This window comes from Carettochelys insculpta, chromosome 31 (assembly GCF_033958435.1).
Source record: "Carettochelys insculpta isolate YL-2023 chromosome 31, ASM3395843v1, whole genome shotgun sequence".
NCBI classification, from domain to species: Eukaryota; Metazoa; Chordata; order Testudines; family Carettochelyidae; genus Carettochelys; species Carettochelys insculpta.
Genome location: NC_134167.1, coordinates 461,170 through 522,117, shown reverse-complemented (window position 1 = coordinate 522,117; position 60,948 = coordinate 461,170). Strand labels below are relative to the sequence as shown.

Below are 60,948 nucleotides of genomic sequence, written 5' to 3'. Positions count from 1 at the left end.
AGTACAGTAGCTCAGGCTTGTCCTATTAGCAGACCCTTGTCATCAGGAGCAGTAACCTGTGCCCTGAGCACAGCTGACTTTGTGTCCTCCTGTGGCAGAGCATGGACGGAGGCTCTGCAGTGAGTTTTCAGGACTCCTTTAGCAGGTTCTTTTTTCATCTTGAGGTGCACAATGAGCCAGAAGCTTTTTGATGCACAAAAAGCTGGATGATGTATCCAATGCGTAGAGGGCAGTATTAGTTCTCCCCAACATGCACAATTACCAGCTGTCAAATCAGTCAAAAACCTGAGACCTTTTTCCCATTGAAAAAGTAATTTCCTCCAAGTCAATATGTCATAACAATTTCAACATGGTTTTCTTGGGAAAGTTTCTCAAGGCCTGGTGGTTACAGATCTCACCTGGGATATGAGATGCGCAGATTCCAGTCCTGGCCCAAATCAGGCAGAGTAGGGGCTTGATCCTGTCCCATCTCCCACAGAAGTGCCATAATTGAAGGGCTGCTCTTTGTCTGTTTGCAGTCTTTTATGTGTCAGTTTACTTCAGTGTTTTAACTTTTTTCCACATCAGAAAAAATGCAGATTTTGAAACCTTGACATTTGTAGTGAAACTACATAGTTGTTTTCTGAATAGTCAGAGAGAGCTAGTTTATATCTTCACAAAACGAAAAAGCAGTTGTGTAGCACTTCACAGACTAACAAAATAATTCATTAGACGATGAACTTTCGTGGGGCAGACCAACATCTTCAGATCTGGAAACAGTGCTGAAAATGAATTGGCAAGATGAATATATAAAAGAGAGAGAGAGAAAAAGAAATTAAATGAGAACTGGCAAATCAGCTGGAGAGGCAAGGCATGAAGTATAGGGAGGAAATTACTTACTGCAAGTGTCTATTAAGTGACTTGCTTGAGTTGTTTTCTGGTCAGCCCTAAATAGTAGGCTTCAAAGTCTTAAGGGGTGTCTGATTTTTGCAGTTTCACAGGGTCTATCTCAGGATTCCCTTTCACCAGTGTCTTTTTTCTGGGACTTTTTGAATCATCTCAGGTGGATTTTTTTTTTAATTACAGTAGTAACAGGTGTCTACAAAGTGTTTTACTGTTTGTGACTCGGGTTACTCATTTGTAAAATGAGTATAACGATACAGAATGTGCAAATATGTGAATTTGTTCCTCCTCCTAACTTTGTATGCCCTCACGTAGATTGGCCAGAGTCCTGTATTCTTATTGGTCAAATTGCACTTTTATATATGCTGTGAGAATATAATAATTTGTTGTATGATAGAGACTAGAGTCACAACTAATACCGGTGACAGGGCTAGGTGCTGGGTATATGGCTAGAAAGGGATATCCCCAAAAAGCTTACAGTGTAAGACAGCAACAGGAAAGTGTTGGTATCCCTATTGTATTGACAGGGAACAGAGATCAAAGTCACTTCTTCAAGATGACCTAGGAATTTTCCATCAGAGGTGGGAAATGAACTCTCATGTCCCAAGTCTGAATTTAGTGCTTTAGTGCCTAGGACATCCTCTCTCATAAAGGACTTTAATTAAAGAAGGTGGGATTGACGAGCTGTCCTGAGGCCATTCTGAGGTGTGTTCAGCTTCACTTCAGAAGGTCTTGCTTTGGAGTTGTAGTCTGCTCTTAGCTTATAGTATATGATCTAGGTCAGGTATTAAGAAGCCACGATAGTCTCGCTAACTGAGGCCTAGAAGGATCTATGCCTGTCTATCTTTCCTGTCAGCATTAACGCAAGGGACCTGCCCGGTAAATAGGGCATGAGGGGGGAAAGCTTGGGCAAATTAACTTTCCGTATGTAGGTTTAAGGTCAAGTTAGTAGCGGTGTGTCATATCAGTCTGTGCAAGCTAAAAGTATCTCTCAGACATCAAAATACACCCAAACTTTTCCTCACTTACAGGAAATAACATAAGATCATCCAATAAATTCAGGTAAAGGGGCCCGGACGGGAGCTCTCCCTTGAGCTCTTTCTTGAAAACAACAGGATGAATAAAATAAGGTCATTGAAAACACAGGGGTCTCAGCAGGTATTCAAGATTCGATTAGGTCAGACCCTAATTTAGTCAATATGAAGGAAAAGGGTATAAAAATCCTTTGGGAAAAACAGAAGGTAGCGTAGAAGAACGCTCAACGTGACGTGTGTTAAGCTGTGCCAGATGGATCTGCACCAGTGGGGTGCCTATCACCCCAACTCTCTCTCACTTTTCTTTATTATTTCCTACTCGTGATATTTCCTAGAACTCTCTGCTAACTTCTTTCTTTTCTGAACCACTGCAATAACTCCTCTCTGACAGGTGGAAGCAAGCTGGTCTCTGCTTCTAAAGAGCTCAAAAGGAGTCAGTGAGTATTGCATCCTGTTTACCTAGCATAGGTTTAAACCATAAAAGTATAGTTAGTAAAACAGTAGGTATTGCTTAGAGGTATTGTTAACCGAGATCTTTTTATTGTAATCTAAGTGCTAACCGCCGATATATATATAGTAGTGTGTATTGGTTAAGCATATATACCATTGTGCTGTTAAATAAACAAACCATAAGTGCTGCTAAGATCATTGTCTGTGTACTTACTGGGAATCCCGAAAACTCACCCCAAACTTCAGTCTGAGGCTCTGTCTCAGACTTCACCATTAACTCCTGGGAGGTACGAACCTATAATCTTCAACTTTAAGTCAGATTGACGAGCCTTCCCAAATTTGTATATCTATATATCTTGCTACCTTTCACCTGGGTCAACAGAGGGTTCAGGTTGGAACCATCTGCTGTGCATTCATTTTTGTATTTGGTATCTGTGTGTTTCCCTTTGTTGGTGCAGCTCATTGCAATTTAGTTTAGGTTTTATTTTCCTGTCCCTTGATTCTTAAAAGCAAGCTGGAGCCTGAAGTTCAGAATTTGTGAAGAGGCTGTCACGTTGCAAGGGTGTCCTAGCTGTGATAGCCACTGAGTCTATAAAAGAAATGAGAGGGTCATGATGTCACACGCACCCATAATGGTAGCAATGGCAGAGGTAGTAACCATGAGAAAACAACCCTTACAACGTGAATGCAGCTAATGTTGATGGTGATGAACTACATTTGTATAGCTACTTTAATTCAGAGAAACCTTCTTGCCATGTGTGTATGATTAGTGATCTGATCTCAGCTCATATTAATAAAACAGTCAGACTAGGGTAGTCAGGCCTGAGTGCCTCATTTATAAAGTTGCCTTTATTATTTAACAGTAGCACATAAGGAGAAAGATACAATACTCAAACCTCAGCAAACCACGTTTGCAGCCAGTGGCTATCTGATCCTAGTTCTGTCTGGTCCAACTAATAACTCCAATTTCTGCCACTTGACAGATTGCTTGTGGGCGCCTATTATTTCTCTTTTCTATGCACATGAGAATTATACGTTCCCTTTCTGGTTTGGTATGTGCTGGAAGTTTCAGAGCATGTACTTCAATATTCAAACTTCCTGTATTAATACAGTTAAAACACTTGTGCTGATAAGTACGAAATGATGCCAAAGGCTAAAAGTCACAACGCTTTCCATGTCAGTTGTTAAAACTTTCCCCTCTTAATAAAGATTACACCAATTAACTTTATTATTGCAAGTCACTCTTAAATCTTGGTACAGATTTGGTTCATTGACCCATAAACCCTTTTGACTTTATTGACCAACAACCCCAAAACAACTCAGATGGAAAAGGGCGCTAATATTCCTCTGTGGTGCTGAGTATTCTCCATTCCCAATGATTCTACAAGAATTAAAGCTCCAACTTTTGTTGTGCTGGAGGTATGGTGGTGATATTGTTGGCCTTTGTTCTCTCTCTATATCCAGTCTCGTAGTCTTCCATGTTTGGTTAATCCAAGTCCCCTCTCCCTGAGGCAATAAACACAGAGCATCTGTTGACTTAATGACAAGAAGGTTCCACTGCAGTTAATCGTTTGCCATGGAAGTTAGAAGTGTACAGTACAGAACAGGAGAGGCACAGGCAAAGCAAAGCACACACATGCTGCTTTCAGTTAATCCTATTCTGCAAGGATTAGGCTGGAAACAACAAACTAGATGGTGCTGAAAACTAGAGCAGACAGAACAGTTTTCTGTCTAAGAATACAGATTCCTTGAATCCAAAACTGTATCCAGGTACTGTGTGATGTTGATGAAGTTGCAGAAGAACCCAGGCAGAGTTGTGTTTCAAATGTACCTGGATTCCTGTCCACTTGCCTGGTGCTTGCATAGTGGACTGCTGACAAACCTGAGTTTGCAAGCAGCCCACCTCGCAGGCTGCTGGAGGAGCCAAAATCATGGAAGCCTTTGAGTTCCTTAGCTCTGCTCATATATGAAAGGGAGTTGGGATTCTGGCAATGGCATCTTGGCAGCCCAGGCTTCCAGGACTTTGAAGTTCTGTGATTCTGGGGCAACCCACCATGCAGACTGCCCGTTAGCTGGGACTCCATTTCACTTTACAGAGAGGGGGAATTGTTCCAAACCAAAAGGAAACATATCTTCAGTGTATCCAAATCCTCCCCCAATGATAATTGCCTTTCTCTGAGCACTTCCACTGAAAACCCATTGCAAGACTTTGGACTTCCTTAGAATAATTTCTGTCATTGCAGCACTATGCAGATTTATTCTTCATTTCTGGCCCTAAACTGTTAGTACCTAGCAACGCTACCCAAAAAATAGCTGCTATAAACTACCCCACGAGCACTGCCTTTCAGCAGCAGGTTAAGTATATTCCCTGTCTCTAGCTATAGCTATATAATCTGATCTACCTCTAGCATCGTATATGCAGATGATAAATCATTTCATAAGATGTCTTGGGTTCTTTCAGACATAAATGAGCTGTTTGGCTGTAAGTCATTGGGCTAAATGTTGTTCTTGCTCAAACCACAGTAAATACAACATAAATGGAGCTGTTCTGGATTTACACAGTTGTAACAGAGTGGAAGTTGGCCCATTTTCAGTATTGAAGGAGATAATTATGACAGTGATGGCAGAAGATGAGCTTTCCTGAGCTGAACCTCTTCAATTACGTCCTAGGCGGTAATTTGCCACTTGTTACTCTGTCAAACTTATGAGCATCTGTGGAATTATTCTGAAGTGACCCAGTGCTATTCCTGAGGTGTTTGTGGCATGTTACCAACTTGTCTGGGGAAGTCAATGAATGTTATATACCTTGACTTTATCAAAGCTTTTGATACAGTCGCCCACAACATTCTTATCCATAAATTAAGGAATTATGGATTGGATACATGGACTATAAGGCTGTGTCTACACGTGCCCCAAACTTCGAAATGGCCATGCAAATGGCCATTTCGAAGTTTACTAATGAAGCGCTGAAATGCATATTCAGCGCTTCATTAGCATGCGGGCGGCAGCCGCGCTTCGAAATTGACGCTCCTTGCCGCCGCGCGGCGCGTCCAGACGGGGCTCCTTTTCGAAAGGACGCCGCCTACTTCGAAGTCCCCTTATTCCCATGGGAATTCCCATAAGCTCATGGGAATAAGGGGACTTCGAAGTAGGCGGCGTCCTTTCGAAAAGGAGCCCCGTCTGGACGCGCCGCGCGGCGGCAAGGAGCGTCAATTTCGAAGCCCGGCTGCCGCCCGCATGCTAATGAAGCGCTGAATATGCATTTCAGCGCTTCATTAGTAAACTTCGAAATGGCCATTTGCATGGCCATTTCGAAGTTTGGGGCACGTGTAGACACAGCCAAAGATGGATAGAAAGCTGGCTTGATGGACGGCTCCAACAGGTAGTGGTCAAGGGCTCAATGAACAACAAGAAGTCTTGTGGCACCTTATAGACTAACAGATATTTTGGAGCATAAGCTTTTGTGGGCAAAGACCCGCTTCATCAGGTGCATGAGTGTGGGGGTGGTTTCAGAGGAGTATTTAAAGAGTGGGGTTCCAGTAAGAGGGAGGGCCAGAGCTGACAAGGTCTATAAGGGCTCAGTGTTTGCTTGGCAGTTGGTTTCAAGTGGAGTACCCCAAGGATGGGTTCTAGGGCCAGTATTGTTCAACATCTTTATTAATGACCTAGATGAGGGGATGGATTGCACCTTCAGCAAATTTGCAGATTACACTAAGCTAGGGGGACAGGTAGATATGTTGGAGGGTAGGGACAGGGTCCTGTGTAACCTAGACAAATTTAGAGGATTGGGCCCAAAGAAATTTGACAGTGTTCATCAAGGAGAAGTGCCAAGTCCTGCACTTGGGATGGAAGAATCCCAAGCATTTTACAGGCTGGGGACCAAGTGACTAAGTAGCATTGCAGCAGAAAAGGACCTGGGGATAATAGTGGATGAGAGGCTGGATGTAAGTCAATGGTGTGCCCTTGTAGAAAAGAAGGCTAACAGCATACTGGGGTCTATTAGGAGGTGTATATCCAGCAAATCTAGAGAGGTTATTATTCCCCTGTACTCGGTACTGGTGAGGCTACATCTGCAGCATTGTGTCCAGTTCTGGGCCCTGTTACAGAAAGGATGTGGACACATTGGAGCGGGTTCAGTGGACAGCAATGAAAATTACTAAGGGGCTGGAGAACATGATGTATGAGGAAAGGCTGAGAGATTTGGGCTTATTTAGTTTGCAGAAGAGAAGACTGAGTGGTGATTTGATAGCAGCCTTCAATTTGCTGAAGGGGGGGCTCTAAAGAGGATGGAGAGAGACTGTTCTCAGTGGTGACAGATGGCAGAAGATGGGGCAATGGTCTGAAGTTAGAGTGAGAGAAATATAGGTTGGATATTAGGAAAAACTATTTTACCAGGCGGGTGGTGAAGCACTGGAATGTGACATTGAGAGTGGTGGTGAAATCTCCATCCCTAGCGTGTTTTAAGTCCTGACTTGACAGTCATGGCTGGAATGATTTAGTTGGGGTTGATCCTGCTTTAGAAAGGGGGCTGGACTAGATGACCTCCTGAGGTTCCTTCCACCTTAGAATTCTATGGTTCTAAACTTGCTGTTTGCCAGGAATAACGTCATGTCTCTAGGTATTCAAATCGTGCCGTGGGTGCTGTGCAGTCACATTGAAAGGTAGTGTTTAGCCCTTCCTAGGGCCTTGCTTGCTTTGTCTTCTAATTCCTCTTGGTATTTTTTCCCCTCTCTCTGCCTCTGCTCATGATTCAGGTGGAACATAGAAATTCCATACAACAGGCTGGATTCTGGTATCTGTTACGCTTCTGAAACAAAGTAACTTGTCAGCGCAAGAGGAGTTCCTCTGTACTTCTATTGGTGCCACTCTGACCAGTATCTGCCCCAGTGAAGGCAGTCTTAGGTGAAATCTCAATACTGCAGTAAGGCCAGAAGGGAGGAACCGCTGTTTTACTCTGTCTTCTTTTCACATATTCCTTCTATGAGACACTTGATTCATCTGACTGACATGACCATAATCTCTCAAGATGCCACATCCCAATTTCCCAGCATTATTCCCTTATAAGGAGAACTATTGACTTTCCATTGTTGCTTAACTGTTATACATATATTTTTAAATAGCCTATTTGTATTTCACAGTGTTGCAAACAGAGAAAGCCAAAATTATGGGAAGTTAAGGAGCAAAAAGTCTCTTTCACTGAATCCCCCCTTCAGTATTGCTCTCCTGGGGTATAGCTTTTCGACTACTCTTAATGCAACTAAAATTAAATACAGCCTGCTCTTGAAGGTAACAAATGGATTTTAGAGGTCTGAAATTGTGGTAGTAATGATACTTTTCATGTTTCCTAATTAGCAATGGATGTGACGTTCTTGTTGCAAAAACATTTTACTGACAAAATTAAAAATTTTGCATTAAAAAATTAAATTGGTTCTTTGTATCAATTCTTCTTTCTCCTTATTCTCCCTCTCATCCCAATTTAGCTGACAGAGCTAGATTGCAGAAACATTCTAATTCTTATCAACTGATGATTGTAAAATCTTAATTTTTGCATAAATTCCATAGCCACCAATGTTAACATTATAAATATGTGCACTGCAGATAAAATGAGAAGTGCTTGTTCTCATACTTGTTAATGCATCAGTGAAAATCCTTCTCTTGTTGTTACACTGGAAGTGAAGTTTCTCTAACAGTGTGCATCTCTCAGAACCCAGTGAACAGGGAAGTTTGGGAGGGAGAGGAGGAAATCCCCCTGCTAAATAAATAAGGTGCGAGTACTAATTTTGTGCTGAGTGATGTTGCTTGACGTTTTGTTTACATTTCCTTCAGTTTCAGGTGATTTCAGTTACTGTGTCAGTTGGAATTGTGTGTCTGGGAATGTTTGAGCCTTTGTTCCTTTGATCAAATTTGTCATCCCATCCATAAAAAAAGGAACTTAAGGACAACCCAGGAAACTTAGAGGCCAGTTAGTTTAACTTCTGTGCCAGAAAAGATAATGGAGCAAATAATTAAGAAATTCATTTGCAAACACCTGGAAGGTAACTAGATAATGACTAGTGTTTTTTTTTTTTTGTGCCAGTACTCACCGGTGCCGAGTGGCAGCACCTCGGCAGCACCAGCCAGGGGACTGGCTGTGGGGAGGGAGTGGGGAGCCAGCTGAGTACCCCCACTTTTTTTTAACCAAAAAAGGAACGGGTGATAAGGAACAGGGAAGCATGGATTAATCAAGAGCCAATAGCTGTCTTCGATAGGATAACAAATCTCATGGATAAGGGGGGAGCAGGAGACACGGTATACCTAGACTTCAGTAAACCATTTGATAACATGACCTATGTAGCAATACTTGGGCAGGTACAACACAGAGGGCGCTACTATAAGGTGGGGTTGTACATGGTTTGATAACCAGTCTCAGTGACTCGTTATTAATGGTTCATTATCTTGATGGAAGGACATAACAAACGGGGTTCTGCAGGGGTCAGTTTTGGGACTAGTTCTGTTCCAGATCTTCATCAACAATTTAAATAATGGCATATGGAATATGCTTATAAAGTTTGTGGCTATCAACCTGGGAGGAGTTGCCAGTATTTTGGAGGTTAGGCTTACAATTCAAAATGATCTGGAAAAATTGAAGAAATGATGTAAGATCAGTAGGATGAAATTCAATAAGGAGAAATGCCAAGTACTCCACTTAAGAAAGAACAATCAGTTTCACACATACAAAATGTGAAGTGATTGTCTTGGGAGGAATACTGCAGAAAGGGATATTGGGGATCCCAGTGGACCACAACCTAAATATGAGTCAACAGTGTAACACTGTTGCTCTGCCCCGCCCCCCCCGCAAAAAAAGGCAAGCAAATATGATTCTGGGATATATTAACAGGAATGTTATAACCAAGCCATGAGAAGTAATTCTTCAGCTCGACTCTGCACTGATTAGGCCTCAATTGGACTGTTGTATTCAGTTCTAGGTGCCACCTTTCAAGAAAGATGTAGAGAAACTGGGGAAGGTGTGGAGAAGAGCAACAAAATGATTAAAGGTCTAGAAAACATGAGCTATGAGGGAAGACAGAAAGAATTGGTGTTGGTTTAGTTTGGAAAAGAGAACACAGAGGGAATATAACAGCTTTCAAGTAAAGAAAATGTTGCAAGGAGGAGGGAGAACAAATATTCTTATAAGCCTCTGATGACAGGAAAAGGAGCAATGGGTTTAAATTGCAACATGGAAGGTTTAGGTTGAACATTAGGAAAAATTTTCCGTCAGAAATAAGGTGCCTTGGGAGGTTGTGGATTCTGTATGATTGGAGATTTGTAAGAGCAGTTTAGAAAGACGTCTCTCAGGGATGATCTAGATGGTGCTTGGTCGTACCATGAGCATATGGAATTGGAGTCGGTGACCTGTCAAGATCCTTTCCAGTTCTAGTGTTCTATGAAGAAATGGCAAAAGACCCACTGAATAAAGGGGAGTGGAACTGGACTCCTTTTAGCATCCGTTCATTTTTCACTAGTCTGTCTCTTTTTGCCTCTCAAGGATTTTCTGTGCACCTGGCAAATAACTGAAATGAAACTTTTTTGCAACTGTGTGTTTAAAGAAGCAACCAGAACACAGCACTAATGTATTTACTGGGAGGGAGGGACTAATCCCGTTAGGTGCAGAGTGCTCTCAGCCTCATTGAGCTTGCTCAGCACTGCATAGGGTGGGACCTATTTTAGCCCAGGTGCTGATACTGCCCTTAGCAATGTAGCATCTGAGCATCTCCAGTAATAACAGCCTCTCATGGGTGCTGTGAGGAGATAAAGAATTATTATTATGCCCCCTACCCCATATTTCCAGGTATAAAATCAGGGGGTTGTTATGTGTTTTGCAAATACATAAAACTGCTTCTTTGTTGCCCACTGTCAAGGTTTTACCTGTGTTGCACCATATGTGGTAGTGGATTTTTTGTTTTGTTGTGTTTTGTTTTTTGTTTGTTTTTTTTCTTTTCATTTTTTTTCTTGTGTCTTAAAGATGCAGCTGCTGGTGTCAATTGATAGGCTGAATCAAGTTGCTTGCCCTTGTGGCTGTAGAGAAACCCTTGGAAATGTGAAGTGAGGTTTAAAGGGTCAGAAGTAAGGAGTCAGAACCACCCCAAATCTTAAGAATTGTAACACATCTCACAATTTGGGAGGATGGCACAGTGCATTAGTGGGGATTTTTGGCCACATGGCATTAGCAATACTTGCTGTAAGCAATGCCAGGGAATGCATGCGCTGCTTCTGGAATTCTGCTCTACAGCGGTCAGTGTGCCCACACTATGCTGGATTCCTGGCCTCAATGTCTCCATCACAGTGGTATTCTGTCCAACCCTTTGTCCAGGTGGTGTGTTACTCAACATGAAGGAGGTTCACCCTCTCTCTGGGCTCCCCCAAACGCTGGGCACCTTGTACGCCATGGAATGTGCCTTGGCTCTTCTTTATTAAGGATCCATGTGTAGTTATATTCTGCACAGTTGCTGCCTAGCCTGTGAGCTAAATATCACTTCTGTGCCTGGAAGCCAGCATCCCTGTGATGTTGTGAATCTCTGCAGATTAGATAAGATGCATACCTTTAAGATATTGTTTTTATAAACTGCCCCCAGTGAACCAGAAGAATAGCGGTACCCAAGATATTCCTTTTGCAGATCAAAATGCAATATGGAAGCAAGTAATTGAAGGGATGCTTTCCATAATCCTTTGTGTTTGACTCTGGGGAGGTAACAAATGCAATGCTGAGAATTAGATAGTCAGGGCAGTTTAAAAAAAAAATTACGTTCTCAGCTGGTGTAAATGGGCTGATCACCACAGTGTTACAAGAGTTTGAGCCACAATAACAATTATCAGCTGCTGTTTTCAGAGATTAGTGAATTTTTCAGCCATTGGCTTACTCTAGATGGGATTATACTAAACTGCACCTTTGTAAAAATTCCAGGAATTGAAAAGGATGAGAGAAAAGGTTTTACCCCACTGGGTGGATGGGACTGAAATGAGAAGCCAGTCTTCAAATATCTTTGAACTTAGGGATCGTCTGCATTCAGATTCTAACTCAGTTCCAGTGTTCCCCTTAAACTGAGCTCTTGGGTAGCTGCCCAGGAAGGATTCAGGTGCTGACCAGCTGCATAGCAGAGTGTCCACAGCCACCCACAGTGAGAAGCCTGTGTTTCTATGGGTGGTGCACATCCACATGTGACTTGGTGCAGATGAAAACATTTATTCTGCCTATAGATTGAAAAAAAATAGAGGGAACACCGTTCGAGTCCAACGATCTTGAAAAGCAGCAAATGCAAAGCCCACAGGCTGGGCCTGTTTCCATCTCAGTCCCAATAACAATCAATGAAGTGATGAATATGTCTTACTGGGTCATGAGCAGCATCTCCCCTAAGACACGGCATAGAGTCAGTCCCACAGACTATGGGTATGTCTTCACTGAGAGATGTAATTTTCAGCTCAGGGAGAACTACCCATGCTAGCTGTGACTGAGCCAACAGACAAAGTGGCAGAGTCACAGATGCACAAGTAGAACAACATGCTAGAGCACAGTCCCATGTGAAATGCCAGACAGGCCCTCAGGGCAGCTATCCCTTCCCACTGCTGTGGCCCTGTGTTTTTCAGTATTCTAGCTCAATCAAAGTTAGCACGAGGTACATCTAGCCAAGCTCCCAGTTACCTGTCTATCTCCAGGGTAGCTGTGTGTGTGTGTGTGTGTGAGAGAGAGAGATTGTGTTTGCTAAAAGAGCCATTTTAATGGCACTGAGCACTTCCTATAGTCAATTGAAAACTGGCCAGGATTTTCAAAAACAATTAGTGGTTTTGAGCACCTTGATTTTTGGTGCCCATCTGGGGGCCTCATTGCAGAGCCAGATTTACAGAAAGCACTAAGCAGCCTCTTCCTCCACTGAAAATCAGACTCCTTTAAGGGGTCTCAGCTTGGGCACCCACAGCTGGTAATCACTTCTTAAAGCCTTGGCTTAAAAGATTTTTGTTTTTCCTTTACATCTGCATCCATGCTGTTTGCAGAGGTTGGAACAGATTTCAGCTGCAGCGACGGGTCTGTCAAGCCAAATCAGTTTCTGCATCTGTTCCTTCCCCTGTTAATAGCATCAGGCTGGAGATGTAAACTAAAAATGAGGCGGAAAATGTTTGGTTTGTATCAACCTGATGTGCCTTGCTCATCTTTCAGTAGCTTACTGCCATACAATGGAACTCTCCTTGCGCAACACTCAAAAGTGGCTTCTGACACCTTCACAGAAAGACAGAACCTGTGTGAACAGTAAGCTGAAAATTTTAAAGGGCTTTGCACTTCAGAGCAGAAATTTTTTCTGAGCTTATCTTGCTATTATGTCTATTTTACTGCTGTTTTTTTTTTTTTTTTACAGGCTTGACCTGTAAATTTCACAGATGCTCAGGAACTAGTAATATGCCTTGGGCCTGATTTTTCAGAGATGCATGTTTGCAACTCCTGCTGAAATCACTGTGAGCTTAAGGTCCTCAGCACCTCTGGGAAACAGGCTTTCTATCTGTCCAGTCCTGCTATAAACACTTCATCTTACATGACAGATTTTATTGCCATCATATCAAAACAGACAGGCAAAAATGATTGAATTAGATTTGAAGTTTGTCACGAGATAAGACTGCATCTAGCCAGTGAAGGTATAACAAGTTGCCAGTGGATAAACTGCTGAAAGTAAGAGAAACAATGAGGGTAATTAATCATTGGAAGGGTCAGGAACATGGTGGATTCCTCACCAGTGGAAGTCTTGGAGACCGAACGACTTGTTTTTAAAGTCATCACTAAGCCAGAAGAGAGAGAAGTTTGACTGAATCAGATTCTGTGTTATGGAAGTAATCTGTTTAGCTGTTCATAATGGTCCCTCTCTGGCCTTAAAAATATGTGTATTGTTCAGGAACTTTCAAATGATCATTTGTATTTAAAGATGTGAAACTGAAATTTATTTAATTGAATTTGCTGCTTAAAAATCTGTCATCGCACCATGGAATGGAAACAATGCCATGTGGCCAAACACACACCATGAACTGAGAATAGTCAGAACAACAAGGAGTCCTGTGGCACCTTATGGACGAACAGCTATTTTGGAGCATTAGCTTTCGCGGGCAAAGACCCGCTTTGTCAGATGCATTTGACGAAGCGGGTCTTTGCCCACGAAAGCTTATGCTCCAAAATAGCTGTTAGTCCGTAAGGTGCCACAGGACTTTTTGTTGTTTTCGAAGATACAGACTAACACGGCTACCTCTCTGATACTTGAGAATAGTCAATAATTTTTCCCCAGTGGTTAGTAATGGTGGGTGCCCCAGTCAATGGGCTTTGAAGAAAACAGGTTTGTAGGCAGCAGATGCTCTGTACTCTTCGAAAATCAGGCATCTTTGCCAGGTGTCAAATCCGGATATGCCAATTCTGAATCATCCATAGTCACTGTCTGCTTCTGAAACCCTTGGTCAGAGTCACTGTGAGCAATCCATAAACTTCCCAAAGTCTGGAAATTATTTATCATGTTTTGGGTAAATAGTGGATGCATTTATAGAGATCAGAATCACTTCAGAAATTAATTTTGAGGTGGGGGCAGGGGAGAGGCATTCAAGTAGGGGTCTGGGGAAAGATTTTTCAAAAGGCACAAAGTCCTATCTTTAGAAGTGGCATAAGAACTTCTGTCACTGAAGTGCATTGAAAATTTTAACCCAATCTTTACAACTTCTAGGCCCTCTTCTGTCCAGTCTCTAAGCCAAATTCATTATTTTCTGAGGTGTAATGATGGTGTGTTGGGGGAAGAGATTAAACACTCTTCTTTTAAATTCTGTATTTCTCATTTTCTGGTTTCTAGGCAAATCTAGCAACAATCATCATAGCTAATTTGTGATTAAAGCATAGACCATTATTATTTTTAATACAGCTGCATCTAGGACCTCAGCCAAGATCCGGGCCCCATTGTGCCAGGAACTTCCATTTCTCTGCCTGCCTATCTGTCTAGCTTGTAGGTATATTATATGACCTCTTTCCCCCCACCCCACCATCACATATGAGTACCTCACTTTTTAATATTTATCTTCACAGTACTCTACCTTGTGAGGTGGGGAATACAATCACCTCATATATAGGTAGGGAGCTGAGGCTAAGTGAGTTGCCCAAGGTTACACAGAGTCTTACAGAGCAGGTAATTAAGCCAGAGTTTCCAGAACTCTACCACAGGATAACCCTTTCTCTACTTCTGTTGAGAGAGTGCTCTCTTCAACATCTCAGTAAGAAAGGCTGAACAGAAACAGAGGTCACGTGATTTGTCCAAGGTCACACAACTGGTAAGTGGCTGAACTGGAAGTAGAAATTGTTGTCCCCAGTCCACAACCTTCTGCATTTGGCCAGGCTGACCCTTGAAACGTGAGCTATTGGCAAACACTGATTTGACTTACAACCAGATCACTGAAGCATTAGGTCTCAGCAAGAATAGATTTCCACTCAGTCACTCTATTAAGTCTTTGTGCTGGGAGTCAGCAGTTTTTCTAGTCCACAGGCAAAGATGAGTGTTTCTCTGCATATTTATATGATGTTAATTTGTTGCTTGTCAGAATTCTAAGGGGAACTGGCTCTGAGGCTGAGTTGTGGATGTTTAGTTTGAATCATGACTATTAAACTTCATTGTGCTTTGAACAAATGCAGAATGAGCATTTGTGAAAGGGTGAGATTTATGCGGCTCTTCGTGACACATTGATGGGCCCTGGCATGTGGTGTGTTGGGAAGTAAGGTCAGTGTGCATTTCTGGGTGAAATTCAGGGTCTGTTTTCTGTCTCTTGATTCCTAAACCTTGTGCACAGTGAGTTTAATATATTCCCTCCCATTCTAATCCTTCCTATGGTGAGGTCAAAGGTTAATTTCCCATTTATTTGAATGGTGCAGGGCCTAGAAACAGGCATTTTCTACTTAGATGTCACAAACATGCCTCAAGAGGTCATGTACACCTTTCTTTCCCCATACTGCTGCTAGGTGGGAATGGGAGCCCAGCTCAATGCAAGGGGAGCCAGTGTGTGCAAAAGGGGGGCACTGAGATGGAAAGGGTTGAGAACTGATCTGCAGTAAGCAGGCTGCCCTGTTACCTCTCATGACCCATAAGGGGGCCTTGTTGATTTCTATTTCTTTAGACTGCTTTTATCCCCCTCTCGATTTTTAGTGCAGCGTCTGCTGGTGGAGTGTTACCCAATTGACCACCAGCATGTGTGGGTCATATTTTCATGAGCATGTGCCATCCAGCTGGCTGAATTGTTTTGCTATGGTTGAAAAATACCTCTTTATTTAGTGACAAGTATCAGAGAGGTAGCTGTGTTAGTCTGTATCTTCGAGAACAACAAGAAGTCCTGTGGCACCTTATAGACTAACAGACATTTTGGAGCATAAACTTTCGTGGGCAAAGACCCACTTCATCAGATGCATGAGTGGGGTGTGTGTGTTCAGAGAAGTATTTAAAGAGGGGGGTCCCAGTAAAAGGGAGGGACAGAGCTGACAAGGTATATTCAGTCAGGGTGGAAATGACTCATTTTCAGTAGTATACATTAAGAAAGGAGAAAACAAGTCATCAGTCAGGGGGGACTGTGGTCCACTGTCAGATTCTAATGTGGAGGTGTGAACATCCAGAGCAGAGAAGTTGCTTTTGTAAGGGGCCAGCCACTCCCAGTCTGTTTAATCCTTGGTTGATGGAGTCAAATTTGCAAATAAACTGCAAAGATTTCTCTCTCCATTTTATTTTTGAAAATTTTGTTGTAGGACTGCTACTTTTAAATCTGTTACTGAGTGTCCAGAAAGATTGAAGTGTTCTCCTACAGGTTTTTGTATGTTACTGTTTCTGACATCTGATTCATGTCCATTTATTCTTTTACGTAGACACTGCCCAGTTTGGCCAATGTAAATTGAAGTGGGGCATTGCTGACACATGATAGTATATATTATATTAGTAGATGTGCAGGTAAAGGAGCCCCTGATGGTATAGTTGATGTTAGGTCCTGTGATGATGTCACAGGTGTAGATATGTGAGCAGAGTTGGCAACGAGGTTTGTTGCAGAGCTTGGTTCCAGGTTGAGTTAGTGTTGTTGTCTATAGTTGCTGGTGAGAATTTGTTTAAGGTTGGCAGGCTGTCTGTAGGCGAGGACAGGCCTGCCTCCCAACGTCTGTGAGAGTGAAGGATCGTTGTCCAGGATGGGTTGCAGATCACTGATGATGTGTTGGAGAGGCTTTAGCTGGGGGCTGCATGTGATGGCCAGTGATGGTCTCATATTTTCCTTGAGAGGCCTGTCTTGTAGCAGGTGGCTTCTGGGTACCCGTCTGGCTCTGTCAATCTGTTTCCTCATTTCCTTAGATGAGTATTGTAGTTTGAGGAAAGCTTGGTAAAGGTCTTCTCAATGTTTGTCTCTGACGGATCAGAGCAAATGCGGTTGTACCTTAGCGCCTGGCTGTATACAATGGATCACGTTGTGTGCCCTGGATGGAAGCTGGAGGCGTGTAGATCAGCATAGCGGTCCGTGGATTTTCAGTATAGGGTGGTATTTGTGACCATCATTTATCTGCACAGTAGTGTCCAGGAAGTGGATCTCCTGTATTGACTGGTCCAGGTTTAGGTTGATGGTGGGGTGGAAACTGTTGAAATCATGGTGGAACTCTTCAAGAGCTTCCTTCCCATGGGTCCAGACAATGAAGTGGTCATCAATGTAGCGTACGTAGAGGAGGGGCACTAGGGGACGAGAACTGAGGAAGTGTTGTTCCAGGTCAGCCATAAAAATGTTGGCATACTGTGAGGCCATGTGAGTGCCCATAGCAGTGCCACTGATTTGAAGGTATAGATTGACTTCAAATCTGAAATAGCTGTGGGTGAGGACAAGTCACAAAGCTCCACCAGCATTTGTGCCTTGGTCTCATCAGAGATGATGTTTCGAACAGCTTGGAGTCCATCTTCATGCGGGATATAGGTGTAATGGGCCTGTCCATTCATGGTGGCCAGGATGGTGTTTCCAAAGGATTGTAGTTTCCTGAGGAAGTTTGTGGTATCTCAAAGAAAGCTGGGGGTGCTGGTAGCATAGGGTCTAAGTAGAGAGTCCGCATACCCAGGCAGTCCTGTGGTGGGAGTTGCCAGTGCCTGAGACGCTGGGTGACTGGGATTCACAGGTTTATGGATCTTGGGTAACAGGTAGACTAAACCTGGTTTGGGTTCAAGGGGTGTGTCTGTGTAGATTTGTTCCTGTGTTTACATCAGGAAGGTCTAGAGCAGATGCTGTAGTTTCTTTGTATATTTGTCAGTGGGCTCCTCAGACAGAGGCCTGTAGAACATGGTATTGGAGAGTTGCCTGGAAGCCTCCTTTTGGTAGTCGGTCCTATTCATGACGACAACAGCGCCTCCCTTGTCAGCCTCTTGGATGACAATGTCAGAGTTGTTTCTGAGGCTGTTTGATGGTGTTGCATTCCGCATGGCTGAGGTTATGGGGTAAGCGATGCCACTTTTCCACTATTTCTCCCTGTGCACGCGGGCAGAAGCATTCTATGTATAGGTCCAGTCTGTCATTTTGACCATCAGGGAGTCCATGAGGAATTCTTTTTCTTGTACTGTAGGTGGGAGGGTACCTGTTGGTAAGTGCACTGTTCAGTGTCATGTTGGAAGTATTTCTTGAGTTGGAGACAGAGAAAGTAGGGTTTCATATCACCACAGAACTGTATCAAGTTTGTGGGGGTGGTGGGCAGAAAGAGAGTCCCCGAGAGAGATCCGCTCTGAAATAAGCTTCTTGGTGTATATAAAGACACCTGAAGGGTGGTGCATGGTTTTAAATATATTTTTCTAACATTATATTTTGCCTATCCTGAGCTCAAAGGAAGGCAGAGGATATATAGAGAGAGGTGCAAACACTAAGGAAATTCTTTTTCATGAAGAATATTTTGGATATGGTGGTGATGGTCAGAAGTATAAAACTCTGAAATAGCGTATTGATGAATCAAAAGCCAAACTCTCAGCTCCTGCATTAGTATGGGTTAGTGGGCATCCCCGGAAGGTCAGGACAAGAGGTTGAAGTTGGCTTATGGTTAGCTCGTGTATCGTTACTTTTGCCCTATAATAGATGTAGATTAAACTCTGGACCCTCTGAGTATTTGGCATTTTGTCTGGTCATGGTGAGGAATCAGGACCGTGCTAGGAACATTTTTCCAGTTTTGAGCAGAAAGGCTATAAAGGGAGATGGGGAAGTGAGCAGGTTGATCAGTCAAGTGTGTTCTAAAGTCACAGTTTTTCTGAGTTTTGCCTTGTGCCCCATGCTCTCCTTTTCTATGCAAATTTCATACTCTGCCTCAGCCTGGAGTAGTTCCATTGCTCTGCTTGTGTGTTGAGGGTACCCTTCCCCTCCTATGCTATGCTTCTCCTTTCTGTTTCGATTGTAAGCTATTTGGAGGAAGGACTGACTAGCTCTCAGTGCTCTGTATAGCAGCTAGGGGACAAGGTTCTTGGTTTGGTCCCAGGGTGCACTGCCATCATATGTTTATCAATAATAACAGGGACTCATATATATTTTTGCCCCACAGTCAGATTCAGTCAATTACAGTAACTTACCCTGGTGATGATGTAGGTATTATCCTCAGCACGTGTTGGTGTCAGCTCCCCATCCTTGTAATTAACATTCTGCTATTTTTTAATGTACGTACCCAATGTTGTCCACATAAGAAAAGGCAATTTGCATTATAAAACAGCAGTGTCTGTTCTGATTAAGAACAACATTCCTCCCCAATACTGTTTCCATGAATATTTAAATTAATTAAACCCAGCAAAGATTTCATTTCACCCTGATGACTTATAAATGTGTCGTCTTATGTCTGTGTAAATGAGTGAAACGCGACAGATGCAGCTTTTAATATACCTAATTAGTAAAATGATATATATACTGAGAGATAGGGGAATGCATTAGTACCTTTAGAAGCCTTCCATGTCTGAGCTATTTGTAGCTAGCTTGTGGCTTTAAAAGTGGTGTTTGTGTGTTGGTTTTTTCTTTTATCTGCTTTACCATTAAATTCATTTAGACTCTACTTTGATGTAAAAGCCCTCAGTTCAGAGGGAATTGTGTTAATAGAACAATGCAATACATTACAAAGAAAATCTGACACACTTCATGAAAGGTATATTAGAGTAGTCCTGAGAACAGAACAGGTTATAAAGCCCCATGTCTTCAATGGGGTACAAAATATCATGCAGACAGCAGCGATCTGTAACTCTGCTCAAATGTTCTTTAAGAGGAATGTGTAAGGGAAAATCGGAGAGAGACCAGATGTACTTGAGGGCGCCATTGTACCCAGAACTCAGTATCCACAAACAGCAGGAGGGGAGGAAAGATACTTGTGTATTTTACTGGGGGAGCACTTCCTGTTGTAATGAACTGGACAGAATCAGAGTTGCCCTTCTGTGTCCTGGGCCCTGTTCTGCTGATTAGGCCCTGATTCAGGAAAGGCCTTAAGCATGTGCATCAATTTCATTGGTTCTAGATTTTTTTTCATGCACTGAGTTTTATGCCTGTTAAAGACGGAGCTGGCAAACTGGGTAATTTACACCTGTAGGCCAAGCCTGCCTGAGGCGTAAGTGGCTAGGTGTAAGGGTTTTTGAGCACCTGACTGGAGAAACCTTGACAGTGCTACATATGCGTGTTGTGCAAATCAGCTCTTTGAGTCTGAAATTTGTTGCCCCAAAACTGGTGTTGGCACAGTAACTAGTTGCTTTTGAAAATCTTGTCTCTGCTCTTTGATTTTCATTAAATGAACAAAAGCCTCAGGTGCCTGCTACCTCAAAAAGCCCGGCCACAGCTACCCAGTTCAGGATCAGATGGATGTCCCTTACGACAGAGGTAGCCTACTGAAGTCAAAAGGACCACCATTCTGAAGTTACTCAGTGAGTAGGATTACAGGAGCCCCCCACAGAGATCAAGGTCCCATTGTGCTGAGCATTATATGTAGACATGGTAGAAGACCTGTCTTTTCCCTGAAGAGCTTTACACTTCAAATAAATAAGACTCACAGAGGAAGGATAATTATCCCCATTTTGTTGATGGTGACCCAGGACATGTTTTAAGTGCTGAGTGCTAGGATATATCCAAAGGAGAGCAGGGAATTGAACCTTGATCTCAGAAGCTCCCTGGTCACCCAGTTTATGTGCTCAGCCTGCGTAGGGCACCAGAGTTCATCAGGATGCCCCTGCCCTGGTGGATGCAATAGCCACGAGATCATTCTTCCTCCCTTTAGAAGCTTTGCTTAGCTTGTATGGTGTTTCCTTTGATGGCCTTTATCCAAGGGACAGCAATTCACTCTGACTAGGGGAATTCTCAGCCTCAGGACTGTGTTTGCCCAAGGGAGGATTAGTAAGGATTGCAGGATTAAATGGCTCTTTGCATGCTCAAATGTGTGATGTGGGCCAGCAATAAAAATCTGTGTTGTGTGTGTTTGCCACAAATTCCAGCACTAAAAATTATATCTTTGTACTTGGATCTTGGGTATACATACAGAGTAATTGAGTCATACACAAAATAGGAGAACTGGGCAGGAGAATCATCCTGTTATGCTCTCAATTCACCCATGTTCTCAGGCTGTAATACCATGGGGGTTTCACTTCTGTGAAACATTATGCGGGTGGGGGGCGAGGTGCAATTCTGTCTGAAGCTGGTTTGTCTCGATTCAATTTAAATCCAGCTAAGTGTGTTAAATTGACATGAAAGGATTTGAGTCAAGTGTTACAGAATAAGCTGTGGATGTGCTGCAGTTCTGATTTTTTTTTTAATGACTCCCTAATGGAATAAAGTACGCGAGGGATAAAACTAGGTGGGTCGGTGACATGAAGGTGATGAGATACAGAGTTATCTAACCCCTGTATCCCCTGCAGTGTGACAGCTAGAACTGGGGCACCCTGTTCGAGAGATGCTCACATCTGATAGGTGACCCCCTGGAGAAAGCACTGAAGGGAGTCAGGAGAGCAATTTTCTGTTCACAACTGAAATCAGGAGATCTGCAATCCTCCCAGCCTCGCACAGCTGCAACTGAATTGACTGTATGACATGGGGCAAGCTGTTTGATCCCTCATTTCCCCACTGGTAACATACCCTTACCCCTTCTTCAAACCCTGCTGTCACCAACACCTCTCAACGGTTTGGGGGCCTTGCAGGTCAGCTTCCCAGCGAGGGAGGAAATCAGCAATGCATTCTAGAATTTTAGCAACTCAAGCCCAGTGCACCTGTGCTAAGCTAGCGTAAGGCTTCATCTACACTACCAGACACATATGAATTTAAAACAGTTAGCTCAATTGTACCAAGTGACCGTCTTCACTGTAAATACGATTAGCTCAATTTAGGGAGCACTAATATCACCATCATAACATGGTTGAAACCAGCTGGGTGTAGCCTCAAGTTTAAATGTAGAAGCTCAAACGAAGGCTGGTGAGGAAATGCTGTGTCTTTAAGTCGAATTCTTTAGCCTCCAGAGGCTGAATGGTGCTGCTGAACCTGGCTGCCAGCTCCCCACCATTTGTGGGAGCCAGGAAACTGACTGGAGCAGCTGCCCTTGGCTCTGGGATCTCCACCGCTTGTGAGAGCTGGGAAACTGACCAGCCCACCAGTGCTGGTCAGTTTCCTGGCTCTCTGTGGTAGGGGCTCCCATCTCCCCCATGCTGCAGGGACCCAGGAACCAGGCAGCAGGGTGAGCGCTGCAAGTGGCAGGGGTGCAGCAGGGCCTGGAGGGAGGGTACAGAATGTGGGGCTGAGGGAACTGTGGGATAGGTTCCCACAATGAACTGCTGCAACAGTCGATGTTTGGCCATTCAGTGTGACAGCACTAACTTGACATTGTGTGGACTTTGTGGCAAAGTGAGGCTACTCAAAACTGATTTTACAAAACCCAGCTTTATAAAATCAAATTTAATAAAAATTGAATTTATCTGGTAGTCTGACCACACTCCAGAAGAACAGTGAGGATGCACAGAGAGACTTGATGAGCAGCACAGACTGCTTGGATTTGCAGTGATTGAATTTGCTGCTGGTACAATCCCTGGTGCATTGCCACCTGGAACTTCAGTTGACGTTTATGACCACCAACCTTTGACTGGAGAGCTAGCTCATGTTTAAAGCTGCACCACTTAACTCTAGCTAGAGTTTTCTTTGCGTGGATGGGAGTCGTTAGGGGGTAACTCTTGTACTAGAACTCAGGCAAACTGTGCTGTGAACATTCACTCAGAAGTGTAACTTGCTTTATTTACACACGTGCCAGTGATGGAAAAGAGGCAATGGGAACAGCGGGTGGGTAGGAATGGGAATGGGTGACCAGCTAAGGATCTGATGATTCCCTATGCCATTTATTGTCTCTGGGGCACCTAGCATTGGCCACTGTCAGAAGACAATACACTGGATGAGGTGGACCTTTGGTATGACCCAGTAGAGCCATTTTTATGTTGAGTAATCTCATCTTCCCAGGAATTGTGTCCACATGAAGAGAGTAAACTCTATACCTGTTGCAACTTCCCTCAGAGAACAACTGTACAATTAAACTAAAAATAAAACAGCATTTTTTCATACTCAAAATTAGCTTGCACATTAAGAAAAATAGAAATTCCAAAACTCTGGTAACGACACCATTGTGGATGCCTGCCAGAATACCTAAATACCTCAGAAATGTCCTGTGGGATTGTAGCTCCTTTTGTATTTGTAAAGTGCTTTGAGATCCTGCGATGGAAGAGTGAATGATTGTCGTCACATTTACAGGTTATTGCAATAAAATAAATTACTGTAGTTTGAAGTGACTTTCTCATTGTTTAAATAACAGAGAGAGAGAAATGCTAATGTGATTGACATTTTTTTCACACCCAGTTTTTAAGGTTTTTTTTTTGTTTTGTTTTGTTTTTTGCTGACCACACTGAAGAATCAGGTCAGTTAAGGACGTACGTAGTAGTGCACCCAAAATCACTGGTCACTTTCACAGATCTCGGTGCATGTCATAATCAGCCTCACTTCTTTGGTTTTGGTTGGGGATGTGTGAAATAGAAAGTGAAAATAAAACTGTTTCGTTTAAAAAAATTCACAGTTACCTTGAACAGCAGCCTCGCAAAGGGTGCTACAAAAGAAAAACGTCAGGAGGAGCTCGACATTGAACAGATGCTAGCACTAACCTACCATATTTTACCTTGCTGTGAATTCCAGTCCCCAGAGTGGTAACATAGACTTACTAACCCCTCTCAGTTTATCTAGATATACATTTTTCTGTTGACGGTGATTATTGAGCTGGTAGTTCCTATTATTATTGAAGGTCTGTCCTAGATGTTCCAGGAAAGATAAACCTTAAACTCCTATGGATTTTGTGCTAATATTAAACAAATAATTAAGATTATTCATTCAGAAAATGAATCTTTTAAGAAGCATTATCATATTTCTTTTTGTATGATCACTTCTGATGGATTCCACACTGGAGGTTTGTAATTTTTGCTTTAGTCTGATAATCTCAACGTATGTCTACTTATATGTTTTAATGTGTATTCTGTGTTGATGGGGCACTGGAAAGGTGAACAAATTAGGGTATTAGAAGCATTCAATGCTCTGTATGCTTCAGGAGTGAATTGAAGTGTTCTTGATAAAAAAGAAAAAAAGAGTAAAGTTAGGAGAAAGATAGAATAAAAAGAAAAGTGTATGCGGGGGCGAGGAGGAATCTTTGTGCTACCAGGCCCTGAATCAGCACCACCCTTCATCTGAGGCTTTAAATGTGCTGCATAAGGACTGACTTTGGCGCAGTCAATTTTATTATCACCGTGGCAGATCCCCAAGGGAAGTAGCTACCTTGCAGATCAAGCATCAGATCACTCTTCAGCTGTGTGCTTAAAATGGTCCAGCTGGGTGTTCAGTTTATGTCAGTCAACGGAGATGTGGGATGTGACACACAATCTTTCGGTTACCCTACAATCACCCAGACCTTAAATATTGAGTCTGTTCTGGTCTGGCTATGGTTTGAAGAAGTCGGTCTGTCCCACGAAAGCTCCCCTAATAAACCATTTTGCTAGTCTTTAAAGTGCTACTTGACTGCTTTTTGTCCAGACATAAACTGTTAGAATTCCTAGATGAGTGAGGCAGGTAGGCATGCATCTGGAAGTGTAGTTATCCCCCAAGAGGGGTTTAAAAACATCTTTTGCTTTGGATTTTTTCCGACTTCCATTTGGGCCTGTTACTTTGGAAGGGGTATGGATTTTCTGTTACTTGGCTACAGCCATGGTAGAGGGAAATGGACAGCAGGAGGAGCCAGAGATGAAGACACCCTTGGAGTAACCTATGCTGACAAAGTGCCTACACTACAATCCACTGCTGTGGAGTGACAAAATAGCTGACCTTTTCTGGTAGCTGTGCCGATAGTGAGAATATTTACTCCTGCCTCTGTTAAGTCATGGTAATGTTTGCACTCAAGATGATCATGAGTCCAAGAATGTAAAGGTAGTTAATGCATTGTAATGTCAGAACTTTCTCTATAGAAAACATTTGGAATTATTTGGACTCTCATTAAAAATTACAATCTACATACTAATAATTGGCTCTATTCCACCCCCAGATCACTGAAATTTGAAAGGTATTTTGTAAGGTTTGACTCCTCGTCAGTGAGATCTTGGATGCTGATCGTTAGGGGAATAGGAACAAGTTCTCACATCACAGGAAATGACAAAGTCCTATAGATTCTACCAGGATTCCATGGAACTCTGTCTGGGGTCTACAGAACTTCCTCCTGAAAAAAAAAAAGCCTGTAGGGCCAAATTCTCAGCTGATGTAAATCATCATAATTCCATTGATTTCAATGCAGCTAAGCTGATTTATACCAATGGACAATATGGCTCATAAAATGAAATAGAGGATGAGAATTTTTGTGTAGCTTTTTCTAAACTTGCACTTAATCTATATAGGAATGCTCAAAACTTCTACAGATGTATGATTACTTTCTATTAAATCCTATAGGGCCCTTCCATAAAGTCACATAACTTGCTAGAATGCCTTGTAAGACATATGGCAAAATTTCATGGTTTAAATGTCATATTCAGCAAGACTTAATGTAGCATATCTGCCTGCTATGAGGCATTACTTCATAGCACAAGAATGGTGGTTGGGGGTAATTGCAAAGGAAATGTTACACTGTGAACATCTTTCTGCTAATTTGATTACATGTATCTTGTAACAACACTCAGACCCATTGCAGTCTACTGAATATTGCAAATTAGCACGTTAAGTGGATAAACATTACCAAAAATAAAGAACAGGAATATTACATTATAAAATACATTTTGATTATTTGTTTTGACAAGTGTAGCTTAATTTTCATCAAAGGGTAATGTCCTCCAGCCTCTACTCACATAAGCAGCCTCGTTGCCTTGAGGGGATTATTCAGCAGTCTGCTCTGCTTCCCACTGAAGAGGTGCTTTTGTCTGTCTGTGTTGGTGTTGGAAACTAAGTCTGGACACCCTGTGTGAAGCAAGCAGGTGGATTTATTACGCATAGCTGGCAGACTGCCACATCACCTGTGAGGACTCAGTGAAGTACTATCTAGCACAGTGGTTCCCAAACTTTTCGGCACCCAGGCCCCCTTTTGATTTTTGAGAAACCCGAACCCCCCCGACCCCCAGCCTCTTCTTTACCATCATCCAACCCCCTTTTAACAAGAAATTCAATTAAATCCAAGCCCCGCACTGCCAGGGCCAGTTGCCTGCCCACCAGCCACCAGGGCCCTGTGCTACCCAGGCCAGCCACCCACCCCTAGCCACCTGCCCGAGCCCCATGCTGCCACAGCCAGACGGCAACCCACCCGCTGCCCAAGGCCCATGCTGCGGTGGCCAGCTGCCCAAGCCCCATGCTTCTGGGGACCAGCCGCCTGCCAGCCTGAGCCTTGTAATGCCAGGGCCAGCCACCCAAGCCTCAGGAGCCCCACAAGCCTGCCACCCAAGCCTCACGAGCTCCCCACCTGATCCTCTCCCCTCCCCTTTCCCAAAGTCAGGCACCAGCAGCCTCCCACTCTCACCCCATCCCCCTCCCCCGAGCCAGGCACCACCAGGCCCCTGTCTAACCCCAGCATAAGAACATAAGAATGGCCATACTGGGTCAGACCAAAGGTCCATCCAGCCCAGTATCCCGTCTGCCGACAGTGGCCAATGCCGGGTGCCCCAGAGAAGGAGAACAGAAGACAATGATCAAGCGATTTATCTCCTGCCATCCATCTCCTGCCCTTGTTCTGAAGGCTAGGGTACTATACTTTACCCCTGGCTAATAGCCATTTATGGACCTAACCTGCAAAAATTTATCGAGCTCTTTTTTAAACCCTAATAAAGTCCTGGCCTTCACAGCCTCCTCCGGCAAGGAGTTCCACAGGTTGACTGTGCGCTGTGTGAAGAAAAATTTCCTTTTATTAGTTTTGAACCTACTACTCATCAATTTCATTTGGTGTCCCCTAGTTCTTGTATTATGGGAAAAGGTAAATAATTTTTCTATATTCACTTTCTCCACACCATTCATGATTTTATATACCTCCATCATATGGCCCCTCAATCGCCTCTTTTCCAGACTGAAAAGTCCCAGTCTCTCCAGCCTCTCCCCATATGGGACCCGTTCCAAACCCCTAATCATCTTGGTCGCCCTTTTCTGAACCACTCTCCTTCCCTTCCATCCCCAACCCTCATTCCCTCACCTTTGCAGGAGGCAGCTAGCTCCACATGGGTCTTTGCTTTCTGCCTGCTTTTTATAGGAGCTGCGTCTGGTCACCTATGTAACATGGCAGGGGCTGAGAGCCGGCAGCAAAGGCCAGCTTTTCTTTGTGTGGGGAAATAATTGGGGGGGTGGTGCTGGGTTGCCTCATGCCTCCCCCTGGAATTTCTTCATGCCCCCAGTTTGGGAAACCAGGGTCTAGCAATTAGTTACAATTGATTATATCAGATGTCAATGGGTGGAGAGAAGCAACTAGATAAGCATGAGTAGCAAGATGAAATGAGCGCAATAAGCCAATAATTTAATAGGTTACACAAATGAATCAGCCCATAGCTCATGTAACATTTATCTAGTACATAGATACTACTACTTAGGTTCTTCGTTTAAACAATGCATGCATGGAATTCCAATCATGAGGTCAAGGGAGTGATGGTGATACTTTCCAGATAGGTGCAATCCAGTGATGCCTATATAGGGATTTAAAGCAAAAGCAGCAAAGGCAAATGGCAAGTATACTGAGTTTGTTATACTCTGTTGTACTTTGTTTATATCGCTAAGAGTCCAGGTTGACAACAGTGGGAGGTGTTTGGAGGCGGGGGGAGAGAGAGAGAGAAAATGTTCTTCTAGCCTAGTTCTGAGACCTTGAATGTAGCTGCTGCTGTGGTAGTTATCTTTCTCTGACTTAAAGGCACTGTTTCTGTCTGTGGCCTTGTTGGGGCCTGTAATGTATGATAAAGGGCAGAGACAGCAGATTTTCACTAACACTGACTGCCTATGAACCATGGTACATGTTATGAGCTAGTTAGGCCTCATACCAAACTATGAAATTTAGGAATGATGAAAAGGGGTCTTAATACAAACCATAACATGCATTGGAAAATTTTACCCTACAGTTAACAAGCATGCGGGCAGCCAAGGAGTTAGTAGAGACAGCTTGTATGAGTCACTTTGCAGATGGGGTCATGGAGTTCATGCTCTGGTCTCAAATGAGCAACATCAGGTCTCTGATAGGCAATGCCTCCTCTATGTTCTGCTGCACCAGGGGTTAGAGATGGGGCAATTCAAAGGTGCAAGAGTGAGTCTGTCTCAACTTTAGGGGTCTCTCCACAGCTGTTGCATGGCTCTCCCTGAAGGAGTAGCCTGCAGTCATTTGCTCTTGGGTTGGACATTTATCCAAAGCCCACTAACATCAATAGAAAGACTTCCACTTCAAGGTGCTTTGGCTCAGATGTTTACCTCTGTTGTGTTCACTTTGGGTAAAATTAGCCCTAAGAGTTAACTCTGATAAAGGCTTCTGACCAAACATAGTGCATATATAAGGAACTGTTCCTTTTATGGACCAGACAGTGATCACCAACTCATTTCCCATCATACTGGTGTCCACATCATGAACCCACCCCACCATCTTCACAGAAGAGCCTAGACAGAACTGAGGGAGGCTCAACTGCCCCTGTTCGCAGCTACCAGTTTTCTCCTACAGGCTGGTAACACATGTAAGCCAGAAAAGACCATCAGAACCATCTAGTTTGGTGTCTGCCTAGAGCATGAGTTTGTTGAGGAAACTTGTTCAGCCTCTGCCATGGCTCTGCTTATTCTTCACCCACTGAGAGCTGTTCAGAGGCACACGTGGGACTTGGGCACCTGTCTCCCAATGGCTTCAAACATGGTTTGGGTGTCTAAATCCTCAAAGCTTCCAGCCTCCGTGTCTTGGGCTTATGTGATGGGCATACCGACCCCACACCAGAGAGCAATGGGCAAAGGAGCAGCTCTGGGCCTAGGCCTCCTGGTCCACCCACACCTCATAGCCCCTGTACAAGCTGAAGGCAGAGCTTTAATAAGTGGGTGGAGCGGCTCAGGGAAGGTCTGGGAGAGGAAGGAAACTGAGCTTTGATGGGAAAGTGACTCATAGGACTGTGCAAACCCAGAGAGGCAGGGGACTGAGGGCAGGTCAGACCTGATGAGAGAGATTACTCTGGGATAGGAAGTGGTCTGGAGAGGCAGTGGGCTTAGCATCCCAGCATGGTGAGTGTAGCTGCCTACCAGGTGGCCCTGGACCATAGCCTGGGGGAAAGAGCAGGCCTGTGCTCCTCAAGCCACTCTGAGCCGTCTTTATCACACTAGGGCCGCGTCCACACGTGCACGCTACTTCGAAGTAGCGGCGCCAACTTTGAAATAGCGCCCGTCACGGCTACACGTGTTGGGCGCTATTTCGAAGTTGAAATCGACGTTAGGCGGCGAGACGTCAAAGTCGCTAACCCCATGAGGGGATGGGAATAGCGCCCTACTTCGAAGTTGAACGTCGAAGTAGGGCACGTGTAGACGATCTGCGTCCCGCAACATCAAAATAGTGGGGGTCCGCCATGGCGGCCATCAGCTGAGGGGTTGAGAGACGCTCTCTCTCCAGCCCCTGCGGGGCTCTATGGTCATCGTATGCAGCAGCCCTTAGCCCAGGGCTTCTGGCTGCTGCTGCGGCAGCTGGGGATCCATGCACAGGGTCTGCAACCAGTTGTCGGCTCTGTGGATCTTGTGTTGTTTAGTGCAACTGTGTCTGGGAGGGGCCCTTTAAGGGAGCGGCTTGCTGTTGAGTCCGCCCTGTGACCCTGTCTGCAGCTGTTCCTGGCACCCTTATTTCGATGTGTGCTACTTTGGCATGTAGACGTTCCCTCACAGCGCCTATTTCGATGTGGTGCTGCCCAACGTCGAAGTTGAACGTCGACGTTGCCAGCCCTGGAGGACAGGTAGACGTTATTCATCGAAATAGCTTATTTCGATGTAGCGTGCACGTGTAGACGTAGCCTAGGAGTCTTCACCTAGGTAAGAGACCAGCTAACAAAGGCCTCACTGATAAGGACCAAGCCTCCCATAATGTTGCTTGCTAAAGAAGAGCAGGAGCCCTGAACAACCAGAATGCGCCTGCCATGGGGAAAGACCCTGCATTATCATTAGGTGACACTGTTGATGACTGTGCACCTTCTGGAGGCTGTTAATAATCACAGGCTGGGTCTGCACTAGAGAGTTTTGACATAACTCACAGAGCATCTACACACTTAAAGCATTCTGTCAACCAAGTCTCGTCAAAACTCTGCCTTTTCCTCAACAGTATTATCCCTCAAAAATGTGAGGCATAACACTCACTGGACAGGGTATTGTCGACAAAAGTTCAGTGTAGACACCTCTGTTGACAGAGAGGTCTTCCAGTTGCAGGGCAGCCCTCTTTGCAGAGCTGCCATTCCACTTTCTGGTGGCACCTTATAGACTAACAGATATTTTGGAGCATAAGCTTTCGTGGGCAAAGACCAGCTTCATCCCATGCATCTGGCGAAGCGGGTCTTTGCCCACGAAAGCTTATGCTCCAAAATACCTGTTAGTCTACAAAGGTGCCACAAGACTTCTGGTTGTTCTCGAACTTACAGACTAATACGCCTACCCCTCTGATACTGTTTTCTGGCAGCAGAGGGCAGTGCAGCCTGCCAGTTCTCTGTCGATAGAGCAATTTGTGTGTAGCAGCAATCTGTTGACAGAGGTTCTGTCGAGATTTCCCTGTCAATGGTAACTTCTGTTGACAGATGCTTCTAGTGTAGACATAGCCCCAGGATTTATGCATTAAACACCATTCCCCCTTTTAAATTAGAGAGTCGCTGCAACTTCATTATTGCTATAAAAGTGAAGTGAGAAGGTGTGTTCCTCTGTTACAGAAAAATTTACGGGCCCATATCCTCAGCTGGTGTAAAAAGGCCTTGCTTCAGTTTAGCCCAACTGCGGATCTAGCCCACTGATTCTCACCAGCATGTTACACTTACTGTCTTTTAAGAAGAGGTGTTGCTTGGTACATCTATGACTCACTCCTGTAGGCATCTCAAATCGTTGCCGCATCAGGTGTTAGCATCACTACTTGGATACAGAAGAAACTTGTGTCCCTTTAATGAGAAACAATTTGAAATATTATGCAAAGTTAAGAGGCCTAAATAAATATCTGCAGTCAGGTCTAAAGACTGTGCCGAGAAGGAGCTGGGTTTGCACGTGCAGCCAAGCACCACCTTATCTATAAAAGATTAGGTTTTGTTCATGCAAAGTAGTCAAGGGCTCTAGTTATGGAATTTTTATGCAGAGATCACTTTGGTGTAGTTTGAATTCTCTTCGGAGAGCTGCTGCACTTGGTGTTTATGGTGATGCATCTGTTATGAGTGGCAGCTGTTTGGAAGAACAGAGAAATCTACTGAAGGAAAAAGCAATGTTCTGGTACTCCTTCCCTTCCTGCTTCAGGGTGCCTACTATCTACAGACTGTTGTGCATATGATAAGGATCTTGGGTTTAGTAAACAGCCCTAACACATTATCCCCACTGAAAGGTTTGTTGGCCTCTTGTGTAACCATGCTGCATTTTCTTCCTCCTTAACATCTGGAGTTGGCATGCTGTACTCTGTTTAAACACCTCATTTTGCCCCTTATCAGAGAATGAATATGGATTAACCTCCCTTGCTTGGTCATGACAAAAGGAACTTATCTACTATGAGAAGATCAGAATGTGATAATAGTACCTCTTCTGCTTCTCTCTTGTAGCAAAGATCTCATATGGTTGCTAAATAAAACCTTTCGGGTGCATGTTTCAGCTAGTCTGTTAGTCTGTTTCAGCTGCAGGACTTAGTCTTGAACAGGGTGGACGATAATTTTGATAGGGGCCGCTTAAAGATTTTGGGAAGAGGTCAGGGCCATGCTTTTCTATGGAGGGGTCTGGGATGGAGGTTGGATGCAAAAGGGACCTCGGGGTAGGGAATTGGAGTGCAGGAGAGGGTGTGGGGTCTGCGAGGCAGTTTGAATGAAGGAGGGGACAGAAGATTGGGGTGAAGAGTCAGGGAGGGGGTATAGAAGGGGATGCAGCACCTGGGATAGAATAGCAACCTCGTGCAGACAAAAAAAGGGGGTGCTGAGGGTTTAGGTGGTAAGCTGGGGATGAGGACAGGGCAGCACAGGAAGTCTCCCCCTTTCCTCTTGTCTGAAGAGGTGCCGCCATGCCTTTTGAACAGCCTGAGGCTGCAGCAAGCAGGGAGCCTGCTGCAGGGTCTGGGTGGACTGGGCTGGGAACCACAGGGCCATATCTTGGCCACCCCGGCCTTTAAAGTGCTACAAGGCACCTTGTTTTTTCAGCGTGTTACATTTGAGGGTTGTCTCATATCTGCACAATCTTGATCTAAATTTAAATAGTGCTTGGAGAGAGATGGGGGATGGGAACCTCAGGTTGAGACTTGTGAAGTTTGTCTAGGGGATTTAGTTGCTTGACTCTCACTGAAATGAATGGGATTTATGTGGCTATGTATCCTTAAGCTAGTTGTGGAAACCGCAGGATATTTGCCTTGCTTTGATTTGTGTTTTGAGAAGAGAAGTAGGACAAGAAATCATCTGGGAAGTAATCCAGACAGACAGCACTGAGAAAGTGTGCCTGATGTGTCCGCTGTGGACACTTGGGATATGTTTTATCTGGAGAGCATGGCAAAATAAGATTATTGATTGTGAGATGACTCTCTACCACTCATGCTATCGGTTGTCATGTCAGCGACGCTGTGACATTTTCTGATCCTCCTGAATGATGCAAATCTTTCAGGTGGTGATTTTGATACAACGTATTTGGAGCAAGTTGTGGCTAGTCTGATAATTCCACCAGTCATCTGTTCAGGCATAGAATAGTTCCTCAACCGGGTGTTTGACAACTGACATCTGCAGTAATTTGCTTCATGAGTCACATCAGACATTATCAGACAAGATTATGCAGAGTTTTCAAAGGTGAGCAAAAACAGTTAAAAGATGCTTCTGCCCTAAATTTGTCCAGGGTTTTCAGCATATTTCTGCAATGCATACAACACGGACTGATGGGCCTACTGAGCCTGGGTAAGAGATGTAGAATCAGGTCTGAGGTGAGTTGTGCTTGTTGTTGTTGGGGTGTCTCAGTTCATGAATACCTGCATTACGCGAGGTCGTATCTTGGAAGCCTTGCACAAAATGTAGTTCTCATGGGGACTGTTGTCCTGGAGTGGAGAGGCTGGTGACTGGTCAGTGAGAACCTGTCTTAGCCTTGGTTGGTAGTCACAATCTGACTCCAGGCCATCGGTGAAGGGAGACGATAAGTACCTCAAGTCTGTGAGCTCAGTTGGGTGGATCTAAGCTTCTCATCAGTGCAGCTTGACCTCCCTGTGGTTCCATCGCAATTGATGGGCAGAGGATTGGATGGAAGGAGACTGAATTGCCATCTGTGCCCTAACACCAGCCTCTGTACTGTTGTGGATTAATGGACTACATGCTAGTGTCCAAGGCTATCTGGAAACAAGACTTCTGTTTTGTGAAAATGGTAGTGCCTTTACTTTTTTTTTTTTTTCCGATCATTCCACATCTGAATGAAATCAAGATTTTTTTCTATGGGGAAAAAATGAGGTTCAGAGATGCTCACCCTAGTTGTTAGGTGCCCACTTATGAACACTTATTCTTAGTCACCCTGCTCTCTCTGATAGATTACTTTCCACACTCAGATTTGTCTTGCTCCAGTAGTTACAGCCAGGGTATTAGAGTTCTCTGTGGAACTTTTTTTTTTCCCATGCGCTGCCACTGATTGGGGTGCAGTCTGAACAGCTCTTAAAATTTTCATTGTCCAAGAATGATTCATTTTAAATTTCACACGTGAATTTCCAGAACATCGTCTAATGGAACTTTAGGGAATGCTTCAAAAACTTCCTAATGACTTGAAAGAACATGGCTAAGGTCTTGTTAGAATAATTTTGAATCCTTCCAGCCCAGTGCCCACCATTTCTTTTCAGCAATTGTTAAACCAGGATTGATTCCTCTGTAGTCTCTAATACTAGTAAAGAGTGATACATCTCTGGCTGAGATGGTATGGTCTTGTTTTTAAACACAAAGTCCTGGTTTTGTTTTCTTACTGGCTGTCAGCAGTTACACAAAGCCACTATATATGAAGAGCCTATTTATGCAAAAATAGATCTAGATACAGGAATCCAGATTTTCCCTGGTGTATGGATCTGTGTGAATATCTGGTATTTTTTAAATGGTTGGATGAACAGAAAAATGGCAGGTGATGCAGGGAGAACTTATTTTGGGTCCCCTAAATTTTTTTTGTTTTGTTAAGAAAAGAAAAAGATTAACAAATTCTTTTGTGGCAAGCCATAGTTACATTTGACCCAAAACAAAACTTGTTTCATTTCTAAGTTTTTCATAACCTTTTCTAAAATAAAATTGAAGTAAATTTGCAAACAAAACATTTGGTGTCAAGAACACCAAAAGGTTCCTTCTGACATTTTCGGGATGAAGCTTTGTTTTCCAGGTTTGATCAAACAAAAAGGAAACTAATTTAGTGAATTCAATGCAAATGTATGAAGCTTTCAGTCAGTCGGAATCTGTGTTGTTTTAGCAGAAAATAAGGTTTGGATTCAAAGCACTTTCCCCAGTCTAATGGGAGTAGCTCTATAGAAATCACTGAAGTTTCTGTTCACACCAGCTGAGTTGCTAACCAGCCACTGTTGCATAGTTTTGTGCAGAATTCAAGAGGTTTTTCATATCCAGGTGCTTTGAACTTCACTCACTCCCTTTCTAGTTCCTCGTTTAGAGTAGGCGAAATAGTGTTTACATTTCTCAAGTGTACAGAAAATGCTCCCAATGCTGTTTCCTTAGACCAAATAACTAGGGCATAATTAATTTTCTCATGTTTGGTTGCGTTTTAAATGTATTTAATGTAGGTTTGTTTTTATTCTTGCAGCCAAAAGGACTCTCTTCTACTCCTGTTAAAAGTCTCTAAGGGGGTAGCCATGTAAATGTGTAACTTCAAAAACAACAAGCAGTCCTGTGGTACCTTTGAAGTGGGTTTTACCCATGAAAGCTGATGACCTAATAAATTTGTTAGTCCCTAAGATGCCACTGGGCTGGTGGTGGTTTTTCCTCTGCTTCTTTGCAATGCAGTTGTAGTCTTGTTGGTCCCAGGATATTAGAGAGAGGGTGGATGAGGTAACATCTTTTATTGGACCAGCCCAAAAATAGATATTACCTCACCCATTCACTGGGGCTGACAGTCTCACCAGGCCCCTGGGCAAGGCAGAGAGGGACAGCCCTGCTTCTGGAAGGGACAGAGCCTCAGGCAGAAGTCAGGCTGGGCTTCCTTGAAGCAGCCCTCAGTGCAAGGCTCTGGCAGCAATTAAAAAGGGCCCAGAGCTCTGGGCCACTTTATCTATTTTTCCTGTCAATAACTTACATTGCACTTTCATTTCTTGGTGAAGGCGTTTTGCTTCTCTTTAACTCATTACATATAGGCAAGAGATAAATATTTTCCTAGTTTTTGATATTTCAGTAAAAAAAAAAGCAATCTTAACAAAAACCCAGATACCTGCTACACAAGTGCACTGGAAGAAATACAAATCTTATTCTGAGTAATAACGTGTTGGTTCCTTTCAGCTGAAAGACACAGGACAATTTACCATTTTCATGCCTTTAGTTCGCTGACAGGGAACTGATTTGGGAGATTGTTTCAGGGAACATGTGATATTAAACCCAGCCTCTTAGGTTGCTTTCTTCCCTAGTCCTTTTTTAAAACTAGGGCTATGTCTACACTTAACGAGAATGTCAACGGCTGCTACGCAATTTTCGGTACACCAATTACGTACCTAAAAATGATTTTGCAGCTATTGACATTGGTCCCTGTCATCACTGCAGGGTGTTGGTGGGAGTGCTTCTCCCGCCGACATTCCTTAATCCTTGCTGCTCTCAAGAAGTTGTGGGTTTGCCAATGACTGCTGGAATGCACCATTTTGCACGTTCATGAAAAGGCACCCCAGAAGATCAAACCTAAACGTTCCCTCCTCCGTGGCCAGTGTAGACCTAGCCTAAACTTTCATTAGTTAAGAGTGAATTTCTAGCCCTTGCAATGTGGTCAAGAGACAATCCCAGTATGGCCAACTCTCATAAAGTTTGGTGTTGGAGTGACGTGAATATGGTTCTAACTCTAGTAAAATTTGTGCTGGTGGGGGAGCTTGCAAGTGTGATCTGAATGACCTTTGAAGGTTCAAAACCCAGAAAGCAAATAGAAAACTCAAAATGTGATTAAGATGTTTTTAAAGCCAGTCATGTGATAGTTGGGAGACACAATGTGTAACTTCTTCAATACTCAGGGTTGGCAGTGCTACAGTCCTGTAGATCTTTGTTCCTAAAGCCAGTAGAGCACTAACAGTGACAGTGCAAGTGCCATTACTCTAGTCTTGAGTTACTGCTACTCTGTGGTGATGGTGCTGTTCCTATTTATTTGTTTCATGGTAGCACCTAGGGGTATGTCTAGACTAGAAACACTGCAGTGACGCAACTACAGCTGAGCCACTGTACTACGGACACTAATTACAGAGACAGAAGAGCATCTTCCATTGATGTAGAAAGTCAGCCCCCAGGAGAGGCAGCAGCTAGGTCAGTGGATGAATTCCCTACCTCCTGGGGACATCTGTTGAGCAATACTGATTTGTGCTGGCTAAAGATCTAGCCCCCTTGAAATGAAGCTAAAGCTGTTCTTAGTATAGAAACAAAAAGCAAAGCAAGCAAACCCCTGAAATGCAAAGTGAAACAGCATTGTTCAGTCCCACCCTGTGCATCTCAGTCAAGCTTTCCTCAGCCATCTCTCTCACCACAACATGCTCCTTTCCCTCCAGGGAAGGCAATTGTGGGGTATTTTTTTAATAGAAGAGGTGATCACACCATTTACAATGGGCTTCCAGTTCAGCAATTTGAAGCACGTTTATGCGCTGCAGCACTCTCCCCAGACAACCCAGGGGCAGGGATCACCAGCGCAGCACTTCGTCTCTCTTCCCTTTGTGGGTCAGAACAGGCAGCTTTCAGCAACCACTTATGTCCTTGAAGTGAAATGAGGGAGAGACTTTTTGCAAACAAGCGTGTTAATGGCAGTGTGAGGGAACTACCTGTGGGAAGTAATGGATTCTGACATTGAGGGACTTCTCCCACTTCATTTTGGAGAGAGGTCAGGGTTTGTGTCGGCATTTGTGTGCCTTTGTACAACATGTGTGTAAAAAAGACGTAGCCAGGGCTTCTGGTATGTGATGGCTATTGATATTTGTATTGTTGTATCACCTCAAAGTTCTGCTCATGAACCAGGGGCTCTTGTGCTAAGTGCTGTACAAACATTAGACTAAAAGATTGGTCTCTACTGTGACCCAGTGTGCCTGGGGCAGCTCTCACTGGAATTGCCAACATCAAGGCAGGCTGTGAAAAGGAGAGTAGATATTCCCAAGAAAGTGGGTAACACTGAAGTTAAACTTCCTAGCCAGCCATAAACTATGCTTCTGGTTAAGAAGATGAAAAAGGAAAAACTATCACGTGGCCCCCTTATTGTATTCCAGATCTCTGGCTCCCAATCAGCACTGACCTCCAGTTCAGTGAAGTCACTTTAAAACTCTGCTCACATGTACAAAATAATTCCTTTGACACTAACGGGTCCACCACATTACAGGGTCGATATGAGTTTGGATCATATCCAAAATACCATACTGCCAAGCAACCCTTTATTATCTACAACTGAAGGTCTATTATAAGTGAACAAGAGGAGTTAGTTAAATGGTGAAGAAGTCACATACACATGAAGATTTTCAAGTCCATATATCAGTACTGGTGAATTTCCTGGCTTGAAAATCACTCTGGACCATACCCAGAGCTTGTTAGATGGGACATGAAGTCCTTTGTTTAGTGCTTCAGTTTGTAGCAAAGTTTTTTCCAGAGGTAAGAAGCAGGACTGAGGACAAAAGGAGATGTAGCTGCTCTGTGTGTGTCTGCTGTTGAAGGACCTTAGAGTTCTCTCCATGGACATACTCCCCACATGCCTTGCTGAAGGTGTGGTCCTTGGCCCTTTCAATGGGTTCACTGTACAGTGGATGTCCCTTGATGGACCCTCACGCTGGCCTAATGCTGATGCCAGTCTGTTTGGGGTGGGTGTCACCCAGAAACAAGCTTGGAAACAGATACATAACACTAATCTGTGACTCATAACACCATGGTGATACAAGCATATAAAGAAGATGATTCTACTTGGCAAATCATAACATTTTTGCAGATAAGTCACATAGACTATCTGGTCAGCTGCCTTGCAATTTTATAATGTTCTTAGGCACAGTATCCTACTGTTGGCTAGATGCCATACAGCACTGCGTCTGCCTCAAACCGCTTCCACCCTAAGTCTTTGTCTAGGCAGGGACACTCAGGAAAATTGAAACAAATTAACCACAGAATGAAGTAAAGTTAGCTGAGTATTTAAAAAAAAAAACTTGGACACTCTGCTTCAGAATTCAAGTGGTCTGAATTTGCTTTAAACTTGGATGAATTAAGGCCATTTTTTTTTCTGAATAAGAGCACCCACAACAACAGTTTAAACCACTTTAAATTCATCGATGTGGTGAATTCAGATTAACTTTGCTGAGTGTCCCTATGTAGAAAAGCCCTAAGTGAATACTCCACCTGGAAACCACTAAAAAGGGAAGATAAATGTCCTTTCCTAATTTCTGAGAAAACTAGAGGTCTCAGAGTAACAGCTCAACATACTGGGTGAAGTAGCTGTGGCATTTTGCCGGTAATTTATTCTGCCAAAAACAAACCAGGTACCACTTGTACCTAGAATATTGTGTGTAACATGCAGCTACACATGGGCTTAGTCTCTCTCAAAAAAAGCTCATCTAATCAAATGCAAATATATGACATGTGACTGCAGGCAGTACTGTCTGGGGGCAATGGATCAAATCCATGCCTTCATGGCACCTTGAAATAAACTGGGGACCCTGCATCCCACAATGTTGGGCACTGAAAAGAAAAATAAATGGCCTCTACTAGTTCAGCTTAAGGTACTGCCTAGAGATAGGGTGATGATCAGTCCCCTATTTGGCAGGAAGGTCCTGTATTTGGGGCACCAAAAAGGTGTCCTACTTATTTTTAAAAGGGACTAATAGTTCCATATTTGGGCCCTCCCCCGTCTGACCTTTTCCCACCAGAAGCTTTGCAGGTGCAGCTGCTGGACAGAGAGCATGTAGGTCACTTCCCCGAGCAAATTGGGAGAGCATGGGTAGCTGCTGAATCCCTGACGCTTCCCTGGGGCTTGGTGGAGCTGGGAGGAGCTGCCCGTCTCCCCCATATCTCCCTGTTGTATTTGGGACAGGGAGATACTGTTGCCCTACCTAGTAGCCCAGATTGTCTTGAGTGCTGGACAGCTGTAACCCACACACCTGCCCTACGGCCTCAGATATTAGCCAGCTTTTAGCTCATGGGATAGAGGCTCATACACTAAGCTTCTGAGGTCCCGCATTTGATTCCTCCCTCAGGTGATTGGGGTCTGTCAGGGTCTCACACACATAGCAAGACTATAGTGTTACATAGGCTGGACACACCAAAGATGGGAAGGAAGGAAGAAAGGGGAATTGAGGGGGAACCTGCCTGAGGTTACACAGCAGATAGAGAGCAGAGCCAGGTACAAGAACCCATGGTTTCTGACCACCAGACCACTGTACCAAGCTTCAGTTCTGTATCTAAGGTTGCAGTGAATCTTCTAAGGGGGAAAAAAAAACAAAAACAAAACCTCTGGCTTACGAGTTGAACAGTCTGGTTATTCTACACCCTTCTGATGTGCACACTGGCTGCAATTCAACGACTTGAGTGCACTTCATTTTTCCCTATTGAAAGTGGGCTTTATATATAAATGTATGGGCATCATCTATTCAGGAGGTGATGCCCGTATGATGCATACTCCCTTAGAGGAGATCATTTGAGATGCTTTATAGCCCTGTTATGATGGTCCAGGTATGCTTTTATACAGTGAGTTCAGTGTTTGGCTATAAAATAAAAAGTTGGTCCATAAAACAATTTTAAAAATACAATCTAAATCAGTTTGTTTTCTCTTGGCTGTAGCTATGTTCTCAAGCTCCTTTCCTAGGTTTTAACTCCCCTCCCACCCTTAAATTTGACCCCCATCTTATTCCTTATTTTTTTCTTTTCAGGTGACCCAAATACAGCAGTAACTTTGCCCTAAATGCCAATTTTCCTGGGGTCTGTGTACACTGTCTGCGGCCTCCAGCAATATTGCTTTATGCTGTTAAGATGGGTCAAGAATATTCAGAAATGGGATGAGACCTCCAGGGTGCAGCAGAATGTGATTTTATTGATTCAGTAAGTGGCTTTTCTCCCCCGTGGGTGCTACTGCAATAAACTTGACTAACGATTGGAGCTCCACTTTGCTGGGTACTGTACAAACAAAATAGTGCAATCTCTGCCCCAAGGAGCTAACAATACAGTTGATTGTAATAACTTTTTAGGAGACGGAGTTCAAGCAATGTCTCAGAATAGTGTTAGGAGAGATGTTATGTTTCTTCTGCTTAGACAGAGGCAGTGTGGTCTCACAATTGGGCATGAGATTGTGAGCTGGGTGCTGTTCCCATGTCTGTCTCTAGCCTGCTGTTTGATCTTGGGAAAGTCATTTCACCTTTGGCTTGTCAGATCAGAGCACAAATAATTGAGTCAGAGATCATCTCTTCTTATGATCTTGCCTACATGGGAAAGTTTTACCTGCTATACAAGTATTGCTGTTATCTTCATGGAACACCCACATCCTGTTGTGACTGTTCTTCTTCTTATTTCAGTGGGTGACCCAATGCCCCAATTTTGTAGGGACACGTCCAATAGTCAGGGCTTTGTTTTATGTAGGCATTTATTAATCCCACGCCGCCCTCCCCGTCATCCTGATTTTTAAAGTGAGCTGTCAACCACCCTAAGTATAAGGATTTTTTTTTCCAGTTTAGTGTAAGACACTTCCCAGGTGATGTTATACAAGGTGCATGCATCCTGGAATGAGTTTATCCACAGGAAGACAACATTTAACTTTTAAGTTTTGTGACCTGGCAAAAGGGTGGCAATGACTGTCGTCCTTTGTAAAGAGCTTTGACATCTTGGGCAGAAAGTGTTCCCTTAGTAACAACATTAAATGTGACCTGAATCCAGCTCTGGATGCCATCTCCTGAGTGCAGGTTTAGTCCAGCATAGCTTCTTTTTACAAAGGCTGCTTCATTGCACTCGGAAATGTGGCAGGAAAGTTGGTCTGTGCTCCTCCCTCCACATCAAATGAGAGAGAAAAGAGGAAGGCACAGTGATTAGGATTCTAGCCTGGGTCACAGGAGGGCTGGATTCAAATCTCTGCTTTGTTATATGCTTCCTGTGTAACACTGCATGAGTGTCCTTTGTGCCTCAGGTCCCCATCTGGAAAACAGGTGCAATAATATTTCATTCTGTATTTAACAGGGCCCTGTGAGTGTGAGTATATGGAAGATTCCAAGGTGCTAGCAGTGTAGTAATGGGGGCCATGTAAACACTTAAGGTAGATGGAGCCAAATGCTGAAACCCCTACATAACTGCACATTCTGTGATAACTAGACATTTGTGGCTTAGTCCTGGAGGTAACATTAAGCTATTGAGTGAAGAAATGTGTGTAACAACCGACTGCTTAAAATACTCAATAAAACAATTCTGCTGATGTGAAAATTGCATGCAATGGGATAATTTTTCAATACTTACATCAGTGCTAATTGCTGGCTCCATATGTGGGGGTCAGCATGATGCATTCTTACTGCTCCTGGGGGCAAAGTATCTTTTATCTGCCTGCAAAATGCCAGGCATGCCTGTGGCTCTGTATAACTAGCCAATAATAATTCTGATGAATCATGTGACAGCTCCACCCTCCAATGGTTTCATTAGGGCATAGATTATAAATGCTTTGGGCTTTCATAGCTCTGTGGGAACGGAGAATCTCAAAGTGCTGTTCAAAGACTAATTAATATTAGCTACAGCTGGTCAGGATTATTTTCCCCTGCAGAAACTGTAGGGAGCTTTTTATATCATAAACTCAGAGGGGAAAAAAGTCTGATAGCTGCAGAAAAGATGAACACTTTCCAGTTTTTTGACAGAAAAAGAAAATATCAGGTGCAGACCCTCTTGATTGCAAAATATTGAGTCCATAATCCAAATTTCTCCTAAAAAAACCAAAACAAAAACAATTTGGATGGAAACTGTGTTGCCACCCATGTGTTCCATACTGATTTAATAGGGATTTTATGTCTGATTTTGTGATGGGGGAAACAGAGGCAATGAGATGTGCTTTGCTTTAGCTGACAGCAGCACCTGTGACTAGAACACTGGCTCTCCCAGCCCCCTGCTCCAACCATACCAGACCCTTCTGGTTACATTTCAGTGGCTCAGAAGTTAGCATACTGATGATCTGTCATAACCTGCAGAGGTGCAGTGTGGAGAATGTTAGAGCTATGCTGTGCTGCATGTTGTCTTGATGGCAGCAGAAAGAAAAAACAAAAATTGTTGGGACCATGTATCAGGTGAAGGAGAGATGATGAGGGGGGAACTTGTCAACCATTGTTTGGCTGGATGACTTCTGTTCTTTGCCCATGGAAAGAAGGGAGATACTTGGAATACCATCTGCCACCACAACAGGGAAGAACTCACTTGGAGGAGGCAGAAGCCACCTACACTGAGTAGCTTTAAGAGTTGCCTTTAAAAGCACAGAGGCTAAATAAGGTTGCATTCACTTTACTCAAATGCAGCAGCCACAGAACAAAGGAGAGCCCGATTTTTGTTTGCAGCTTCTATTCTTTGTGTGTCCAAAACCCAAGTTGATTTTGAGAAAGGTGGTAGTCTTATAAATAATGTTTCATTATACTGTGTATTGATTGTGCTGTAAGATCCCCAATGTGAATTATATCCCTAATAGCATCTCGCATAGCTTTTTTTCTTCCTAACTAATCCACTGTTGCTGAAGAGAAGAATTAGAGGAAATAATTCCCTTCATTACTCCTTAGTGTTTGCACCACTTATGACAGATGTTAAAGTTCACCACAGCAGACTCCTGGGCTATGTCTATGCTTGAAGCATCTGTCTACCAAAGTTACTGTCGGAAGAGATGTTCCAGCAAAACTCCTCCATGTCTAGATGTAAAAGTGCATCAATCTTTTGATCCACTCTGTTGACAAAAGGGCCCTCCAGAGTGTCTATACAACTTTTTTGTTGACAGTTTCTATCAACAAAATGTATTTTGCATGTAGATGCTCTGCAAGTTTTGTCGTCAAAACCCCAGTTTTGTCTATGGAAGTCTCTAGTGTAGACGTAGCCTTGGTATATATGACTGAATGGTTTAAATTAAATCAGCTGTAAGGGTGAAAAATTAATGTTAGCATCTGGATCAGATGTGGGCTTGGTTTTGGAGGTGAAGTGCATCAGATTTCAGGTATGGATGCAGGTGCAATGGCACCAAATCCTCTGAGCTGATTTCAAGAGATTTAATGTGGAATGGTCTCTTAAGGTCTGCTGATCTCACAAGAACCTAAGAATGGCCTTCCTGGGTTAGACCAAAGAGCCATCTAGCTCTGTATCCTGTCTTCCGAGTGTGGCCAATGCCAGATGCCCCAGAGGGAGTGAACAGATAATCGTCAGTTGATCCTTCTCCTGTCATCCGTTTCCAGCCTCTGATAAACAGAGGCTAGGGACACCATTTCTGACCATCCTGGCGAACAGCCATTAATGGACCTAACTTCTGTGAACTCACCTAGTTCTTTTTTGAACCCTGCTAAAGTCCTGGTATTCACAACATCCTGTGGCCAGGAGTTCCACAGGTCTACCATGAGCTGCATGAAGGAAAACTTCCTTTTGTTGTTTTAAATCTGCTACTCATTAATTGCACTTGGTGTCCCTAGTTTTTTATGTTATGGGAACTAACAGATAACTTTTCCTCATTAATTTTATGACACCAGTCATGATTTTATAGACCTCTGTCATATTTCCCCCCTTAATCTCCTCTTGTGTCAGATGAAAATTCCCAGGCTTTTTAATTTCTCTTCATATGGCACCCATTCCAAACTCCTAATCATTTTTGTTGCCCTTTTCTGAACCTTTGCCTATGCCAAGATATCTTTTATGAGATGAGGCAACCACATCTGTACACACAGATGTGGGTGTACCATGGATTTGTGTAGAGGCAATAAGATACTGTGCTCTGTCTTATTATCTATCTTTCTTAATGATTCCTAACATTTTGTTTGCTGTTCTGACTGCTGTAGCAATTAAGTGGATGTTTTCAGAGAACTATCCATTATGACTTCAAGATCTCTCGTTTGAGTGATTATAGCTAAAAGTTAGTCTCCTTCATTTGTTGGGATAATTTTTTTCCAATGTGCATTACTTTATATTTATCAACATTAAACTTCTTTTGCCATGTTGTTGCCCAGTCACTTAATTTTGTGAGTTCTGTCCAAAAGGGCAGACATCCTAACAAATCAGCTTCTTCAGGGCATTCTTGCCATCTTGGCTTGAAATCTCAGTAGAACATTCTTGGGAAATGTTGGCAATATTCAACCTATTTCTAGAAATTTTTGCCCTTTCTGGTTTACCTCCAAAATGGTTGAAGCATTTCAGATTCAAGATTGTAGTTTTGGTTTATCTCTAGGCATAGGTTAACAGATGGGTTAAAATGCTGATTAGGTTAGTTATATAACTGTAATGGGTATTCATCTAGTTATGAGTTTTGCATAGGGTTAAGGAGGATTTTTGCTGTTTAGGCTTTACACTGGGAGTAGTGAGACATTGGTTCAATTCTCTCTCACTCTCTCTCAGTTGGATCTCACACCTTTCGTAAATGGGGCTACCAGTGCACCCAATCAACAACTATTTGTCTAGTCTGTAAGACTTTTAGAGCAGCAACTTTTATTTTCTGGGAGGCTGTACTCTGCTAGGTGCTGAATAATCTTGGTTGCTACTGTAAAACATCTACTGCTTAACATCAGTGTAATAGATTCTGTGCTTCCCATCTGGGGTCAGATCTGAAAGGTATGTAACAGCTTGAGCTGTCATCTTGCTGCAGTATTTGCAAAATAATTAAAAAGCAATGTGTTACTAAAAATCTCCTGTGGAGAAGGGAACATACCTGAGTGAGCGTTTCGGGCCCTGTTGTGCAAACACCAGGCAGTGCACCTTAGGCTCCAAAAAGTGTCCAAACATTAGGACATGTATCCAAAGCTAACCCAAGGTTTAAAAACTTTGAAGGTTTCCTCCACATCATCTCCTTTTTTGTTTGGATCTGCGAAGCAATTAGCAGCAACAGAACATAGTGTGTTGCAGCACCGTTATAAGCAGAGTAAATTCTTCAGCCACCAAGCAAGTGTTACAATCTTGCACTGAATTTTAATTTCAAAGTAGCAAAGTTAACAGTTAGCAGACAATGAAAACAGACTTGAGATTTTCCCTCTTGTGGAGGGTAACTTTCTGGCCTTGTTACTTTCAGCTTTCATTTGTACTTACATCACTATAACTCAGATCTGAGGCCGCACCATGCAGGGTAGACCTTAGAGTTCAGTGTGGTTTGCCCATTTTAGAAAGAGGTGCATCCCTATGAGAGAGGGTCAAGGGAAGGAGCTAACATACAATAAGGTGAAAGATTCTTATTTAAAAATAACTGGGTCAAAGAAACACTCAGCAGCTAGAAAAAATAAGGGGGATTTCAGTTAAAGTGACAAGGAACTTTTAATGCCTGGGAGCAAGTGAAAACAATAAAGAATTTAGGGGGATTTTAATCTTGTTTGTCAAGTTTTGTATCACTGCTGTTTTCCTAAATCTCAAAGATAATCAGCATCCATGGCAAACAGACTAGACTATTTGTGAACAATAGCATTTTGTTATACTGTGTTTTGTAGTGTTGCAACGTCACCCTGTAAACACTGGAACACAAGGTGACGTGATCAGTGACATTATGCAAGAGTGGTATCATCTTCTGTTTCTGACAGCAAACACTTTCCATGTTGGGGGTGAGGATGGAGGTTTCTGTGCCTCTGTAAGTCCAAGCTTTAGCTCCACATTCAAGCTTGCCAAGAGCCGGATCCTTCTGGATCGGGGGGTTCCATTTCTGGCCATCATACAAGAGCAAGAGGGAGAGAATGAATGTTACCACACTCTACTCAAAGTTGCAATCAACTTTCATTATACGGTTCGGGAACCATGGCATTTTCTATGGAAGATTTTGGTTTTCATCACAGACATTTTTTTAATTCTCTTTTATGGGGCTACTAACTTGAGTCAGGTCTGTAGAACTGGACCCCAGGACTATATATTCTTCAATGCAAAATATACCATTCTATGATTCCTTCAAGTAATGTGCACACTATTGCTGAAATCATGCAAGTACTCATATCTTAATCCTATTACTGTTGATTTTCATGTTGAATTATAACGGTGTATTGGCTTTGTCATGGGGTGTATGCATCCTGAGACAGGAGGAACCAGAAAACTGAGGTAAGTAAGCAGGGCTAGCACAACCTCTGCAGCAGGGGTGGACATTAAGCTGGAGAGGTTCACCAAGAGCTTTATTTACCTGCACATGCACAGGTATGGCCACTTGCAGCTCCCATTGGTCAAGGATCACCATTCCCAGAGAATGGGAGCTGCAGGAAACAGTATCCTAGTCTATGCTATTTCAATAAAATGCATCCTTTGGCTTTGAACAAGTGTGATGGGTAGATTTGCTAGTCTGTATCTGCAAAAACAGCAAGAAGTCCTGTAGCACCCTACAGAATAACAGGTGTATTGGAACATAAGTTTTTGTGGGCAAAAGACCCAGTTGGTCAGATGCACCTACATTGCTCAGGTTTGTTAAATATTCAGCAAATGGAGTGGAATTTTGCTTACTGTAATCAATTGATTTGTGGCACATCAGCTATATTTGTATTCAGTGTCAGGATAATGGAAATATGATTACCAGTCTTCATAGTTTCATGGGAATGCAGAAGAGCTGGACAGTGTTCAGTACGCTCTAAAGGGAAGGACTCTCAGGTAGCAGAGAGAACCTTGCTAAGGAGGGGCTTAACTTTCAGAGATCTACAAGAGGAGAGTGGTGAGAGAATGTTCTGGTCAGGAGGCTACATACCCTCCTTTGCCTGGACTGGTTTGACCTGTTCCCTAACCCCTTCCCCCACTGTTTAAAGAACAGTGTTAATGGGCATCTTTACGTTCCTCTTTCTTATCTAACTGTGTTGGAGACAATTCTTCTACCCAACTTACTAAGAGTTGAAATCACATGAGACTCATAAGCAAAAGTTACAGTCAAGAAGTGGATGGCACCAGATGGTGACAGCCAGCCTGTAGGGCTGTTGTGAGTGGCCAGCGGGGAGGCAGTGGAGAGATGTCATGAGTAGGGCAGTGGCAGAGCATAGTGAGCAAGCAGATAGCGAGTGACTAACAGGGTGAGCACTCAGGAGGGGGTGTGAGCTCTGTGGGTGCACCTCTGGACTCTGGTACTGCTTTGACCATGGGCAGTTAGTGAGGTGCAGTGAAGGGTAGGACATGTGAAGAGGACATCTAGGTTGCTGGACTTAAGAATCTGAGAGGAAAAGGACCTTGCCCAACCAATTTGGGGTGGGACTTTTACTCCTGTTTTATGTCTAAGAGCCTCTTTGTGGTGGTTTCCAAAATTAAGGCCATGTTACTTCCCTCCCTTTTATTAAAAATTTATTTTCTATGCTCAACTTTGTGCTTGTGAGTTGGGAAGCACCAGGGAGGGTTGTGATTTTTCTCAGCTATTGGGTTGGGGGTTGAGCCAGTTCTGTGTTGGATGGCTGGAGAGGAACCCTGTTTCTTGACACAACCCTGGCTGCTGTTGGCTCTGCCTGGCAGGAGAGTTACATTTTATTTTCTTGCTTGGTACTTTTTAAACAAACAAACAAAAAATCCAATTTTTTAAAGAAAAAACACTTTGGATAGGAGAATTGACATCAAAGCATCATTAGCATAGCAAAACTCTGGAAAAGAGAAATAAGCAAAGCAAATCAATTGGTTGCAAGAGCTGTTGCACAGGAAAAAAAATCTAGTAGGATGACCAGTGTATCTCTCCACCCACTGTGCCCCCGCCTCCCCCTGCCATCTGTTGTGTGGGTTTCTAGAGAGTGCCTGTCATGTTTTGTTGTGTAAGTGGCTGTGCTTTCATTGTTGGATGAGTGATCCCTATCTATATACATCAGTAAAATGCTTTGGGAACGGGGCTTCACAAGGATATTCAAGTGCCCAACTCATTGGTTTCAGAGGGAATTAAAATCCCAATTAGAGTAATCGTATTTCCCGATGCTGAACGCAGGACACATGGTAAAATCACTCGTATTCAACTGGGTTAAACATCAATCCTAATTTGAACAATTGTACTGCATAGTTAACATGAAGTTGACTGAGCTTCCATTAAAAAGAAATTCTGGGTAATTGGAAGGAGCCTGTGGGCCAGTTTGTTGGTGAGCTAAGCAATCCAACCAGGGGCTGGTTTGCCGCACAGCACTGGGAATGGGACAGTGCCCTGCAGGGGTGGGATATGGAGGAGTAGCAGGGTTGGGGGGGTGAAGGGGCAAAGCAGGGAAGGGGAGAGCACATAAAGGGCCAACGAGTGGGCAGCAAAGGCAGTGCATAACCAGCCACTTCCTGGTGCCTGCTGGCACTTGCTGGCCACTGCAGCTTGCAGCAAGTACCAGCCAGAAATGGGATCTGGGAATGGGATCCTGCTGGCCAAGAGCCTCACAGTGTGGGCTGCACTGATGGCCCAGCAGGAGGAGTGGCTGGGTCCACATGCTACAACTTCATCTCACCACCAGCATTGCACACCCATCCCTATGGTTATCCAGTGATTCTCCGGGTGGCTGATGAGCGGGGATCTGCCAGTACTGATGTGGAGGAGAAAAAATACATGGGGGAATTTGTCCATTTTTAAGAAAAAAGTCAGGACACTTGCAGGAGGGTGCAAATATGGGGCTGTCCCTTTACGAATGCAGGATTCTGGTCATTCTGCATCTAAATACCTTTGTGAATCCCCAGTCTTATTCTTCAGAATGAGAGGCCCTTGATAAACACTCAGCATGTAACTGTGAGTTCATAATTTCCCAGAGAGACTCTACAGGTGCTTCTCTTTTGTATGGGTGCATGCAAACTAGGAGTGACACTGTCAGCTTGGATTCCTTCATTCAGGTTATTGATTTACAGTAGCCACTCTGCTTCTGAGTCTCCAAGTATCTCCGATGGTGATTTATGGAGGAACAGACGATGTTTCAGTCATCAGAGGGGAGTGAACATGCCTCTAAGTCATCCCAGAAGTAGCCGTCCATTATCTGAGAAGTGACCAAAAAAGCCAGTCTAACACCTAACAAGTATTTCCTTTACTTGGTTGCTTTAGGACCAAAAGCAGTTGGCAGTCCCCGCTCTTGATGAGTTTTATTGCAGAGCTGAACTCTTGGCCATCAATAGGATAATAGAATGGTGCATGTGTGTTCTCAATATCTTTCATTGCTGAGTTTCCTCCCTCTTTGTCAGGAGTCCTGGAAATAGGAAGGGGTGGATGTAACTTCCCATCAAAGCTTCAGAAGAGGGCACCTTTGTGTATTCCTATTCTGGCTTTGCCACTGAAATGCTGGAACGTGTTATGGAGTCACTAATCTGTTATCTCAACTGTACTATGTGGCTAATAAGGGGCTAATAAGCTAGTAAGGGGTTGTTTCTTTAATTAATAACACTACTTTGAGGTCCTCATTTGAGAGGTGCTGTAGGTGTTCCCCAGTGGCTCTTCTGGATCCCGTTATAAGTTTTTTTCATTTGTATACACGCTATGGAAATTCAGCAGGGAGTACATTACAATGCAGGTTTGTACATAGCTCCTTCTATGTGGACTGCATTTCTGAATGCCTTATAGAAATAGATATGTCATGTCAAAGTAGAGTGGCTATAGGGGGAAAAGAGTGCACTTTAATTGTGTAACGATGGATAGGAGGTCCAGATGTGAAGCACTGCAGAGGAGAAGGTTCTTGCACCAGCATCAGCTGTGATGAGGATGGTGTTGGCTGACGAAGCAGGGAGGGGAGTGCAGCGCAATTGTGCCATTTGGTTAGCTGGGGGAGGAGTAACGAGTGCAGATCTTTGCAGTATCAGTATGAAATCAGAACACATGGAAGAGAAAGTAAAATTCTGCACAAGGCTTTCAACAGCACACACGCAGTGATGAAAGTCAGAGGTTTGGTAAGGCTCAAGGAACAGATAGAGCTGGGGAAAAAATGTTTGTCCATTCACATTGTTTATAAATTGGAACTAACTGCATCTGGACCAGAGAGCAGAAGCTGGCCTGGTGCCAAATAGCCTTGTGGGTTCAAATCAGGAGTAATTCTGATGCCCTTGGAACAGCATCAATGTAAACGGATGCCAGTGAGCTGAAATTTGGGATCACTAGCTCCAGACTTCCTACACAATAGGCTCAGCCAGAGCTGGAATCGCTCTTCTTAATCCTCCCTTCTCTCAACTCCTCCTGATGCCCTGAATCTCTGTTAGTCACTGTTTCTTACAAAAATTAGCTGTTGCCATATTGCTTGGCAGCCACTATGGGTAAGGCATGATGAAAGTTGTTCCTTGCTTGTTATTTCTGCATCAGTCTGAGTGCTTTTGACATTTTGGTCAGTGAAGGAGGGAAAGTAGCCAGGGGACTTTTTCATTTTAACATCATCTCTGGCGCTCTCTGGTTACAATTTAAAATATAGTTACAGTCAGAAAAGTGACTCTGAAAGATAAAGGACTTACTGGGTGCCATAAATTTCTCTCTCTCCATGACACCTGGATCAAATTTGTTCTGCATACGAGTCCAAAAGATAGCTTTGCTGACCGCCAGCATTGTAGATGTTACCTAGGTAACAGTCAAGCTGTGTTCTTTCTGGGTTTGGTATTGCAGACAGCGTTTGGCTCTGTACCTGCATGTAGGTGACTGTACGCTGAGAGAGGCAATTGTTGGCCTCCTTGTCTCTGGCCCCAGGAGTTGTCCCCTTTCTTATCTTGTTACTGTAAAGGGAGTCTGAAAGCAGCTGCCTATTTTATTGATTTGCATGCAAGAAAGAAAGGAAATGAACTCAAAATCACATATTCTGGTTCTATTCAGTCATGGGACTTAAGACCTGCAACATCTATCCGTCCCAGTTCAGCAAAGCATGCTTAACTCTAAGCACTTATTTAAGTCCTCTTAGCTTCACAGACACATAAGTGCTTTGCTGAATCGAGGCCTTTGAGTGACATTCACTTCTACTCAGAGAGCTCGCCAAAGGCCGATGTGTCACTGAAGTGGGACTTCATTGGTACATAGGCTACATGCTTGTCCTCTCCATGGACGAGGATTTCCTTCCACTTAGTGGCTTTGTATTTTGAGCATGCAACTGCTTTTCTGACTACTGTATTTTTAAACATACACCGTGCTTTGCTTCAAAAAATCTTATGGCCAGCACGACAGGGTGTCTACCCCCACAAAGTGGGCAAATAGGTTCAACTTAACCCTGTGACAGGTTGTACCTGGAAGAAAGTCGAGCCTAACAAACTGAAAATGAAGCCCTGCCGCGTAGGGGTATGCTGAGCTGGTATAAAACCAGGAAGTGAAGCACAAGAATTGCCTTCAGGAAGGAACTCTGTAGTCAGTCCTTAGACAAGAATTGAGACAAAGAGGAGCCCTAAAGGGGAGTAAACCCTCAATCCTTCCAAGGCACATGGACTCCAGCAAGAACCTGAGGGAGTGTAAAGTGGCCACAGGGAGCAGAGAAGGCTGCAGTGGTAACCCTGGAGAGAGGCGAGAAAATGGAGCAAGGGGAGGTAGGAGAAAGCTCAGGGGAACAGAAACAGGGTTTGAGAAGGTCCCTGGGCTGAAACCAGAGTAAACGACTGGCCTGGGTTCTACCAGCTGCTGGCAAAATGGAATGATCTGGGCTGTGGAGTGAGACTGCCTCAGGCAGAGCATCCAATGCGACTTTGGAACCCTAGAAGGGGAGAGCTCCAGACAGTTACCAGACCAAAGGCTAAGCCGCAAAGAGGATGCGCCTGGAGTCACTCAGAGCGAGCAGTTGAATTGAGAGAGAGACGGAAGCCAGGAGAGTCAGACTGGTGGAGAGCTAGTCCCTAGGGATGCCCCAGAACTTAGTAAACCCCAGTGATAGTGTTTCCCCATTGACATCATGCCAGCAGCTTCCAAGGAATCATTGTCTTTGGTGTGTACTACTGTTCCTCTTTAAATGAGTTTGGATTTTAGGAAAAACAGCTCTGACCCCATGTAATGAATCGGTCCTCTTTGGGAGACCTCCCTTTTTTCATCACTTTGAGACTCGGCTTTTTTTCTGACAGACAGAACAGATTTCACTAAAGAGAAGAAACGGAACCAGTTTAATGAGCAATTTCTGGGACAAGGTGACATCTGTTCTAATTCAAATACAAAGTATGATCAGTGTGCCTAGCTGAGAGAGATTGCTGAGAGGTCCATGACGTAACTTTTCGTTATACCTTTTGCTCAGCTTCCATCTGACTCAGCTGAAAAAATTGATCACCAGGTGATCAGTGAAGGGGCAGCGCGTGGACTAGAGAGGCAAGACAGCAGCTGTGGGGACAATGGTAGGCAGTACACCAGGGGCAGGCAACAGATAGCCGATGAGTGAATCAAAGCTAGAATTTAGTGTGTTGTGGTTGGTGCTTTTCCCTACTGACTCAGAGTTTTGAGCAACAGCCACTAATAGGGCTCTAGGCTTAAGTCCAGTGGAGAGGGAGGGCCTGGGCCTCTGCCAGTGATGTGAACCTCTCGTCTCCTGCCTCTAACCAAGGTGCTGCACAGCCTTGAGAACTGGGGCAAGTTTACTGATTCTGGCCAGTGGGCCATACCGCTTCATGTCTGACGGTGACATACAGGCATGGGTTGGGAATTACATGGCCCCTCCTCTGTTCCCTGAAGGGAGATGGGTATGCTTGCCCCAAACTGAGTGTAGTCTTTGCCATCCATGTCACATGGATTTGAAACAAATCTAGCCTGCTCCTGGAGTATCTTACAGTTGGCCTACTGGGTAGATTTTTGAGTCTTCCTCTGATGCAGCTGGTACTGGCACTGTCCAGCATAGGCTCCTGGATAAGAAGACATACCAGTTTCATCCATGATGACAGCTCCAATGTTTTCTGATGCCTGATGCACATTTTAAAAATATCTAACTGGTTTATGCATGGTTTTGTTAAAACCAGATCATGTCAGACCAATCTAATAGCTTCCTTTGGTAGAATAACGAGCCTTGTGGATAAGGGAGAAGCGGTGGCTGTGGTATACCTAGACTTCAGTAAAGCATGTGACACGGTCTCACATAATATACTTACCAATAAACTATGCAAATACAACTTAGATGGGGCTACTATAAGGTGGGCGAACAACTGGCTGGATAACCATACCCAGAGAGTAGTTATTAATGGTTTTCAATCCTGCTGGAGAAGTATAACTAGTGGGGTTCCGCAGGGGTCTGTTTTAGGACCGGTTCTGTTCAATATCTTCATTAACGATTTAGATATTGACATAGAAAGTACACTTATTAAGTTTGCAGATGATACCAAGCTGGGAGGGGTTGCAACTTCTTTGGAGGATAGGGTCATAATTCAAAAGGATCTGGATAAACTGGAGAAATGGTCTGAGGTAAACAGGGTGAAGTTTAATAAGGACAAGTGCAAAGTGCTCCACTTAGGAAGGAACAATCAGTGTCACACATACAGAATGGGAAAGGACTGCCTAGGAATGAGTACAGAAGAAAGGGATCTAGGGGTTATAATGGACCACAAGCGAAATATGAGTCAACAGTGTGATGCTGTTGCGAAAAAGGCAAACATGATTCTAGGATGCATTAACAGGTGTGTGTTAGCCGGTGGCTGGGTAATGTGCGGTGAGGTACCAACTATGCCCTTGTTATCATCCAAGTTTAAAACTACAAGAGCAGAGAGCTCGTCGCTGCAAGCAGCCAAGACAGGCTGATGAATTCCACTGGGTCCTAAGCAACCCAGTTTTTTACTGTTAGAGCAGGGACCTACTAGTTCTCTGACCCACGGCCAGGCTTTTGTAACCAAACGGTTACAGTTCTTTTGTTGTGCCGGCTGTGTTGCAGTAACAAAAGGGTTAACAAAATAGTTAGGCTTGGATCTTAACTAGTTACAATTTTATTAAGCTACAGTTATAAGCATACGGTTACAAAAGGCTATTGTTTACTTCTTATATGCTAGCAAAGTACAGGTGTTAACAAGTTACGTTACAATCCAATACAAAGATATCTGTTACCATCTAACACGATATCTTGACACTAGTTACAGAGCTCTAATTCTTTAGCTGTGCACAAAAAAAAAGTCGGGGACCTAGCATGGGTGTATCTTACCCTCTCTGCGTCTCTCGATACCAGCGTAGCCAAGCTGGATCGGTCACTCAATTCCGCGGAAAGACGAATACGAGGTTGGGCGTCCCCAGCTGTGGACCTCGGGAGGCAATCACCTGACCCGACCAGCAGGTAGTTGGTGGAATGCACTCAAAGTTAGAGTTCTGCTGGACCCACCTTTTATACCCCTTTTGGGTTACGTATTCTCTTTCTTATCTATGGTGCCAGATCATACTGGTCTGTCTTTGTGATGCCAGTTTGTTACAAGGGCATTTCTTACTTAGTTTGCACTTGTAAGACAAGAGATAAGCAATTTAGGAGTACAGGACATTCTTTTGTGTGGGCAGGGCACTTCCCCTTCTGGGGTGATATGTGTGTGTGCATCATATCGATCAATGCCAGCTGGGGTGATTTCTTGAGGGTTCTCCCCCTCTCTCATGTTGACAGTTAGGCCTGTTAGCCTTCTAGCTGTACTTTCTGCTTCTCAGGGTCACGATAAGCTAGCACATCTGGGCCTCAATGAGGGCATCAAAGACTGTGCTGTCAGCAGCCGTTTCCGTGCCCTGTGTGCTTCTCAGTGGCGGGGGGCAGCGAGCAAGCTGGCTTGTAAGGGGAAGACTTTGTCTGGCTACAGTGTGTTGTGAACAAGACACGAGAAGTCATTGTCCCGCTCTACTCTGCGCTTGTTAGGCCTCAGCTGGAGTATTGTGTCCAGTTCTGGGCACCACAGTTCAGGAAGGACGTGGAGAAATTGGAGAGGGTCCAGAGGAGAGCAACGAGAATGATCAAAGGTCTAGAGAACATGACCTATGAAGAAAGGCTGAAAGAATTGGGCTTGTTTAGTTTGGAAAAGAGAAAATTCAGGGGGGACATGATAGCAGTTTTCAGGTATCTAAAAGGGTGTCATAAGGCAGAGGGAGGGAACTTGTTCTTCCTTGCCTCTGAGGATAAAACAAGAGGCAATGGACTGAAATTGCAGCAGGGGAGGTTCAGGTTGGACATTAGGAAAAAGTTCCTAACTGTCAGGGTGATCAAACACTGGAACGAATTGCCAAGGGAGGTGGTAGAATCTCCATCACTGGAGCTATTTAAGAAGAGGTTAGATAGATGGCTTTCAGGGATGGTCTAGAAAGTGCTTGGTCCTGCCATGAGGGCAGGGGGCTGGACTCGATGGCCTCTCGAGGTCCCTTCCAGTCCTACTCTTCTATAATTCTATGTAGTTTGTGCATTTATTTAATAATTACATTTGGAGGAGAAAAAGTCCAAAACTTTCCCATGTGGCCTCTTCTTGAGGCACAGAGCATCTCAGTGGCTGAGCTTTTTAATATAGAGATGGTAACTTCTCCCAGCTTTGGAAATCATCTAGCTCATACTTCCTTCTGTCACTACACAAGCTTTAATAATAATTAATAATAATAATAAAGCTTGTGTGTTAATTTGATGAGACATTTAAATTTTTTGATAAGGGAGCGTTATTAGCATAAGTTAATTAGACCAATTAGTTACTTAGAATATTCTGCTTCGTCTTTGCCAAAACTGGGACTTAAAGGACTGCAGTAAATCTACTGAGATTAATGACATTTTTATCCTATATTAATTCTTTTATATTCTATTGAGGTGATCTGTTTGCCATCAGTCCTATTCTAATCGATTCTGTTCTCTTCCTAAGTGATGGATTGAATTTATCATAAATATTGTAAGTAGCCATAGACTGTGCATTTAGCTTCATAATAGGCAACAAAATTTGTATTCTTTTGTCCCCATTTTCAAGAACCAGTGACCTTTGAAGCTGTACTGGTGAATTCAAAAATAGGAAAATAAAAGTATTTTTCCTAAGAGAGTTACATTGTGCCTGATATTTCTTAAAATTCAAAGGCATTTAAATGCCTTCTGTGCCACAGCTTCTGTTCAATCTTTTGGCTTGTCTTTAGCTATCCTCACATCTGCTTTTTGAACAACAAAGTTCTGGCTACCAGCTATTTTCTCATATACTTGTACTTAAGCCCTTGATATCTCTGGACAGCCAGGCTCGATACACTTCAGATTGTATCTTACCTCTGATAAATGCTAAGGGAGTGCACTCTGGAGAAACTTTTTTTTGCAAAGTGCAAATCAGATGGGCCACCTGCTGTTTTCAACATCCAGCTTAGGGAAGGCCATGCAATTTTTCGGATACCTTTTCTTACAAAGCCCATTGTCTGTTTATCAGATGTTGAAATGTATCTCATCTCATGTCATCATGGATACCTTGGCTCTTCTGAAGGGTGAGGTTTCCGAACTTACATTCGGTGGATAAGTCAGCTACTGGCCCTAGGTTATCTGTCAATATTTGGCCGATGGCCATAACCTGTGGAATGCTAACAGAGAATATTGGCAAAATAATTTTTGCTATGTGTGTGTTCCCACTGTAGCCTATGCAGTCCTTCTTAAAGACCAGAAGGCTGATTGAGTTTTCAAATATGTATGCTTCTTTCGGCAGAAAACCAAGTTTTCCTCCAAAAGTAGATGACTCTTGTTACAGGCTGAACTTATCTGGTCCAGCAACATCCGTGGTCTAGCATGATTTTAGTCAGCTTGATGTCAACTTATGGGTGTGACCAAGTTTTATGTAGTCCCATAAAGTTTGTTTACAGGCACCAACCATGGCTCTCAATGTTCTGTGCTGTTATTTAGCTCCCATCTACCCTAAATATCGTGTAAGAGCCCAGTAAGCAGTGCATGTGTTGGTAATGCTGCTAGACAACATGATCTTCTGTGGTTTGGCAAACTTTATTATTCAGCACTGTTCAGGGCCTGAAGGTGCTGAACTAGAGAGATTCAACGTTTACTTATAATAGAATATCTATGAATTACAGTCCATTATTTTGTCCTTGGCTTTGCTCAGTGATAGGTGATATCTTTGAGAGCACACACTGACAACTGAATCTGCAGAAGAGGCATGCAGATATATGCCTCCAGAATTTTCAGCAAAATACCAAAGTCAGATTGAAATTCTGAGTGTTTCCACAGTGTATTATAAATGCCAAAAGGCATTCTACAGTCAAATTTTAACCATAGCCGATGAATTTTCTTCTATAAATGGTTCCCTTCTGTGGTATCTGGGTACAAAATCGAACATTTCTATTTCGAGTCCTAGATGGTGCAAACATTCTGAACTTAAGAACTGTTTGTTAGATGTGAAAACCGCTCTTTCATCCATAGTCATGAGAAAATGCAGAATCTGAGGGTCTGGAATTGCTAGAAATATAAAGGTTAAATATTTTGTACAAACCTTTGCAGATGATTTATAAAAAAACATTCATGTTGTGTGGCTGTAGGGAAGCTTATGGGTACAAAAATGTGTCCTTGTGTATCTTCTAAGATCATGTTTCATTTTTCTTCCACTTGCATGCTCATGCAGATGCACCAAGACCAATTGTGCTTGGAGACTGGCATCTATTCCTCCAAGAGCTAAATAACAAAAACAAACACAAGGATAGGAGAAAGGGGATACTCTTTTGTTAACAAGATATTGACAGAAAGATTAAGGGAGAGATTATTTTCAAAGTGACAAAGGGAGTCAGTTACCTCATTGCCAATGGCCACCCACCTGCCCTGTGCAATGCCATCTCAGAGATTTGCAGTGTCACTCTGGTAGTCTTTATCAAAGCTAGAAACTGCATCCAGGTCTTCCTGGTCCACTGTCCTGATCCCCTAGAGCAGGGTTCATCAACCTTTTTAGATTGTTCTCTTACATGAAGTTTAGTTTTTTAAAACCAAACTCTTACACATTTTTTCTTATCTTTAAACTAAATATATCCGTGATAACACAATTAAACCTATAATTTGTGTGTGTGTGCATGTTTCAAGAGGTTGAAAAATAATTTTAGCTTTTTACTGATAAACATCTTTCGTCTCTCTCTCTCACACATGCGCTCTCTGACAAAAATATCTCCAACAATAATGGTAAAAATTTATACATTGCCAAAGGAGGAAAATGCAGCTGGAGAGCTTATTAGATTTGATCTAGCGATAATTACATTGTATATTTTTGAAATGTGAGGCTGGCAATTTGCTCTTAATAATTATAAAGCTTTGGCTTTTTGAATCTCAACATTTGTCAATTATTTGACAACTCTGGAAATGTAAATCAATACAAATAAAAAAGCTCACCCATAATTTTGCTTAGCTGTGAAAAAGTATGTTGATAAAAGTTGAAAATATAGCTTATAATAAACATCAATATTATCCATCAATATAAGATTAAAATTGAATTCTATCAACCCAAAGGAAAAAGAATACTTGACCTTGAAGCATAAGGATGGCCTGGGAATAGAGGAACAAGATTTTCTTTGCTCTATACTGTAATAAAATTTTCAAAGCCTCACAACCTCCCGGGTGGTGTTTGTGACCCCATCTTCTCCAAGGGTCGTGGCTCTCAAACATGACCTGGCCCAAGCCAGCTTTTTCCTCAGTGGCATTGATGTATAACTGTAGTAATAATGAGAACAACAAGAAGTCTTGTGGCACCTTATAGACTAACAGATATTTTGGAGCATAAGCTTTCATGGGCAAAGACCCGCTTCATCAGATACATGAGTGGGGCAGGGGTGTTCAGAGGGATATTTAAAGAGTGGGGTCCCAGTAGAAGGGAGGGCCAAAGTCTATTCAGCAAGGTGGAAATGGCCCAGTATCAACAGTACTTATCAAAGGAGGAAAAAACAAATCAGATCAGACAGGGGGATGTCAGCCTTTGTCAGCATCTAATGGGGAGATATTAATACTCAGAGCACAGAAGCTGTCTTTGTAAGCTGCAAGCCACTCCCAATCTCTGTTTAATCCATGGTTAATGGAGTCAAATTTACAAATATTTTGCAGCTTAGAGATTTCTCTCTCCATTTGATTTTTTGAATTTTTTTTATTTTCTTTCAGGACTGACACCCTTAAATCTGCCACTGAGTGTCCAGGGAGATTGAAATGTTCTCCCACAGGCTTCTGTACATTACCATTCCTGGACCATGTCTACACTAGCCCAAAACTTCAAAATGGCCATGCAAATGGCCTTTTCGAACTTCACTAATGAAGCGCTGAAATACATATTCAGCGCCTCATTAGCATGCCAGCAGCCGTGGCACTTGGAAATTGGCGCAGCTCGTCCAGACGGGGCTCCTTTTCGAAAGGACCCCAGGAATTTCAAAATCCCCTTATTTCTATCTGCTGTTAGGAATAAGGGGATTTTGAAGTTGCCGGGGTCCTTTCGAAAAGCAGCCCCATCTGGATGAGCTGTGCAGTGGCGAACCACATCAATTTCAAAGTGCTGCGGCTGCCAGCATGCTAATGAGGCGCTGAATATGTATTTCAGCGCTTTATTAATAAACTTTGAAATGGCCATTTGCATGGCCATTTCAAAGTTTTGGGCTAGTGTAGATGAAGCCCTGATGTCTGATTTATGTCCATTTATTCTTTTACTGAGAGACTGTCCAGTTTGGCCAATGTAAATTGCAGTGGGGCATTGCTGGCACACGATGGCATATATTATATTAGTAGATGGGCAGGTAAAGGAGCCCCTGATGGTATGGTTGATGCTAGGTCCTCTGATGATGTCACTGGTGTAGATATGTGAGCAGAGTTGGCAGCGAGAACTGTTGCATGGGCTGGTTCCAGGCCTAGAGTCACTGGTTTGTGATTTGCAGTGGCTGGTGACGATTTGTTTAACGTTGGCAGGCTGTCCGTAGGTGAGGACAGGCCTGCCTCCCCAAGGTCTGTGAGAGTGGAAGATCATTGTTCAGGATGGGTTGCAGATCACTGATGATGCTCTGGAGAGGCCTTAGGTGGGGCCTGTATGGGATGCTCAGTGGTGTTCTTTCATTCTCTTTTGAGAGGCCTGTCTTGTAGCAGGTGGCTTCTGGGTACCCGTCTGGCTCTGTCAATCTGTTTCCTCACTTCCTTTGGTGGGTATTGTAGTTTGAGGAAAGCTTGGTAAAGGTCTTGTAGATGTATGTCTCTGTCTGATGGATCAGAACAAATACAATTGTACCTTAGTGCCTTGCTGTAAACAATGGATTGTGTAGTGTGCCCTGGATGGAAGCTGGAGGTGTGTAGATAAGCATAGCGGTCGGTGGGTTTTTGGTATAGGGTGGTATTTATGTGACCGTTACTTATCTGCACAGTAGTGTCCAGGAAGTGAATTTCTTGTGTGGACTGGTCCAGGCTGAGGTTGATGGTGGGGTGCAAACTGTAGAAATCACAGTGGAACTCTTCAAGAGCCTCCTTCCCATGGGTCCAGATGATGAAGATGTCATCAGTGTAGCGCAGGTAGAGGAGGGGCACTAGGTGACAAGAACTGAGAAAGCGTTGTTCGAGGTCAGCCATTAAAATGCTGACATACTGCGGGGCCATGCAGGTGCCCATAGCAGTGCCACTGATTTGAAGGTGTAATTTGTCCCCCAAATCTAATAAATATAGTAATAGTGTGGTGAAATGTTCCCTGTTGCACCACCCCAAGTTTTCAGGATGATGCCTCTCACATAATTACCCAAGCCCTCTGCCATTTTTAGCTCCTACAGATCCACATCTCATTAAACTCCCCAGTGCTATTCCTACATG

The 60,948-nt window shown here is 43.5% G+C and overlaps 1 long non-coding RNA gene across 1 annotated transcript; it reads right to left on the bottom strand.

Moving 5' to 3' along the window:
• Positions 1-240: 240 nt before the first annotated feature.
• Positions 241-41,714, bottom strand: LOC142004206 (uncharacterized). Its single transcript, XR_012642947.1, has 4 exons — positions 41,678-41,714; positions 30,890-31,006; positions 25,748-25,856; positions 241-761 (listed from the first exon to the last, which is right to left on the bottom strand). It is a non-coding gene; the product is annotated as an uncharacterized LOC142004206 (long non-coding RNA).
• Between the last annotated feature and the right edge of the window lie 19,234 nt (positions 41,715-60,948).